At 44.2% G+C, this 69,710-nt stretch overlaps 4 protein-coding genes and 1 long non-coding RNA gene across 13 annotated transcripts in view; 2 read left to right on the top strand and 3 right to left on the bottom strand.

Annotated features, from left to right (window-relative positions):
- Positions 1 to 7,497, bottom strand: part of IL21R (interleukin 21 receptor) — a 16,206-nt gene extending 8,709 nt beyond the window's left edge. The window contains exon 1 of the mRNA XM_008490375.2: positions 7,440 to 7,497. Within this exon, the coding sequence (XP_008488597.2) occupies positions 7,440 to 7,497 (58 nt within the window). The remainder of the gene's footprint in view (positions 1 to 7,439) is intronic.
- Positions 7,498 to 12,083: 4,586 nt separating this feature from the next.
- Positions 12,084 to 25,591, bottom strand: IL4R (interleukin 4 receptor). Of its 2 annotated transcripts, none has more exons than XM_030459602.1 (10): positions 25,176 to 25,591; positions 22,300 to 22,413; positions 18,872 to 19,013; positions 18,092 to 18,246; positions 17,322 to 17,476; positions 16,594 to 16,750; positions 15,703 to 15,802; positions 15,048 to 15,117; positions 14,833 to 14,909; positions 12,084 to 14,731 (listed from the first exon to the last, which is right to left on the bottom strand). In XM_030459602.1, exons 2-10 carry the CDS (start codon positions 22,367 to 22,369, stop codon positions 12,967 to 12,969), a joined length of 2,691 nt encoding a protein of 896 aa, XP_030315462.1. In that variant the 5' UTR covers positions 22,370 to 22,413; positions 25,176 to 25,591; the 3' UTR covers positions 12,084 to 12,966. The 2 variants fall into 2 exon arrangements, with proteins under 2 accessions (XP_030315462.1, XP_030315463.1); XM_030459603.1 differs by lacking the exon at positions 25,176 to 25,591 and adding an exon at positions 24,990 to 25,125.
- Positions 25,380 to 30,117, top strand: NSMCE1 (NSE1 homolog, SMC5-SMC6 complex component). 5 transcript variants are annotated; one of them, XM_030459607.1, is made up of 8 exons: positions 25,380 to 25,453; positions 26,088 to 26,218; positions 26,996 to 27,117; positions 27,910 to 27,987; positions 28,352 to 28,498; positions 28,731 to 28,847; positions 29,630 to 29,750; positions 30,024 to 30,117. In XM_030459607.1, the coding sequence occupies exons 2-8, from the start codon at positions 26,101 to 26,103 to the stop codon at positions 30,101 to 30,103; spliced, it is 783 nt and encodes a 260-aa protein (XP_030315467.1). In that variant the 5' UTR covers positions 25,380 to 25,453; positions 26,088 to 26,100; the 3' UTR covers positions 30,104 to 30,117. The 5 variants fall into 5 exon arrangements, with proteins under 5 accessions (XP_030315467.1, XP_030315469.1, XP_030315470.1 ...); XM_030459609.1 differs by lacking the exon at positions 25,380 to 25,453 and adding an exon at positions 25,610 to 25,638; XM_030459610.1 differs by lacking the exon at positions 25,380 to 25,453 and adding an exon at positions 25,618 to 25,629.
- KDM8 (lysine demethylase 8) lies at positions 29,972 to 34,956 on the bottom strand. 3 transcript variants are annotated; one of them, XM_030459604.1, is made up of 7 exons: positions 34,442 to 34,956; positions 34,075 to 34,241; positions 33,153 to 33,285; positions 32,738 to 32,779; positions 31,844 to 31,993; positions 30,725 to 30,817; positions 29,972 to 30,593 (listed from the first exon to the last, which is right to left on the bottom strand). In XM_030459604.1, the coding sequence occupies exons 1-7, from the start codon at positions 34,931 to 34,933 to the stop codon at positions 30,429 to 30,431; spliced, it is 1,242 nt and encodes a 413-aa protein (XP_030315464.1). In that variant the 5' UTR covers positions 34,934 to 34,956; the 3' UTR covers positions 29,972 to 30,428. The 3 variants fall into 3 exon arrangements, with proteins under 3 accessions (XP_030315464.1, XP_030315466.1, XP_030315465.1); XM_030459606.1 differs by having other exon boundaries at positions 30,239 to 30,593; positions 34,496 to 34,956; XM_030459605.1 differs by lacking the exon at positions 32,738 to 32,779 and having other exon boundaries at positions 30,239 to 30,593.
- On the top strand, positions 34,741 to 40,865 carry LOC115599137. Of its 2 annotated transcripts, XR_003988158.1 has the most exons (4): positions 34,741 to 34,829; positions 35,798 to 35,952; positions 37,869 to 38,127; positions 39,851 to 40,865. It is a non-coding gene; the product is annotated as an uncharacterized LOC115599137 (long non-coding RNA). The 2 variants fall into 2 exon arrangements; XR_003988157.1 differs by lacking the exon at positions 39,851 to 40,865 and having other exon boundaries at positions 37,869 to 38,373.
- The last annotated feature ends 28,845 nt before the right edge of the window (positions 40,866 to 69,710 follow it).

The raw sequence follows: 69,710 nt of genomic DNA, 5'->3' as shown, positions 1-69,710 counted from the left end.
GGCTTAAACATCTGTACAGTGACTTTGTCAAGCAGAGTCTGAATGACACTGTGGGTCTGTATGAACAAGACTTGTGAGAACTCTTTAATTTGGCCTACCCATGGCTAAATAAGCATAGAATATGCTTAAAGGACTGCAATAAGACAGACCAGACAAAAAGATAGCCTCTTATGTGGCACAGAAGAGAATGATGCACAGCACTCACTTCAGGAGTGGTACTGCAGAGTGGTGAAGAGAACCCACTTCCTTCTCTGAAGGAAGGTCTTCAGAGAAGAGGATAGCAAGATGTTTACCACAACATGAGTAAAGGGCATCAGATACAAATGACTGCTCAGCCCACAGCCCCAGCTCCAGGACCAGGCCCTCAACCCACATAACACATTAAGGCTGCATTTTCACAGCGTTTAAAATTTACAGCAGCACACAGAAAGACTTCAAATGAGCTCCCTGCAGAGTATTGGTTGTTGATACCTCTTACAGATTTCAGCAGTTTTCTTAAGCTATTCTGAAATAGACTAGGCTGTCTGCAGAAAAGACTTTGGAGAAGCAAACTGTATGTTTTTGGGGGGACATAGTTCTGTTGGCAGCAAGCTGCAAGGATGCACAGACATGCCATGCTGTGGAGCAGCAACACTGCCAGTGACTGAACTCACAGCATTGCCTCTGAAGATCCCCAGAGCTCTGCAAAACCTGCACTAGATGGCAGAGAGGCATCTGTGAAAGTGATGTGAGTGAAGACTGGGCAGTAACTGCAGTCAGCAGAAAATACTCCTGTCAGGGCCAGGTGTAGGTCAAAGAATCACAGAATGGTTTGGTGCAAAAGGGACTTGTAAAGTTCACCTAGTCCAACCCCCTGCAATGAGCAGGAACATCAACTAGATCAGGTTGCTCAGAACCCCAAGCCTCCAGTCATCTACCACCTCTTTGGGGAGTGTATGCCAGTGTTTCACCACCCTCGCTATAAAACAATTTCTTCCTTACATCTCTCCTCTCTCAGTTTAAAACCATTACTCCTTGTCCTATCGCTACAGGCCCTGCTAAAAAGTTTGTCCCCATCTTTCTTATAAACATGCTTTAAGTATTTAATGCTGCCATGAGGTCTTCCTGGAGCCTTTTCTTCTCCAGGTTGAACAAGCCTCAAGTTTCTCAGCCTTTCTTCATCCCTTTGGTCATTTTTGTGGCCTCCTCTGTATTCACTCCAAGAAGTCCATGTCTTTCCGGTGCTGAGAACCCCAGAGCTGGGCACAGCATGTCAGGTGGGGTCTCACCAAAGGGGAGCAGAGGGGCAGAATCCCCTCCCTCAGCCTGCTGGCCATGCTTCTTTTGATGCAGCCCAGGATACAACTGGCTTTCTGGGATGCAAGCACACAGTGCCAGCTCACGTCCAGCTTTTTGTCCATCACTACCTGTTGGGGAAACAATTCAGAAATATACAGATTGTGAGCAATCCTGACTTGCTTCAGCTTAGGCTACATTGGGTTAATGGTTATTGAGGCCTAGTTAGAGGTTTCTAAAAATGAACTAATGGGAAAGAGATAACTTAATGGGCAACAGAAGAGGAAAATAATTACGTGAGAAGAGTGGTTCCGTGAGAATGGAATGTGTAATTGGAATACAAAGCCACCTGCATGATATGATGGTGTAAACAAGGTTTCTCTATATAAGTGAGTGCAAATTGTTAATAAATGATTTCATACAATCATATTGATGTGTACATGGAATCCTTAAGCCTCTGCAGACTTTTTTCCCACAACTACCTCCAAGTTCTTCTTGGTAGGGCTACTCTCCATGCCTTCATCCCCCTGTCTGTATTGTTACTGAGGGTTGCCCTGACCCAGGTGCATCACGTCCTGGGGTGCCTATGCCTCCCCACCATCAGCAGCAAGCACCCAGACAGTCTCTCAGCAAAAAGAATGGCAGCTGAGGCCTCTCCCACTTGGGGAACATCTGTGAAGTTTAAAAATTTCCCAGCTTTACTCAAATAAGAAAAGCAAAATAAATTTAGCAGCCACCAAAAAGCCCCTGTGGCCTCATCTGAGCTCAGAGAGTGACACTCAAGGCACTGCAGTGCCCAGATGAGATTAGCAAGGCTGGTTTAGGAGGTGCCACAAACACTTCGTGGCTGCAGCACCTCAGCCCTGTGCTGGGCTCAGTCACTGCTGCTGCCCCTGGGCTCCTGCCAGACCTCAGCTGAGCTCAGCATTGAGACCCTGAGCCCTGCTGGGCCCTCCCCTCCTGCCAGTGGCAAGACAAACTCTCTCCATGGTTCAGCCTTTCTTGCTGTCATACATTTCCTTGAGGAAACATTTTTTCTTGACGTCTCTGGTCCCAGTACTCCAAGTTTTCTCTGTGTAACTATGATCCTTACCATGACTGGTGGTGCAGTCCCCAACTACTGAGGCACAGGTTCACTGCCCAACCCCCTTCTGCTCCCACTCATCCTTCCACTGCTCTTCTCCAAACTGGTATCCCATTGAGGAAGGCACTCCCTCATCCTGCCACCCAAAACCTGCTCACCCATCTGCCTGCACCAAGGACACAGACACCCTTGGGATGGACAATCTCCTGATGCAGACGCAGCATCTGCTCCTGACTCCCCCCCCCACCGAGGGCCCTGTTCTGTGCCAGATGGGCTGGCCACTGCAGCCTAGAGCTCACTAGCCCTCAAGACATAATGCACACAATAGTCCACTGCCTTTTAAAATTCTCCTTCTCCCTAAGAAATACCTGGAAACTATTGTTCCCAGGCTTGGAATATTTAGGGTTGGCCTACCTTAAGATGCCTGTCCCCACCCTGCTGCCCTCACTGCCTTGGCCTGCCTGCGGGGCTGGGCCCTGCTGCAGAAACAGCCTCAGCCTCACTCTGCTTTGTGACTGTCACACTCCACAGTCTCAGCCACCTTTGTATGGGCAAGAAAGACAACTCCGTGTCTCTTCCTCAGCAGAGGAAGGAAGGGTTGGGCTCTCAAAGAGCTTCGCAGACCCACTGTTTGTTTCAGAGTCCAACTGGCAATGCCTCCAGTGTTTCATATTCACAATTTTTCTGTAGCTCCCTCATTTTACCTCTAGAGAGAGGTAAGGACTGAACAGGAAAAAGTCAGGGGAACAAGCCCAATAGCTCATTGGGAAGATATATTACAGAGATATGAGAGGCTGACATTACCCACTGGAGAGAGGTTCACAAACTAGGTTGCAATTTAGAAGGAAGCAGAGCACAATAGCAAAAAATAAGACAAAAGCAGTAGGATCTGCTAATACAGGTGAAGCAAGGGGACAAAACTTCCTCACGTGGGCCTCCACTGTCCCATCTCTTACCCTTGCCAGTGCTCACAGGTTAGTCCAACACTTAATCTTCCCCCTTTTTACACAGTTCTCCTACCTCAGTGTGGTGGTGAAGTACCACAACCTCTGAGAGTGCCACAGTGTCAGTCCTGTGTGTGTCTGACCTCCTGGCTGTGCTCTGGGTTGTCTTAATGAGACATGGATGACTGTGGAGAAAAGCTGGAAAAGACAGCTCTGAAGGTACATCTCTGAGAGCTTTGATGGCTGAAAGACCACATGGCTTCACAGAGCTGTAAAGCTTCCTCCAGTCAGGTCCTCTGCAAGTCTCAGTGCAGTCTATGAATAAGACCTCCCACCTTTCCTAAACTCCAAATCACTAAGTTTGTCACAATTTTGCTTCCATTTGCCAGCACCCTGCTCATGTGATTGTTCACTTGGACAGTAGTATCCTAGACACCGTGTTTGAGAGCACGGTCAAACTTGATTAGCCATTTATGCAGATGTGAACAAGTAAATGTTACTACAAGGTTTTAAGACAACAGAGAATAAGAAACAGGACCAATACAGAGTTATTTATTAAGATTATTTTTGTTAAGGACCTGGAAATATGGTTAGGATATTAACCATATTAGGATGCAGCCTAAGTTCACAATTTGAGATGCCTCTGGGAAATATATGCACTTAAAAAACTTCCATAAAAGAAAAAAAAAAAGGAATGAGAAGTAAAACTAACTAGGAACTCAGTTAAAATAAAATAAAAATAAAAATAAATAATAATAAATAATAAATAATGAAGAATGAAGAAGAATAATAAAAATAAAATAATCTAGCCTTTCCAAGCATAAGAAAATATACGTCACAGCAAGCATACACCCAAGCAAAAAAAGAGTGGAAATCTTTCATTCCATCAGTTATATGCAAAACCAAGATTTCTTGGAAGAAATCATTATGAATGTTGACTGCAACCACAATGCTGAAGCAACAGGGAGCCAGAAGGATTCTCCAGCTGACCAGAAGAGGCCAGTGATGGCAGCAGGGGCACAAAGGCCACTTCAGCTCCAGAAAAGATTTACAGTGAAGTCACAGTAACAAACTGGCAGTGGGAAACATTGGTGGAAACACGGACATTACCTCGCCTCATCTCTGCTGCTGTCCATTTCAGCCCTCCAATACTTCCATGGCTGGTTTGGCTAAATCATTACTGGAACTGCAGACCCTGCATGTGTGAGAGATGGAGAGCAGGCAGGTCTCATCAGCACTGACTAAGAGTAAAGGCTGCTTGTGCACCACCAAGAGTTGGAGTGCATTGGAATACAGAGTGAGAAGTGGTGATTGACGTCAGCACTGTATCAGTATTACTGTGCTGATAGAAGGATGTGGTAAGCAGGAGGCAATGAATTCAGGTCCAAACACCCACACAGCACTTATTACTGTACTGCTCTGCTCTCTTATCTGAGAAAAACGTGGGAGAACAGAAAAAAACCTCACAAGTCTCAGATCTAAAAGGTCATAGTGAGGCTGGTGAAGGGGAGAGTCAGCAGTGTCAAGGCATTTAATGGTTATGCCTAACTTTATGGTACAGTGAGAATGCCATGGGAGGCAGGCATTCCATAACCCTCCATTCTCCCCAGAATGGCTCCTGAGATCAGGGCAAGAGGAAAGACTTGGAGCAACACAGCACAACTGAGCTGGGCAGCCAGGGGCAGCAGGTCCAGCCATGAGGGATCAGCTCTTACCCAGACCTCAGGGCTCCCCAGACAGCTATAAGGGAAATCACAGATACTGCAGAGTCACATCCAGTCCAGCCTAAGCACAAAACATTTCTGTAGTAGCTAACTGCCTCCTTCTTCTGCACAAATAATGGTTCTAGAACACCTTGAAGGAATCCAGTGTAACTGTGGAACAAAAGCAACACCACTCTCCTGGCCTGCTGTCCTCACAAGAGACAGTTATTACTGACTACTTGGGAAACATCCAGCTTAGCTGCTCAGCCTAGCTGATCCTGTGCTGTCCCACACTGCACTCGACAGTCACAATCTCCAGAAGCCATAGGTAACATCAGCACAGACAAGTCTTTTCTAGAAGTTTGTGCCTAAGACCATGGCTCTAAGTGACCCACAAAGTGTGCAGAAGGACACTCTTGTACAAAGAGTTTCTGTTCCAAACATGAGGAATACCTGCTGGGCTAAGCAATGGAATCTTTTCCATGCATGTAGCAGTGCAGAGACCAGTCCAGGTACCAGCAGCTACCTGGCAAGCATGGTCAGGGGCCAGCTGTCCTGCCCTGAATGGTCCAGAACATCTGTCTTTCCCAGGGTAAGGGCCATGGAGAGACAAGGAAAGAGGTAGGACTGAAGGTAGGTAACAAGCCCCAGGATCAAGCAGCAGTGGTAGTTGGAAATTCTTTTTCTAAGCTAATTTTAATTGAAGCAAGTTTATCCTTCACTACTACCATCATTCAGATGTGTACAGTTTCTCTGTGATGCTTGTTGCTGGTGAAGCATCCAGCCAAGAGAAGTATTAAGGATAGCTCATCATGCATGGATGTGTTGAAACTTAATGTACTGATTGTCTTCTGTCACCTGGTTGTGTACATGAGCATGTGTGAAACTGCAAGTGCAATGTGAAGAACAACAAATAGTCTTGCCCCCGAAGAGCAAACACTTAAAATGCACCTGGCACTTCAGTCCTGGGAAGCCCAGACCAGAGTAACCCACCAGATCTCCCTCAGTGACTGAGAGGGACTGTACCACCCACATCCAGCCTGAGAAGAGCCACAACGTAGGACACACAGGAGCTCTGGGAAACCCTGGAACACAGGGAAGGTTTGGGAGACTCTACTAAAGTTATTGATGACCCAAAAGCATTTTGCCATGGCAGGAAGAAAGGCAACGTCTGTATCTATTTGTCAGCAAAAGTAATTTCACACAGAGGAAATAATAATCAATTAGAGCTGACAATTCCTTTCTCTAGAAGAGAACATTTGTGACACTTCCAGTTATCAAGTTCATGATCTGAGGAAAAAAACCCACACAAATAGTACCACCTCTGTATTTTCTTGCTGTCACAGCAGGATTAAAAGGATATCTTCAGTATTGTTAAAGCTACAGACCTGGTGTAACTCTAGGGTCAGAGGCACCTTTCCTGACTGGTGACATTTAGGGGGAAGATAATCATACATTACCATAAGTAATGAGTAAAAAAATGCAGGAGAACAGCTGAGACATGAGTAATGATATTCTGCTGGGAGACAAAGCAATAGAAGAAACCACCTCAAAGCTCAGGAAATGGGGCAAAATATGAATGAGCCAGGCAGAAAGCAGAGGTGTTAGTCAGCAAGGCAGGGAGATGACAAACAACAAAGCTGGTGGCCTGTGAGCTGACAATAGGATGCTGCAGAGGAAGAGGGAGCACATGGACTGGGGAACACTGAGTGCCACCAGCAGAGACCCCAGCACCCTGCCCTCCTGCCTCCCTTGCCTCTGCCAGATGTCTCTTGGTAGCTCAGCCTTTTGCTTTCCTTGATAGACATCAAGCCTGAACTTGTTCTGCTTGAAGACTGTAGCAGGAGGACACCACTTTGGTTTCTGCCAGAGGAAAAGGACTTACCTTCACAAAGCTGTGACTACATACATCTTGCTCACATGGAAGGATGGTGCAGAGGCTTTTATCTTCTCTCAGGAAATCACCAGACACAGGCTGGTAAACAGAAACAGGAATGACTGTGCCTGTGAACTCATCCTGCCCATCTGGAACAGAAACCTTCAGCTCTGCTCAGGCTTAACCCTCCCCTCATCTGCACCATGCAAAGCATGCCCAGAGCACCTCCCCAGATGCTCACAACACTGTGCACATCCAGCCCATGGGAAAACGAGCTCTCCCCCAGACAGCCTGCACACCACCCTCCTCTGAGAGCCCAGAGCCCTTTGGATGCCCACAGGCAGGGCTCTCCCTCCGCCCCTTTGTCAGAGCCCTGCCCCACCACAGCTTCACAAACCGAGCACCAGTCTGTGTGTGCATGCCGCTCATGTGTCCCATTGGCTCCACTCTCCCTTACCACAGCCACTGAGTGGTCCCAGCTCACACCTTCTGTCTTTGTGCTTACAGGGATCACTGGCTCCACAAGAGGCCAGCAATTCCCCCATGCTCTCCTCAGCCAGCACTGCTGGTGGAACTTGCTGCTCCTTCCATGCAGGTTGGCAGAAGATGACCCATCAGCTTGTCCCATATCTCTGCTTGCAGGGTCGCATTAAGACGAGGGCTCTGCTGCTGGCATATGGCTGTTTATGGCAAGAGCCTCTTGGATCTTTGTTTTACCACAGTTGTCAAAAATCAGCATGCCTCAGCCCTCCCCACAAGATCCACAGAAGCCCTGCCACACCTGTGGCTGGGCCCAGCAATGGCCTCTGCCTTGGACAGTTTCTGGTGTCTCTAACAGGGTGAAAAACACGAAACTACTTCCTACCTCTGGCATCGCTTCCATTTTGGAAAGAAAAGCTGATGGCTCTGGCTGCATGCTGCCTTCAGGTGGCAAGCAGGGATCTGCAGGAGATGCCCCCACGGCTGGGCAGCCTCCAGCACCTCCATCCCACACAGAACATACAGTAGTGCCTTCTCATGTCATTTGCAGGGATGTGCCAGGTGTTCACTAAGGACACGAACTGCAGGGCCAGCCATGCCCAGTGCAGGCGTAGTGCTCATAGCAACTCTCTAGAGCACTGAGACAAGAACCGGGGACTGGTCACAACTTTCAGCCAGGTGTGGAAATTCTATCCCCAGTGCTTTCTCACCCTGTTATAAAATTCTTGCTATTGTACAGATGGCTCACTGCAAGTGAAACCAGCAGTGGTTGAGCTGAGGAAAAGCAGCCAACCTCAAACTCTGCAGCTTATGGCAAATTGCCCCTTATCTAAGAGCTGGGGAAACAGCAGCTAGCAGGAAAGTCCCAGTGGTGTTTGTGACTGACTCAGTAACCTTCATGCAGAGGACAAACACCACAGTGCTGTGAAGGCCCTGCTGGTATGGTGCACAGACAGCAATGCAGCCATGGCTGATCCACCACTGAACCCCAGGAGCTCCTTAGGACACCTGCAACACTCCATGGTCTGGGCAGGGCCAGGGCAGTCATCCCTCTGTCCAAGGCAGGCTGTGGTTCACAGGCTCAATTGCACCGTTACCATTATTATTGATTCTTCATTCATAATACAGAATTTTATGTCTCCTGCACCTGGTCAGAGTTGGTCAGAGTTTTCTAGAAAGAATTCCAGTTCAGAGCAAAAAAAAGATGAGAACAGCTGCTAGCTGCTCCTCCTGCTGCACAGATAGATGTGCCCCAGCAGTCAGTTCCCCACTCTGTTCTTCCAGGGCTGCAGCCAGCTTCTCTTCCATATTGCAGTCTAGCTGGAGGGGTTGAAGGTGGCTGCGTGGAAATTTCTGTGTTGTAGAAAGCCATGGAAGGGACAGAATGAAAGCAGGACATCACAAAGGGCAAACAGAGCAAAGTACCTTTGGCCAGAGTACAGCAGAGATGCAAATTTCCTCTCAACATTGCTTTCTCAGCTTGTCACAGCAATGAGAACATTCAGGACTTAGCAAGCCAGTGGTGCTTAGGTTTTTAGGCTGTTATAAGGAGGATTTCACATGGGAAAAACATGCCCAGGTATGGCAATCTAGCAAGCTTTAATTTTGGTTGTGTGTTAGTGAGGTATCTGGAAAGTGCCCTCTTTTTCCCTCAGCTGTTTATTTCCATTACTTTGGAGCAATCTGCTTTTAGATGATACTCCCACAGCTGAAAACCAGACCAGTTTATTGTTTTCATTGTCAGCAAGTTCATGCTGAACTGCTGCTTGACTTCCAAACTCATCAGCACAGAGCACTCAGGGGGCCCAGATGGCTGTGTGCCATGGTTGCAATGTGGCTGCCTCAGTCACGGCAGCATCGAGAAAAAAATTGAAATTCCCGGTAACGTGTAATGAAGATACATCAGCACGTGGGAGTGTGGGGCAGTCCTTGCTCTCTGCAGTCAGCAGAGGGGGAGAAACAATCTGTGTGTGTGTGTGTGTGTGTGTGTGTGTGTATTCCTGTGCACTGCACAGGCACAGTTCCCCTGAGAATCAATCAAGAACAGCTGTACTTTGTGAAGCCAACTGTATGCAAAATTACACTTTGGAAGTAGCTCTGTTAGAAGTGCACAGATCATGCTCTCTAAGGAGTCTTCTACAGAAGAGACAGAGAAAACAAAGTGTCTTGTCTCTATTCATGATGGAGTTTCTTCACCTAATTCCAGAGTCAAGAGTAAACACTAGGGAGTGAAGATTTGGAAGTCACAACCCCCTCATTAGGTTCTCTCAGCCTTTGTTCCTTTGGCCATGTCACTGATAGAATGCAATAATACTTAAAATAATTGATTCTCTTAGATAAAGTTTGTAGCTCATGATGATAAGCTCTCAGACATCCTTGCATCCTGTGTGAGCAATGCAAGATGTTGAGGCAACTTATGTAAAAAGTTGAACCCTCCTTCACCTTGTCCCTCCCTCCAAAAACTGGATCCCATATCCTCAAACTCCTGCTCTGACTAGTCTCACGCTTATCTTGTGGTTACTATTAGTTTTCCAGAGGCAATGAAAAACCTTGTAGTTGAGAGGAATTTGCCAACATCTGTTCTGTACAGGTCTGTACCTCCAAGGAGCTGACATTGATCAGGAAGAGAAAGAAAACAAGGCAAGGCTGCGGCATTCTCTGCAAGGAAAAGCAGTCTATCAGAATTAAGCTTTCCCTGAACTGGAAATACACCCACTTTTCTCAGGAAGCTATTTCATTCATGGTGATCAGGCTAAAAATCTGTGGTAGAGGCAGCCAGTTAAGAAACATGGGGAGTTGGAATGACTGTGAGTAATAAATGGCATTATACCTAGGTTAAAACTTGGCACAAGCTTCCACTTGCACTGCAGTCTTACAGAACAAACTGAAAAACACTGAAAGTACACTTACTTCAACTGGTAATTCTCTGTCCTGGCAGAAGTACTCCACTAGCCAAAAAGTACATGCTTGGAAGGTGCCAGCCTTCAGGAATGAAGCCCCTCTCTCAGAGGGGAAGGTGCTATGCCAGCACAGGTGGGTCCTGGGGGAGAGGCTCAGCTGCTTCAGCCAGAACAGTTGGAACACTCCAGGCACATCTTCACCTTAGGCCAGAAACCTGCCATCCCAAACCTACCTGCATTTTACAGCACAGCAACAGCCCCAATGGCAAAAGTGGAGGCAGTGGAAGATGAAGATGAACTTGGCTGCCACTGCAGCCTCATACCATGCCTACTGCAGGACGAGGAGCAAGCTGGACAGTCCCCAGCCAACCCTGTGCTTATCACCAGCTCTGGGTTATGCAAAGGCATAGGAATAGGGTTCCCTCTTCTCCAAGAGCTTCAGTTTGATTCCATCAGAGAAATGCTGAAGGAGAAAAGGGGAAAAATATCCCCTCCAGCAAAAAAAAAGCCCTCCAGCAGAAACGAGGAGAAAGGAGGACACAGCTACATAGGAATAAAAAAGTCAAGGAAAGGCAGAATCAAGCTGGGGCTAATCAGAAGAGTGCTGCAGCAAACAGCTTTCTAGCCTGAGCTGGATGGATCCAGCCAAGTGCAAGACTCCCAGGAGGATTTCACAAAAAGCATAAGCAAGAGTGCAAGAAGCAGTAGGGGAAGCACGAGCAGTGCTCCTGGGCCTCCCTGAACAGCCCTGTGCTACTACAGTATACGGTGGGCAAACCATTCTGGGTAGCTGCAATAACCAGCCATGGGTTTTTGCTTAAATTTGTTTGGATTTAGGGAAGTGAGACATCTTACTCAAGAGGTGGACCATGGTCTCTCTTTGTGTTCCTGTTCCACCAGTCTAGTGCAGGTTTGGTTGATGGATCCTGGGAAGCCTCTTTGTCTCTCTGCCTCACAGCTCTCCCACCTCAGAGAATTTGTGATGTTACCTAAAGCACACTCTCCTCATGCAAAGAAAGAGTATTTCTGATAGAATTAAACTTCACCTGAGTGAGAGTAAAATTCAATTTGGTATTTTCAGTACAAACAAATAAATAACATGTTAATCAGCGCCTGAGCTACAAGTAGCAGAATCTTTCACTAACCACTGCCTTAGTGAAAATGAGCTATAAACCAGGGCCTATACAAATATTAACTATCACATCTAAACACACACTTCATTGTGAGTCTCCTTTCAGGGCTTACATGCCATTTTTTACAGTTGAAAAATTGATGCACAGATACCTGCACTACTTGGCCAACCTGAACTTCGGAGAGAGATTCACAGTACAAAAGTTATAGTTACAAAACCACACAAAATCAGTTTCTGTTTTTAGCATTACAGTTTCCTTTCTTATGAACAGTAATGCAAATAGGGTTTTCTAAACAGTGAGAATACACATCCATATTTTAATACGCACAAAACTTCTTAATGGTTCTTAACTATTTTGTACCACTGCCAGCACACCGGGTAGAATTTACCATACCAAAAATACGATAATGGCCTAGAAAAGCTGAGAGTAATAAGTAAAACTTTTAGAACAATTATCCAACAAGAAGTATATGCTGCCTTAAAGCTGCAGACACAATTCCTATTCTGACTGCATAAGAAAAAGAAGCTGAAAAAATAATCACCAGTTTAGGGGGTCTGACTATAAACTGGATAAACTTTCTGTGAAAACAGTGCTTGGAAACATCTGATTCCTTTTACATCTGTGGAAACTGGGAATAACTCTGCTTGCTTTTACTGAGTAGGAGACTAATAATCAATAATAGCATGGCTTAAGCCCAATGACAGTAATCTTTATTTCAGGTTTTGATTGAGCAAGCATAGGAACATTCTTCCTGTGCTGAGACCAGGCACACAGGACCTCCCACCACTCTGGTAAATAAATTATAGAAGCTGTGTGATACAGTCAGGGTAGGCTGGTCCCCTCTCTTCAACCTGCACCCACATCCACTTACAGGTGTCAGCACCTTCCTTACCACCTTTGTGAGCTTCCCTGGCAACACAGAGACAGGGCAATAACCACAGGAGCTGTACTAGGAACTCCTACTTCATGCAGCTGCTGCCCACTTTTTAGACAACCACCACTGACAGAGAAACATCAGCTCTGGCTTCATCCCCTGGCAGAGCTGAAGTTGTACTCTTGAGGAGCCCCCCCTCCCACTGCTCCTCAGAGGCACACACACAGGCATCCAGCCCTGCAGCACCCACAAGTGTCAGCTCTGCCTGAGCTGCAGCAGACACCAGCAGAAGAGCAGGCAAACATTTCAAATTGCCATACAGTTCATTTCCACAGACTGGCTTGGCTCAGTCTTGGCAAGCATGGCCAGGCTACCTCTATGTAGCAGTTGTCCTCGGGCTCGTACAATTGTCACTTTTTTCTCATTCCTTCTGTGGTTTTCCCTCAACAGTTCTTAGTGTTTTAACTGCAGGTGCCAGTCTGGAACACTCACTGTGAATGGTGTCGGTGTCAGAATCAGAACAGGTGTTATCCACAAAAAGCAGAGGTGACAACTTGACCAGGAGCTCCAGAGGCTGTGCTGTTTTCTTTCCCAAGTTCAGCCCAATGCCATCCTGTGATTCTCCTGAGCCACAACTCCTACCCACTGCATGCCTCATCACCTCTTCATTTTCCCCTGCATTTCCAAGTTTCCTCAACTAGTTGTGCATGTGGCACTGAAAGTCAGTATTTGGTCTGTTACTGCTGCTCCCTTGCATTCCTTCACCATCATAATTAAATCTGTTAGGCTTCATCCCCATTGCAGTTCTTTCTCTGACGTTAAAACCTTGACAGTTCAGTTCTGACAAGTGCAGCAGCTGTTCATCTCTGCTGGTATTTTCATGTTTGCTATCACAAGACAGCTCTTTAGAGTTGAGGATGCAAAGACTGCCATCACTGGTCTGTGTGACATTCTCACTAGAGGTTAAACCTGGGACAATGCTCCAGTCCAAACCCTGTACAATCAAACCGACGTTGTCATCTGTCCTCTGGTCAGGGTCACAGACTATTGTCTCTGGAGGTGTTTCTCTTGGGTTGTTGTACAAAAGATGAATAAAAGGTTCATATAGAGACTTACAGACAAACTCACTGTCATTGTCACAGTATGTACCATTACATTTAACTGAATTATTAAAAGGTTGATAACCAAATGGTTGAAGTCCAATAGGGAAAGAAATTATGCTGTCTCTCTTTTGAACATTTTGATATGTTATTTGCTTATGTATTTCTTCCTCTGGTAGGAAAGCTAAAGCACTGTCATTTGCACGTGTGGAGAAAGGTGGAAGATCAGTATGTTCTGAGTGCGAGTTTTGAAAATCAAGCTCATTGCAGGGAGATCTGTACTTTGTGTAACATGACTGATTGCTAGGGAGCTGATAAATTTTCTCTCTGCAGCTAAGTTCTGGTGTCTCTGAAAACTCTGTCAAAGGTGGTGCAGAGCACATATTTTTATAACACAGGGGCAGATTACTCTTAGCCATAGACTGAGATATAGAGGCATCAAAGCTCTTATATGCAGAGCTACTTGGTTCCTTGAATGCAGACACAAGAGTATCAAAGCTCTTGTAGGCAGAACCAGAGGGCTCCATGGATGGAGATACAAGGATGTCACAGCTCTTGCAGGCAGAACTACAGGGCTCCATAGGTGGTGACATAAGGATATCAAAACTCCTTTGTGTAGGGTTGCTTATTCTGTCTTTACTGGTCCCAAAAGATGGTTTATTTGGAGATTCCTGGATCAGAACACATGCGTCATGCTGACTGTCAGAACTGCACAGGAAAAGGCTTTGATGAACTGTGTGTTGAAGATCTCTTGCATCCAGAGAAGCAGAATTTATACTAGAGCTATGGTAGCCAGATTCAAAGGATTCTTCTGATTGTCCTGACTTCTTGCTGGCTGTACTACAGTTGTACTCATTTTGAGAGGCTTTTGTGAAAAGTGAGACTGTATGAGATGTATCACATGGCCATTGACTCTGGGCTACACCTTCTCTTGGACTTCGCAGTGATGGATTTACTGACTCAAGTTTCCCAAAGTTTCTGTTCACATCTATGAGGATGTCTGGGTCTCCACTGTCTTGCACATTGTCTTCATCTGCCAGGAGCTCAATAAACATGCTAGCTAGTGCATCGTTGTGTTCAGTATGGTCTTTGAAAGCATTACACTCAAAAGGCTCAAACATAGTAATATGGTCACTAGTAGTCTCTTCTTGGGTGTCAGCCTTAACGTCTGTTAAACATTCACAGATTTCTATAGACTTTTCAACCAGAACTGTCTCAGGGATTAAATCTGCACTGGTGCCTTTTGGAAACCACTCTCCAGGCTTGCTGTGGCAGCTGCAAGATTTCTCAACATTTTTGATGTTATCTTTTCCCTTGAAGCTTTGGCTTGACAAACTTTGAGCCAGACACTTTGTGCAACTTCTGTTTTTGGAAGTTAAAAGGACAGTTAATGTTTATGTAATAGGAAACTACTTTATGTTATAAAGCAGAGGGTTGGTTTCTTTTAATTTTATCTTACTTACATTTGGTTTTCCATACAGCTGTGCTTTAAGTCATGGAAAGGGAACTTAATTTCATTGACGTAGCACAAAACTGAAAACTAATAAAGACAGAAGTAAGATTTAGGACACATGTGAATTGCATTTAGTATCCCCTGCAGTAGCCAGACAGTAGCATTCATTACATGACCTACTTCTGGTGACCAGGTAAAGTTATTTTTTGCAAATCTTTAAATTACCTTGACATTTTTAACAACCAAATGGCTCTTTGCTGGGTCTGGGATTTGATCCCACCATTCTTTCTTCACTCTGCATGGGAAGAATTAGAATTGTTTGCTTTAACTGCAGTTAGGCTTTATAGTGTACAGTTTTCTTTTCTCCCCCTTAGCCATCTGCATTAAATTGCAGCAACAATAAGTGCTTGCTCTGTACACCCCCAAGTGCTGTTTTTCATTAAACTAGTGCAAAGGCAATTATATGTTTGGTGTGTGACTGCTCTGCACAACCACAGTCACATGGTTTTGGTGTGAAATAGATAGCACTCCAATTTCACATTACCCCTAAAAAAATTTAAAAAGAAATACATATATTTAACCATGACTACTGGAACTCCAGCAAAGACTGGACCCCAAAATGGAAAAATCCCAAACTGCAGCCTGCTTTGGAAACTTTAATAAGCCCATTCTAGTAAGATTAATAGAGAATATTCAGTTATTCAGAATAGATATTCAGAAAATGACAGAGTGGAACTAGTTTGTGACAGCAAGATGAAGGTGCTAAGGAAAAACAAAATCCTAGATTCCTGTACTACCAGACACTCAGATAATAAATAGCAATACTGATACATGTGCAAATTACCACTCTATAAAACCTTTGAACAGTAATGATACATACTTGGTAAAACAGAAGTAACAAATTACAGATACTGCCATGATCAGTATGCAGGATACAGGAACAGCCATCTGCAGAATGTCCTCAGCTGTTACTTGGTAATCTGTTAAAGAAACATACACATTTACATGTGTATATAAATACAAGTACTGACAATAGCAAATCCATTGCTCTTCTTTTGCTCTCTCATTAAAAACTCCACTTCTCTGGAGGATACAAAATAAACCCTCCAGCAGATAAAAACCAGAACATACACAGCTACCAATGGTAATGGTGGTTGGCATGTCTGAAAGGCCAATGCAGGCACTGCAGTCAGTTCCCATGAATGTTATGAGCTGGGAGAGTCAACACGCACTGTGAAGCCATTTGTCAGCTCTCAGGGACAAACCTGTCACACAACTCCTAAAATGGCATTATCACCTCCACTGCAGTGCACCTATGCTTCTTGTCCTCTCTGCTGCTCTCCAGAGACTTCTCAGCCCTCTAGCAGTTAAAGCATTGCTTGATTTGCAGCCTAAGTATCTCTTGTTCATTTATACCCACTTGCCCCTGCATCAAGGATATTCTTTAGTTTAAATATCTCTTCTCTTTCTCTGCATCTACTTCATGAAATATGTATAGAAAATAAACACATCCCCTTTCAGCCTTTTTTTTTTTTTTCCCCACAAGGGTTAAACAATGCAACTTCCCTTGCTCTTCTCTTCCTTAGTTTCTGCACTTGCCTTTTTACATTTAATCTACTTGGAAGCCTTTACAGATGTATCCACAATACTTTCAAAGGGATGAAGATAATGGTTCTGTAACTCTTATCTCAGAGGAGCAGCAGGGTGTGTGAGATATGGTTTACAAATCTATACCATCCTTTAGCAAGCTGCTATTTATGACAACACTTACCACTGTGAAATTCAACTTCCTCACTCCATTCACTCCAGTAGGCTGGGTAGTCTGTATAGTTACACCTTACACTTGCAACGTAATCATACCCTCTCCTCAGGGAGCTTGCAGTAATTTCAAAGCTTTTTGCCTGGTAGTTGATTGCTTTTACAGAAACCTGAAAAGAAAGTGAGAAAGTCCACCTTGATTTTTTTATGAGGTGAAAGGTTAGTGACAGCAATTTAATGACAACAGTGTTGCATGTTCCACCTAGTCTGCCATGTGTGATACAGCACTTTGCTGTTATGAGCAGCTGGTCTTTCTGACATGCCACCACCCATGTTCTTTCCCTACCAGAAACAGCCCAGCCCTCAAGCACAGGATTGCTCAAGAGAGTGTGTGAAATGCCTCAAGGATTCCAGGAAGCCATGAGCAGCCTTCAGCTTCCTGGTGTCTAAAGAGAAATGAAGTTCTGGAAACAGAAGCACTGCATTTTCAGTCTCTGCCCTGTGTGCTGTGAGCAGCAGTCAGAAGAGTTTCAGTCCTTTCAGGCCCAACTGAAGTCCACTGCAATGTATGAAGTACAAAGCAATGCAACCTGTGGCACATGTGGGATGAGGGACATTGTGGGACTTGCCCTTGCTGGCCCTTACACCATTGCTCATGACTTTTTTTCCCCAAGACTTTTCAGAGGACTTTTTAAACCTGAAAGCTCCAGAGAGACAGAAAATAAACAGACTGGCTCTTACCTCTGCTGGGTGCTGTTTCCTCCAGTATTTCACTTCATAGATGACTGGCTGTCCAGAGAGCATGGACAGAGGAGAGTAACTCTCCTCCCAGATCAGATTGAAATTACCATTTGCAGTTTTCTTGATGGCAAGATTCCTGGGGGCCCTTGGCTTAACTGTATGATGAAAAATACAATCAAGGAGATGTGGCAATGGCAAAGCACTGAAGAAAACTAAAGACAAACATTCACCAGAATCTCAGAGCAAGCAATGCATTTGGGCCTTTTCACAACACTGTAGTACATGGATAAAGAGGCAAAACCACAGCAACTGCAAGGCATTAATTAACAAGCACTGCATCTGACTGGGGGTGTAATTCCACTAGCATGAAAAATGTATGAATATGACAGAGACAGGAATGGTAGAAATTGCATAGAAAATGGATAGCCTAGTGTTCTTCTAGAAACTGTAAGTAGCACATTCCTATTTATCCTCAAATTGCACATCCACAAGTAAAATGCAGTAAAGCACACCTAAGCCCCCAAAACTGCTGCTGGCTGGCAGCTGAGAGGGTATAGCTACAAGAAAAATCCCCCCCTGCCTGCCACATTACTAAAGACTCTTTTCTTAAAAATTTACTCCAGAATCAGGTTTCTAAGCCAAATGAATTCTGCATTTAAGCCAGCATGGCACTTTTGACCTCTGGTAAGAAAAAACTGTTCCAATGAAATGGATGAGGAGTTAGGTAGGATTGCAAAGCCTGGAACTTGGCAGAGTGAAGAATTTCTTACCAACCAGCGCTGGCGTAATGCTGTAATTCCACAGATCTGTCCCATTGACCTGCAGAGCTAGAATATATGTGAGGCCTGATACAAAATAATCTGGAGATATTGTACAAGTGCACTTGGAAGTGTCCTTTCCATTCTCAGGGACACATTCATCATTTCTGAAAAAAGGGCAAAAAGATTATGTGATGTTTAGACTGTGGCACACTATGTATTGACAAGGTGAAACCAAACTTCCCAATATGCAGAGCTCATCAAATCTGAGACAAGCTCAGTTCCTAGGAACAAATCCAAACCAAGACTGAGCTCCCTTAGACTCCCCTAAAAAACCACCCTCCCCAAACACACCTTGGGTATTTGTATTGCACAAACAAAAAACTTGACAGAAATGCTAGAGATTGATCCCAAAACGAAAAATTGATACCCTTCATCTCACTGCAGCTTCTGGAGCAGCCGACTGACAGCTTGTCAGCATAGGTTTACTACAGTGTACAAAGACTGGTAAATCAGGTAAGATTTCTCTTGAAGGAGGTAGAAGGTTGTGTAAATTTATGAGAGTCCTACCACTCCTACAAGTAGGACTTGATTACTTCTCTGTGCTGAGAGTGCTAAGAAAAGTCTGCAAAAAAGTACACCACTGAAGAGAGCATGCTGTTAACTACAGAGATCTATTTTCCTCCTGGATTACATTTTGTCCCAGGCACCCATTGTAGAGGGAGAGAATCAACAGACATAAAAAACAGCAAGTCCCAGTGACAATAAAGTAACATCCTATTAAACACTTACAGAGAGAAGGAAGTTTTCTTTCTGTAGTAGAGCAGGAATTCTTTGGTGCAATTTGTTTGTGCAGGCACCTTCCAGTGGCAAACGAGCTCCTTGTCATAGTCAGTGAAGCAAGCAAATTCTTCTGTATGTCCTGCAGCCACATCTAGGGACAAGCAGCACAAAATGAGAAGCAGGAGAATCAAAAGAAGAAATTAGGTTAAACAGAAACATTAAAAACTTTTCCATCTAAACAAAGCTAACAGTCCCTTATAAATTAAGTGAAAGCATTGTTATTTTTCGTGTTTCAGGTAAACAGAGAGATGCACATCACCAAATATCCCTCCCTGTCTAGAGTCAACACCTAGACTTGGTCTTGGGCAGGAAAGTCTGCAGTAATAGTATTGAAACAGAAAGGCACAACTCAATTCAACACAGCCTTCCAAGCACAGAAAATCTGACTCTGATATCTCTATCTAAAACACTCCAGCGTTTTATAATTAAACATCATCATCCTATGCATTACATACAAAAGGTTCAATAGCCAAAATGCAGATAATTAACAGACAGACCAAGATCACTGGCTACAGGCATGTACTGGTGCTTTACCTACAATGGTTCTAAGCTTCCCTTGCTCTCTGCCTCCCCAGAGCAATTGCCCACTGCCACAGGCTTTCTTCTAGCACACACCTTTTTCTTAATTTTACTCAGTATTTCCTGCTATATCTTCTACTTTTCATTGTTATGATCATGTTTGGAAGCCCAGAGAGATTAAGTCACATGTTTGAGGCACTGAAAAGATACAGAAAAGCCCAAAGTCTGCACTCCCAATGTTTGTGTTTACAGTGTCTTTCACTGGCAATAATTAAGAAAAAAACCAGAACACACTGGTCAAAATATCTTTGTTAGAACTGGAAAGGGAAATAGAATACACAATCCTCCATATCCCTTCCAGCCTCATTTTCCATTATTTCAGTGCACTTCCACATGGGTGAAACAATGAACAGAAGAGGAGGAGCCATGTGACAGGTAGGTCATGCTATGACCAGGGCTAAGAGCATGCCAAGGGTGCTACTGCAATGTGATGATTTATAAATTAAATTAATCAGAGGTAGCTAATCCCTTTATCATTCCAGACAACCCTTTGCCTTCTTTGATGTGTGGCTTCCCTGTTACGGGTAAATATTAAAAACATCTCCCTTTTCTTGGCCAACTTGTACATCCTGCCTTCCTGATCTGAGTCTCAGTTCCCTGTAGAACTGAGTGGTTGGTTTTTAGAATCCTACTGATTTATATTTTTATGATAGATTCATAGGGATTCTGCAACAAAGTTTCCTGCAATTATACAAGTGCCATGGAAACACAGGATTTTATTTCTCTATGGTATGTAAATACTTTTGTTTATAAGGCCCAGCACATTTCTATGAAGTCTCCATTCTTGTTATCAGCATTGCAAATTCAAGATTAAGTTGACAAAAACTCACACCTGCATGCTCTTTTTTTCCAGATCTCTACATTATCTTCTATATTCTTTTCCTGGGACCTTCTCCCTTTTCTGTATTTTCTGTATTGCAGCTGTATTTTTTTTAAACCTCAGATACTTGAGAAATTCCTTTTGAAACAACGTCCAGTACAGAGCTTGTTTTCAGTCTATGTACTTAAAAAAATACTGGATTTATTCTTTAATCCTCAACTAGAACACTATGCTGAAGAAACTTAAAAGATGGAGTTAACCAGGAAAAAAAAATCTGTAAAATTAAACCTTAATAAAGATCATTTACGAATCATGTGGGATTACCTGGAGCAGATGACACAGCCAGTGCACTCCTGAATACCTTGATCCCCCTCATTAATTCAAGTTGTATTATTTCATAGTACATAAGTAAGTAGCTAACTAATGGTCTGGGGTTTTTTAAGACAGTTTTTAGAGAATTTTTAAATTATTTTGGTTTCCTTTTAAAAAAAAAAAAAAAAGGAAAAAAAAAAAGAAAAAGAAAACCCATAGACTACTGTGAATCTATTTAAAATGACAGCAAACAAAAAGTTCGATTCTTTTTCCACAGAATAAAAATCACAGAATCATAGAATTTTCAGCATTGGAGGGGACCTTGGATCATCTAGTTCCAACCCCCCCTGCCATGGGCAGGGACACCTCCCACCAGATCAGGTTGCTCAGAGCCCTGTCCAGCCTGGCCTTCCAAACTCCCAGGGATGGGGCTTCCACCATCTCTCTGGGCAACCTGTTCCTGTGTCTCACCACCCTCATGGTGAAGAACTTCTTCCTAACTTCCAATCTAAGTTTCCCCTTCTCCAGTTTGAATCCATTCCCCCATGTCCTATCCCTACCTGACATCTGAAAAAGTCACTCCCCAGCTTTCTTGTAGCCCCCTTCAGATACTGGAAGGCCACAGTGAGGTCTCCTCAGAGCCTTCTCTAGACTGGACAACCCCAACTCTCTCAGTGTCTTCACAACAGAGCTGCTCCAGCCCTCTGAGCATCCTCGTGTCCCTTCTCTGGACATGCTCCAGCACCTCCATGTCCCTCCTGTACAAGGGGCTCCAGAACTGGATGCAGGACTCCAGGTGGGGTCTCACGAGAGCAGAGCAGAGGGGGATGCAAATGCAAACAAATTTCTAACAATGCAAAAATGCATTTTTGGAAAACATGATGTTAGATATCTCATGTCTCTAAATATCAAGTATCATAAAAGACACAAGGAGGAAAACCACATTTTCATATTCAGCCACTGCCACTTAAACTTCAGTAAAGAATGATAAGCTAAAAAGCAGCACTAGGAGTTAATGCAAGTACACATCCTTCCAGACCCAAACACCAGTGTAGTGAAGAACATGCAGGACACCACAGGTCAGTCACCTGCACAGGCACAAGTCAGAGCATGAAATATCTCACTGCAAGCACCTGCAAAATTTGTCCAAAATCTTTCCACTGAATTTTCTCACTTAGTAACACTGCACACTTGTGAGAACACAAACTGTCCTTTGACAGCAGATCTCCAGGCTCCAGTTTGTAAGCACAGCTCCTGCAAGGTTCCACATGGTAAACGGCAGACATTATGAAAATAAGAAAGTGACAGACCAGAGCTTTCTACTCTTCATGGCACTTCCACAGAGATGTCACTGGGTTATTGCTGAGCACCTTGTTTGCAGCAAGGTGTCCAATGCAGATTAGATAATGGGGAAGCAGTGACATGGCTTTCCAAATCTCAGTTTCTCCTTCCTGCAAATTCCTGTTTTTTCTTGCCCATATGGAAAGTAAAAAGAAAAAATCTCAAAAATTTACTCTAGTATACAGATATTTCTGACAATTGAAGCTAGACACTTTTTTACTAGTTAATTAATGGTAATTAATTAATGGTAATAGCCTCCTAGTCATGGAAAAATGCTATGGATATAAACTTCAACATAGTAAATAAAAACATTTGACAAACATACCTTCAGTTGTTGTTAATGAAAAGAAAAGGATCCACAGGGTAAGTAATGAAGCACTTGGGAGTCTTCCCATAACTGAGACTGGCCAGGTTCAGTCAGACACACAGTGCTGAAATTCTGCCAACAGAACATTATTGTAAGCTTACATTTGTTAAGGCAAGGGTGTAGTTCTTGCTACTACTCTGCTAAAGGTGTAGAAGAGTGTAAAAGAATAAGGATAACACAAATGAGCTAAAAGACATTTCTGCAAAGTTTTAATACAGAGAATATTAAACAGAATTTGGCAGGGACCTCCTCAGCAACAAGAAAAGCAAAGCTGCTGGAACATGAGGAATTAAGAGGGTAAGCACTTAGACCAAGATCACTGACAGTCAACATGCACCAAAACCTATGATTCCACTCAGATAATTGAATTTAAGAATGAAGTGTCTGATCTATTGACGGAAACATTTTCCCCAAGTCCTGTCACCAGTATCCTGCATAATATCATCCTCCCAAAAGGATTTTAGCAAAGACCCCCAAGCCCTGCTTCAACAGCATATGGATTCAATAAAACAGTAAGTAATGAGGAAGAAGTTGTGAAACACATAACTAATGATGATTTGACCAGCACAACTTTGGAGAAGAAAAATTATAAACTGAAAACTGATGAAATATTTAAGACTTTCAAAGTATTTTCCCAAGATTCTTTTGCTGATGCAACATAGCCACGTGGTGGAAGACTGTATTCTGGATTAGATATGGCTACCAGCCTTCCTATTGCTAGGAATGTATGTGATGCACTTAAAATTCTGGTAAATTGGTAGATATGGAATAACCATAACTTTGTATTCAGAACAAAGAGGAACAAAACTTGTTCAGCAGCATGTCACTTAAGACACAACCCTTTTGTCCCTTCCTCTTATGTTCTTGTTATTTTCCAATCTCTGAATCTGGATGCAGTGTTCTCATCACCCTCCTGCCACAGGTACATCTGCAAAGCTCCAAAGTGGCATATGGGTTTGGATTTCAGTTCTCTCTGTGTGACTGAACAAAGAGGAGAGAACTTCTCAGAAGATACGCTGAGAGTGGCATTGGGCTTTCTGCAGAAGTTGGGTTAGATTCTGAAGTTGAGCAGACTACTGAAATGTATTTGTTAGTGGCCCTACCCCAAGTTCAGCAGCAGAACAACCCCTGCCTCTTCTAACAGTTTTGGCAAGGGATCAGCAGCTCTGCTGTGATATAAATTTATTAATTGATTAGCACAGGAAAAGTGTAATTATCTTCTGGAAGCATGCATGTAGGCACTGTGCACATGTAGGGATGTGCAGCCTGAAAGGATGCTACCAAAACTGTGCCCCCTTGAGTGACTCCTCTCTAAAACTGGGAAGATTCTCAAGCACTCCAGCTGAATCCTTGCTGTCAAACATAAAAACAGAATAAGCACAAGGTAGGCAACAGTCACACTCTTTCTCCATTGAGAAAGGGACTTTTTTATAGACATCCATACCCTTTATTGATAAATGTATCTATATAAATCAAAGTATTGTGAAAATGCATCAGTAGAATCTTAATTTTTGTCAATATATTTAGAAGCACTAATACTTCATTTATGATCAATCTTCCCTGCAGTATGTCAGTCAGCACCCAGGCAATTATCTCACAATCCAAGTTTCTGCACTTGTCAGAAAAGTCACATTTAATAATAAACTTATTCCATTCTCACATGCATGATTGGTGATGAATAAAAAGTTTCTAAAGCTTGAACATGGAAAATTTCAATCTTAGAGGTAAAAGCATAAGAACATTGTTAGTGAAAATAGAATGAAAAAATTATTTGTGGCCTTCTCTGAGGCAATTAATGCTCATCTAGTAATAAAAGACATAAGATTTTCAGGACTTTGTCTCATTTTTTAATTGTAAATGGCATAATACCCGTATTATTGCTTAACCAACACAGCATTCCCTGCATCACTGTATCATCACTGATGAAGGAAGGAGTTTAATTTCAGAATGGCAATTTAAAATGGTAATTTTTCATTCTTTCTATACCTGCAATGTAACCGATATTTTAAAGCATTCCTCTTTCCACACTCCTTCACGTAGTTTGTGAAACTCCCTCTTAATGCCATGCAGCAACATGGAAATGACATCTGCATTTCTGGAGCAGGATGGGACACATCTGGATAAATACACAAGCCTCTTAAAATGAGTAAATATGTTCCCTTTAAAAGGTTCAAACCTGATTTTTTTTTATTTATTACTAAAGATGAAGTTTCTGCATATTTCCATCATATTTCCATACCGAGATAGCAGAAGATAACAAAGGGCACAGAACAGGTCACCTGGACATGTGATGGAGAAAGAACTTTAACGTAATTAAATAAAATCTCTTCAAGATTGTGTAAATCTCTTCAAGATGCAACTCGCAGTCAGGAAACACGAAGGGAACTTGCTCATTTTTACAGAACTGACAGAAACCCCGGAAACGCCTCAGTCCAGACATGTTGGGAGAAACTGCCCCAAACACAGAATGTCTCGACTGGGACGGCCAGAGCAGACTGAAATCTGTTCCCAAGGAGCGCCGGAGCTCGTCCCGCTCCGGGAGGGATGGCGGATCCTGCCCGGACAAGGCGTTTCCCTGCCCAGAGCCCGGCGGCACAGGGGCGTGATCGGGACCCCGCGTGTCCTGGGAACCCACGTACCGCACCCACCTGGGATCCCCGCACAAGCAGGGGACATTCCGCACCGGTCACTGGACCCCTGCCCATCCCGGGACCGGGAGGGCGGCACCGCTCAGCTCCGGACCGGGGCGGTGGCACCGCCTCAGCCAGGGCGCAGCGCGGCCGGCAGGGGGGTAGCGCGCCCTACGGACGGGGAGAGGGAACGGACAGACGTACCTGGCCTGGCCTGGTCCGGCTCCCGGGCAGGGCTGGGCTGGGCTGGGCGGTGGGGTCCCGGGTCCCGGTTCGGTCCGTAGCGGGTCAGCCCGTGACCTCGGCAATGGAGTCCCCACCCCGCCTCGGCGCGCGCGAGGCGTGTCCATCCGGCCTTGAGCCGGCGTCAGGCGCGGCGGTGATCGTCGAGCTGTCGATCGTGGAGGCAGCAGCGACCGGCGGGAGAGGGACCGGGAGAGGGAGAGGGAGAGGGACCGGGACCGGGGCTGCCGGAGGGCGAGGTGTGAGCGGCAGACGGCAGGGGCGGGGCTGGGGCAGAAGCTTCACCCTTGTCTGCGACTCCCGGGGCCGAAGAAGCGGGGAGCGGCCAGTTCCGGACCACCCTGCAGCGGCTCCCGGGGGTCACGGCGGTCCCGCCGCGGCTGTCTCCGCTCTCCCCACCCCGGTCCTTGTTCCGGTGCTGCGGGTCGGGAACCTCTGCCCGCCGGGGGGGGTCCGGGATGGCAGAGACCGCGGCGGCCCGGCCCGGTGCTGGGCCCGGAGCCTCGGGGGAGCCTGGAGGAGCCTTTGCTCTTGGGAACTGTTAAAGGTTATTTGGCTGCTGTGGTCGACAAGTTTTTTGAGATGATTTTGTTTAGTTCCGATGTTCTCCAGAACATTTAGAGAGGGTTTTCTGTCCGAAGCATGTTAGGCTCTGGTTAGACCCGTTACGGGTGCTCTGGGTGCCGCGAGTGAGCACGGTGCCCGCTGCTGGATGAGTTGTGCGCTTGCATCTTTGTCCCAGAACCCTGGAGTCAGTCACCATCCCTGTGCTGGGAACAGGGGATCTGCCTCCTGGCCCTGAATCGATGGGAAGGACTGTAATGGGAATCTGATGCGTGCACGGACACTAATTCCAGCTTACCCCTCCTGCAGCCCCTGGAGCCTGATGGCAGCTCAGATGACTGATGCTCATCGGCGGTTCCTGCAAGTCCTGATGTCCCATGGGATACTGGATGGGTCAGAGGCCAGGAAATTACACAGGCGGTGCTGTGAAATCCATAAAGGTGTGTCTGACTTTCAGAGAAAAAGTAGGGAAGAGATGGAAGAGACAGTTTTGTTTCCTGGTGCAGTTTACAAATAATTACATTTCTGAAAAGCATACTACACCATCTAAAAAATAGCTAAAAAGACTTTAATGATGTGAGTCTTCTCTCTCTTTCCTAAAAGATAAAATGACACACTTAAAAACTTAAGTTTTTATAAGGTCAGACTCAAACAGAGAACTTGTTGGTTTTGTTTGTTTGTTTTGTCGTTTTTGGGTTTTTTTTTTTTTTGTAAGGATGGGTTTTATAGTTACACACTATAAAATATTCTTTGACACTGGTAATACTGAAATTTTCAGAGTGCTCCATTTATTTGGAAAGGTTTCCTCTGGAATATGAATTCTATGTTGTTACCCATCTTGAGTAAAACTGTCACATCATGATCAGCTGGTTAGTTTTAGTATATGCTATACCAAGTTGAATTTTATGGCACAAGTAGCAAAGATCTGGTTGTATACTGCCAAACTCGTTTGAAGTTCATGTTCAAACTTAAATAGTACAGAAATGTGAAATCAACTTGATAAGGATTTTTACAGATCTTCTCTTAATTTTGAAAGTGTGGTGGGAAAAAAATAGATCTGTAATGAGTAATGTGTTTTGCAGGAATTAATCAATAGGTATTAGATGTCCCAGAAAATAGTGAAAAAATAAAGTTCCTTTATTTTTGTCATAAAATACCTGCCTGAAGTGTAGTTGCTTGGGGGTTTTGTGTATGTGCTTTTTAAAATTTATTTTCAGTCTACTACGCACACGATAAACTGGATGATTTCATCAGTGTTATTAACAGCCACCTGCAGCCTTTGTTTATGCAGATCCGGAAAGGGATGTCAGAAGATGATGGGAGACCACATTATGCCCTGGTGAGTATCCAGTGTGCTGCCACAGTAAGTGTCTGTGGGGCTGCAGAGGGGGTGTGTGGAACATGGAGCTGGGAGGATGAACTGACAACAGCCTGGCTCGGTGGAAAGGAAACGTGGCAGCCAGGACAACAGCATGGACTGATTTGTTGGGCATAAGCAGGGAGATTTGTCACAGGAGACTTTGTTTCTCAAGAGCAATTTTTAAGCTAGAAAACATGGAGAGCCTCCCAACGTTAGTTTTCTTTTTCTTGTACTCAAAAATCAACCTAGCATGGAAGTGTTGTCAGGCAATGTCCTATGAAATTTTCCATAGATGCTCTGAAATGCTCATGTCAAAGAGGGAAGGTTATATAGTAATTTCAAAAAGCCATATAGTTGGTTATCTAACATCAGCTGCTGCTTTTAACCTTTCCAAGTCACTTTGCCAATTAATTTCAGCATGTGCAATAAAAATATGAAATAACAGTAACTGTTTTCACAACTGAACAAAAAGATGTATTTAATATAGTTACTGCTACTGTCCAGCACCATGTCCTGTGGGGAAGGGGGATTGTTTAAGAGCTTGGACTGGGCTGAGGCTGCTGTGGAGAACAAGAGGCTGAAAGATCAGAGGTTGTAAAGAAAGGACTTGAGTACCATTGTGTGACATCTTTAAGGAACAGCTCCTTTCATGTCACTAAAAGAAATGAAAACTCTTGTTAGTTGTGAGGTGATGGAAGATGACCCCAGAGGATCTTTTACAATTTATGGTGCAGAAATACAAAAGCATTTTAAGTATTGTTTTTCTTGTAGGTGAACTTGGCTGAAACTGAAATAACTAAAATGGCATCTGACTATACAGAAAACGAGCTAGAATTGTTCAGGAAAACAGTAAGTATCCCAGTTAGTAAATCACATTATCTCTGAGGGTACAATCTGAAAATGAATGGCAATGGAAGTGAATGGGGATATGGCTCAGGAACTACCTGGCAGGAACTGGGGATGCGCAAGGGTCCCTGAATGCAGCTTCACTGAGGCAGCACTGTACAGTTCATTTGTGGAAATGTTTTCTTGGCAAAGGTTAACTCAAGTAATGACAATTGTGTCAGCTCTTGCCCTTTGTTTTACAGTTCTGGTTCAAGCTGTGTACTGTAGTGTAGCTCTTATGTATGGATGCTGAAAAACCTGCACATTATTTTAAGGTTTGTCTGTCTAATTGCGTGGGTTTCATAATTGAAAATGTTTCTTTCTGTAGATGGACCTTATTATTTTATCAGAGAATGGCTTTGCCCCTTCTACAGAGATTTTAAACTTGGCTGACCAACTTAAGACAAAGAAAATGAAGAAGAAGGAAGCAGAACAAGTGCTGAAAGTTTTTGTGGAAGATAAGTGGCTCTCTGAGGTAATCACTGTATCTTTTCAAGTAGTTGTATTTTAATAGGTCCAGCTATTAGTTATGGATGTGATGGCATAAACAGGATGTCTTTGGCTTTGCATTGGATCAGTGTCAGCATATTAGTTTCATGACAGCAGAAAAAAGTAGATGTCAAGCACTTGATAGCAGGTGGTTAGAAAAGTAAGAAAAGGTTAAAGGAATTGAAGTAAAGGGCTCATGTCACCATTTGTTTCTTTAGAAAAATGGAGAATACACTCTGCATACTCGCTGCATAATTGAGATGGAACAATACATTCTCAGCAACTACCAAGATGTGGCAAGGAAGTGTAACATCTGTCACAGCCTTGCTATCCAGGTAACATTTGTTCTGATTCCTCAGTAGGCATCTGCTGATGTACTTATGTGGTTGTAGCTGAAGTCTGTGATACTTTCCTTTGATGATTAGTCAGGCACTGAAAAATTCTGGTTTTGTAGTCTGGTAATGGTCCCCATGTATATAAAGAAAATCTCCCTTGTTTTTTTCCCCCTGAGTAGGAATCCCGTCTTTGGGAAAAAACTTGACTTGGAGCAGTATCTCCAAGAGATTAAGTGTTATCCTTAAATAGGCCTAACACTTGTCAGCAGTCTTATCTCTGGACCTTACAAATAGCAGTGTTCATGTGACACGCATTTATCTTTAGTCCTGTAGTTTCGGTTCTGGAACTGGTTGTGTCTTTGGCTGTACTCTGATAGCTGATAAGTTACTAGTTTAGTCTTGCCTAAGTGGTTACAACCATCACTGCTGTTCTAAAACTACTGCATTCTCTTCCTCCTTGACCCTGCATCTTATCATGTTACCAGTTATCATCCTTTTATATTACTGTTTTCATCCCAATTTTCTGCTTCATTGCACTCATGTAGCTCAGTGTTATCTTTCAAGCTAAATTTTGCCCATAGAGGGAAATGCTTATTTCCTAGTTTCCAGTAAAATACCTCATTTTATCATTTAGCAGCTTTGACTTTTGAGTATCCATCAACTGTCCTGTGTGAACCATTTTTTACAGTAAAGCATTGCATATCTGCTGCCCTTTGTAACAACTTTATGTTAAATTGAAGGACTGATTACAAAGATTTTCTTATTCACAATTCTGGTTTCAGAGCCAAGTATGTGAATCCTGTGGAACTGGAATGCATCTGCCTTGTGTCAGGAAGTACTTTAGAGCTCAGACTGAACCACGCTGCCCACAGTGTAATGACTTCTGGTCTTGTGACATTCCAGGTACTCAGAAACCTATTAAAAATTGAGTATAATAATAATAGTAGAGAAAGCTGTGATATTCAGTGGCACTACCTGTATTGTTTATAACACTAGCTGGATCAGTTATTTCTGGATTCAGTTTTATGTTTTGGACAGTCAACCACACCTGGGTAACACTGAGCCTTGAAAAGTGCAAGGGTGATGCCTTATGGGCATTTTAATAATCTGTAGGCTATACAGTATTGTCCTTTTTTTGTATGACATTTATTGAATTTCCTTTTGCTTTTTTCACAGGTATGAATCGGGCAGACTCTCCGTCACCAGCAAAAACGGGGAGAGCAGAAAAGAGTCTCATTCTTGGCACTAGGCGATGACAGCAAAACTTGGCTTCAGTCAAATCTTTCTTCCTCTCTCTTGCAGGCTGTATTGTATTCATCAGTAACAATGTGTTGTTCTCTGTACTTATTTTTTTCTGAAGTTTTAAGAATCTTACAATAAAACTATCACTGACCTTCCAGTTCTCCTTCAGTTTTGCCTGCACAGCTTTCTTGGAGGCTGTTCTATGTGAGAAGTTCTCCATATTCTTGGTTTAGGACTCTCAGTGCACATTTGGGAATGAAAGATGAGAATGTCTCAGTCAGTCCTGTGAGCTGATTGCTATTACGATGCTAACAGTCTTTATGTGATGACCCTTCAGAGCTATGACCACCAGAAACTGACAGAGAAGCTGGTATCGAGGGATCTTACATAGTGCCAGTATTTAACTGGAATAAACAGAACTTGTCCAGGCATCAAAATACAGGACTGAAATGCAGCCTTACTGAAACTGGGGAACTTAACTAAGTCAGGATCATCCACATCAACCTATGAAAAACCAGAACAATGATCAGTAGCTTGTCATTACTCAAATTGACTTTATCAAGTAACACTAAACATATAACATACATGAAAAATCTACTAAAACTTGATACTAAAAATTTCAGAGAACTATTTACCTGACTAGTGTTGTGAAGAATGTGGCTTTCATGGGGGTATAGGTTTTCTGAATCTTGTGGTGAATATAGTCGGATATACTTTCTTCCAAATACCTGTAAATAGTACAATAAATGTTTTCCATCTTGTAATTAACATGCACATTACTGGAAATGGTGTGCTATAGCTGGTGTTTAACAGTAAAATGTACCTGATTACAAGAGTCATTATCTTTGTTGGTAATTAACAGACACTGCTATAATAAATTTTTTAAAATCAGACTGTTAGAATTCAAGCGTCTTGGAGCAGGTAAGAATTTGAAACAGCAGTAAATTACTTCAACCAAATTACTTTGAGTTGAAAGTTCAAGGCACACAATTTATACAATGTTATTTGGGTTCTACATAGCTAGAAAGTCCCTAGAAAAACAGAATCAGGAGGCTGCATCTTCAGTGCAGTTCACATCAGCAGGCAGAGATACCAGCCATGACTGCTAAGCCTCCATACACTCCGTATTTGCTCTTATTTCTGTATCATTATTAAGTTGTCCACTGGACTGTTTAATTGAAAGGTCAGAATTCATAAGGTAAGTGGACTGACAGACCTGAACACTCCACTGCAAGTTGTCAGTGAGGAGAATGAAGTGGCACAATAAAGAGAGACAAAGCTGATCCAGCAGGGATACTCTCAGAATGCCCACAGGAGGCACATGCTGCTTGTGCTGCCAAGTGTGATATTTGTTTGGAACTATCACATGAAAGAGTTGGTTGGCACTAACCAACCACAGCACAAGCTCCTGGTCCACAGCAGCTGCTGGTTTCCTCCCCAGTGGAAATGCTGCCACCTCTGCAGCAGCCACCAGCCAGCCAGCAGGGATCATTTCACTTTGTTACTTTTACTTGTTCCTTCCTGCATTCCACACCCACAAGTTAAATGTTATCAAGAGGCAGAGCAGTTTTAATGGAAAATTTAAAACTGCCAGCGACAAATGCAAGAGATTTGCAAAGTAGTATCTGCATATTCTCTACCCTACAATTTTTCATCGAGTTGTCTGCTACCCTTGTCTCTTAACAGTTGCATACCACAAGCATTTTCTTGAGCAATACTACTAGTGGCATTTATAGAGTAAGCTGAGTACAGACCTGGGCTAGAAAATTTTGCTGGGGATCCTGATGAAGAGGTGAGACAGTACCTTCTGGACCAAACCAAGCATTAATGGTGATGTCATCTTCTTCCCCTTCCCCCAAACAGCAGTAGTCAGGGATACTGATGTCCTCTTTCAGTTCCGGGATCTATTCCCATAAAGAAACATTAGAAAGGGTATGTGCTGACCTGCCAAACATTTGTAATGCATGGAGCAGAAGATCAAAGCTTGACACAGAAATCAAATGACCTGCTTGCCCAGCCAAGGCAGAACTGCTAGGAGTCTGCAGGAAATGTCCTCACTCTCTGTCCTACCAAGCAGATTCTGTTGGAAGGAGAAGTGGGAGAAAGAAAGGGGTTTCTCATTCTTCCCTTTGCTTTAGCAGAGACCAGAGTTTGCTGTTCATGGAAAAGGAGCAGCTGATCTTTTATACACTGAGCCTGCTTCTCTGTGAGGCTCTTTTTTACATCCTCTACCAACCTAATCTCTGGCTAACTGGAATGACATTTCAGAATCAGGTGAACATATCATCACTGAAGACTGCTTCCTGTCCAAATGTCTCCCCTGACTTACATATTCTTTGGGGAAATTCTGCTTGGCAGGTGATAGCCCTGTAAGTATATGCTACATAGTACTGAGAGAGCAGCAAGAATGAAAGTCGTCACTCCTGAAACTGTTTTGTTTCCACTAGAAACATTCCAATGGCCTTTGAGCTAAATGGAACAGCCCTGCCCCCCATCTGTTCCTTCACATTGTAGGAATAGAAATGCAAGAAACAGTGTCAATTCTCTGTATGCCCTTTCATCTTGTACTGTTGACATTCTCAGAGATTACTTGTGCTACAAAGAGAACAGCTGACCGCAGAAAGATAAAAACATTCACTAAGTTTTACCTGATCAAAAAGCTGGTGCTGGGCAAGGTATCCCACGCTGTTCTGAAATTCCAACAGAGAAAGAAAAAAATGCACAGGTTAATAAATGAGAGGAATGAAACTTCTGGCAGAGGATTCCTTGTCCATAAACTCCACCATTCAGGCTTTTGCTGCAGAAGTATGTATTCATCACATTCCAGCTGCTGTACATTTGACTATATATACATTAAAAAAAAAATTAAACCTAGCTATTGCTGCAATAACTATCTGTAGCTTCAGATCTTGAAAATATGTCAAATCTTTTAATTCAGAGCTGTGCTTACAACACACTGCCTCCCCTGACATCACCTCCTAAGCATGCTTGCTTTAAGCAGAAAACCTGTGCCAGTAGCACACTGCTGTATTTGGAGATAAAAAAAAAAGGAAGGTAACAGACCTGATTCACAATATACTGGTTGATGAAGTCACTGACAGTCATGAGCTTTTGAGACCACTCCTCATCTGTGTACCGGGGACCCAGCTCCACGGGAACCGTGCGGCACCCTGCGACTTGACAAAAATAGTCCACACTGGAATAAAGAAAGTTTCATTACCCTCTTATAGTGCTCTTCTTGTTGAGTATAAGGCAATCAACCAAAATCAATCTTGCAGAGTAAAAAACTCCACCACCAGGAGTTTCTTCTCTGTAAAACCTACAAACCAGAGACAAAAGTCAGCAGAAAAGAACACAAGCAGCAAGGAAACAAGCAAGAAGACAAACTTGTGTGTACTTCATGCCACAAATGCCTGTTCTGTATTAAAACCTCGTCTACCTCAGTTAACTATTGGGATGATGAATCTTTTTACTGCCTACTGCCACCTTTGGTAAATAAAATCTTGTATCTTTTTACCATTAATGTTAAATCAACTCTCTGTCACTGTCAAATTCTATATACAGCTGCCAATGCTATACACTCTGCTTAACATCAGACGAATTACTTTGATGGGTGATATACACATCTCCATTGATATGGTATGATATTGATATTGACAATACAATATTGACAATGCTATTAATTAAATGAAGTTAATCTTTTTAAGTGTTGGACATTAAATAGTGGAGCACCTTCCCTCAAAAAAGAATAAAGCCCCTATAAAATACCAAGTTAATGTGAACTTTACCTTTGTCTGTGGAATGAAAGCAATCGTTCAAACTAAGCACAAGTATTTAATCCCCTTTTCAAAGGAATCGTGAGCTTTATCTCACAAATAACAGTTTCCAGTATTGGGAGAGCTGGCTCCATGGGCTACATCGCACAAGCAGTGCAGTGGCAGTATTTGCTGTCCTACCAGGTTAGGGAAGAAATTTTTTTTCTTACCTCCACTTCTTCATGCAGGGCCAGTGGTCAGTGATTCCCTCCAGGATCACCGGTTTCTGTGGGATCAGGAAGTTGTCTCTGAAATGCTCCAGCGAGGGGCAGTGCAGGTGCGGGACCGCGTCCTCCGGACGCACCGCCGGGACTGGGGGGGGGTCGGCCCGGGCCCTCTGCAACACACACCGGGCCGGTCCGCAGCTGCTCCCGAGGCTGCCAGCAGGGGGACAGAGCACCGGGGGTGGGGGCGAGGCAGCCCGAGCCCGGAGTCAGGGGAGGGTGGTGGTGGTGGTCTTGGGGAGCCCACGGGAGAGGACCCGGGGAGGGAGTGGGGGAAGGGCGGGTCCCGGGCGCGGTCTCCTCAGGGCGGTACCTGTGCGGGGACCTCGACCGCGGGGCGGGGCAGGTGGCACTGCAGGACACGGACCAGGCGGGCCAGGACGTTGTCCAGGACGGAGGCGCCCATGAGCAGCCCCAGGTCGCAGAGGCGGACAGCGGTGGCCAGCGGGTGGCCAGCGGCCACTTGTGAGAGCGCCCCGAAGAAGCAGCCGTAGGCGTAGACCTGCCGCCAGGCCTTGCTGATCTCCCGCCAGGGCCCCGCGTTCAGCTTCTCCCAGGAGTAGTCCCGTAGGACGTCCCCGATGCGATCCATCGCCGCCGCCGCCTCCCGACCGGGCCTCCCCTCCGCGCCGTACAGCACTCGGCGACCCCGCCGCAGCAGCTCCTGGACGCAGTCCTCCACCTCGCCGCTCAGTGCCAAGGTCAGACCCTCCTCGGTGCTGGGCAGCAGCGTCCGCACTTCCACCCACACCGTCTCGTCCGCCGCGAGGCCGCCGCCCTGGTCCTCTGCGCCGAGCAGCGCCATGGCAGCGCGGCTGACGGGCCTGCGCGGGCTGGCGGCGGCAGCGCCGGGGCGGGCTGGAGCGGGGGGAAGGCGGGGCACAGGCCCGGCCGGTGCTGGTCGGGTTTGCGGCCTTGCGAGATTGGTCCCGCCCCAGCAGCAGCGGGAGGAGCGTTGGCATCGCGTACCGAGGGGGCGCTGCCCCAGGGTTGGAGACCGGGACCGGGGGTGGTGACGGTGCCGCGGGACCCTCGCTCTCTCTCTCTCTCGCTCCTCCGCGGTGTTGTCGGGGCGGCTGCTGCCCGCGTTCCCGTGCGCTGCCCCGGTCCGTGCATGCCGGTCCGCTCGGTGTCGGGAGGTGGCTCGGCCGGGGAGCCGCCGAGGGGCCGGCAGTCCCCTCACACCTTTCTTGCCCTTGTGCTGCTACCGGTGTGCATGCAGCCGCGTAACGAACCGAAATGGAAACCTCCTCGGGGTTAAAAAGCACCCGTTTGGGGGGTTAGTTTTAGCCCAGATCAGTCTCATCCCTGGGTTCCTCACGTAACCGGGTAAAGAGGGATGTGATCGGGGTTTAAGTGGGTGAAGAAAAGGAAGCAATTCCTTTTGGTGGCATTGCTGTTTTATTTCAGGATTAAAAGCTCTGTGAAACTGTAGCCCAGGTCTCCATGAGCTGTGTAGTATCACAAAACTCAGTCTAAATAGAGTAATTTGGGCCCTTGACTACCGGCCCTATTGGTGTTCGGTTGCTGTATGATTGATGTAGCTGTTTGCATTGAAGGGCAACGTGTAAATCCAATCTGCTTTTCTTTCTGCTGTAGCTTACATGTTAAACATGCAGTGAGGAATGAGGAAGATAGCTGTTTGACTTCAGAAATCTTTTTGTTCCAGCTGTTAACAAGGAGATGATGACTCCTGGAAGACTGGGAGATAGTCTAATCTTTGTTTATCTCAAGCATCAGAAAGAAATCCTGTCCAGGACCTTCCATACTGACCTGAATAACACAAGAGGAGCCTCGAAGCCTCAGGGATGAATGTTGCTTGAGGTGATGTCCTTTTGGTGGTTTATGCTGCATGTTTCAAATCTGCTTAAGACATGCTTCCTACATGGAACGCACACCTCAATCTTCTAACACACAAGGCATCTTTCTGCTTCAGCTTGCTTTGGTAATGTGCCCTGAACATGTTCTTGATATTTAATACTTGACTGCAAAGAAAATAATATTTTACTTAAAATTCAGCAGCTCTGATGAATGTCTTAACATCAAGAACCAGAATTTAAAGAAACATAACAAGAAATGAGGAATTTTTAACTCATTAAAAATGTTTAAAATATCACTTGTCTAGGGTTGAAATCTTCAGACATGATGCAAAAACTTACAGAAAAAGTTGATACCACCTTTCATACTGAGAGAACATTCATTGTTCTTTCTCCAGTGCTCAGTCACTGGTGCTTTTGAAAAAAGGGGCTGATTTGAGTCTTCCTATCTCTGCTGCAGTTTGTGACTCTTCTCCACTCTATGCCCGAGCTATCTTGTTTGAATCATGTCCTCTTCTCTCACACTTTAGACTTGCTACATTGGCTTATCATGCTGGCCCATCTATTCTAACTGCCTTTTTCTTGGCACCTTAAATTCGTCCTGTAACTGTGTGATTTTAGCACCTTCATCTAGAATTTTACTCTCCTTGATTGCTAAATGTTAATGTATGTGCCTATAGGACAAAGTATTTAACTGTCAAGGGAAACTTCTAGTTAGACCTTGTGTTCAATATTTGCAATTTATGATGTTAGCAAGTGTTGCTAGCCTTGTGCTTATGGACTGTCCAGTTTTCATTGCCATTTATTTTAACTTTTAGCCCTCTTCATGTTGAAAAATACAATTCTTGCTAAATCATACTTTTCCTATTTTAAATATTAGGAATATTTTCACAAATTACGTTTTGAAGATTTGGATTTTCTTTCTGGTATTTTAAATAACACCAAGTTCTGAACATATAAACTCTAATGCAGTGTGGGGCAGTAAGGCCATGATAAGCTATATCAGTATTACTGTTGGCAGAGAACCAACTGGGAATAAATTTTAGGTTTTGGGTATTCAGGGAGTTTCCATGTTTCTCTTTGAGAGTACAGTGGAAGACAACTATTTCTGGTCAATCATAATTTGGTACAATGGCTTGGATGCTGATAGAACATCACTAGTCTGGAAATAGCTGAGATGTCTATCTGCTAAGCTAATAAAGATAGGTTTCCAGGTGTGCTAAGTCTTGTAGTGTGTTTGGTCTTTAGGAGGAAAATCCACTAAAATCTCATACTATCACACTGCATCCTAGCAATTTGGTTGACATTGTCTTTACTGGGAAAAGACCCAACAGATCTGCAAAAGCTGATTTGGGAAGTTTTGCTTTAAGAGTAATTAACCTTATAGCACCTGTGTACTAGTTTTGAAACGTCTCTAAACCGATGCAAGTATTTTTTGTTGTGAGCTGTCTGACTGAGGAAGTGGGTCACTTCAGTGCTAGACATTCACATTCTAAGTCAACACGAGATAATTTAATTCCTGCTGCCAACAAACAAAGATTAATCTGCAGAAATAGATGTGAAATCTCTGTGGATTATGCCACCAGCACTGAAATTTGTGATGCTTTTATAAGAAATAAGTTTTTAAAAGATTTTTTCACCCGAACTGCCTAACCTTGCAGAAAGATGTCCCTTTCAAAACATGGAGGAAAACTTGACACCAAGATTTATTCCCTGCATGCTTCCTGTGGTATAGTCTGCGAAACACTTTGTGATCTCTTTTATATTCTGAGTATTTTTTAAGTACACTCCAGGCTCACTTTCTGCTACCAATGACATTCAGAAAGAAATTACCTATTTAAAAATCCCAAATAACTAGGGAAAAAAATTAAGAGAAATAATAAAGTCTGATAAACCATATGTATTTCTCTCTTCTGTTGACAGCCCAAGATTCCAAGACCCGTGGTTACGTGATGTTGCCTTGTCTGCCAGTGGTGGAAAAGTCATTATTTGCACACAATTTCAGCTGGTGCTGCTGTCCTGTGCATGAGGGCTAGCAGGCTGTTTCTGCTCACAGGAGAGGCTGTCTGCTACCTTCCACAGGAATCACAGACTGCCCCACACATTTAATGACTGCCCCACACCACCCCTACTCCAAGAAGTTAAGAAAAAAAAATGGGGAGGGCAGGGGGTGAAATGGAAGGTAAGATGTCGTCTTGTCCTAAGATGGGAGCATGAACTGATGATTGCCATGAGAGTGTTTGTTATCGTGGCTGAGTCTGATTTTCCATTACAGGGGATGAGTGATTGTCTCTCCCTTTGCAGGAACAAAAGTATGAACACATAAGACTTTACGCACTGTGGATGTCTTCCCTGGCTGCTTTTTCTGCTCCTGGGCACAGGAGATGAATGATTCTGATTAATAATATGTTCAGAATTAATTGTTATACAAGAGTTATTTTCCTCAGATAAGCAAAGTCTTCCTGCTTGAGAGTGACACAGCTGTGCGTCTCGATTGTATCTTGGAGCTGAGTTAATTGTACAGCCAAAGTGTAATGAGGGGTATGTCTTTATCAACCTGTTCCCTGCATTGTGTTTTTATCACTGCCATCTGCTCTGTTGAGAGTGGCAGCTGCCAGGTCTCACAAATAGTGCTGTCATGCACTCTCATGGAGAACAACATATTGTCATAATTTCTCTGATATTACAAGATGGATTCACTTTAAGAGAGATAAGGTGACATTTTGCATGGCACTTTGGAATGGGTTTCATTGCAGTGTGTGTAGGACACACAATGTTCTTTCTGAAGCAGGATATAACAGCACACCCAGTTCTACTTTCAGAAATCACCGGAAAATGCTTATTTTTCAAGAAACATTATGTAACATCCGTCTGGAACATATGTGTCAGTGCTGAGATGCAACTGAGATATAGTATTAGTATTGGCTACATGTGTAGCCCTAGTTACCTTTGCTGGCTGGAAATTATGTAAGACTATTTTTAAAATTCAGTTTTTTTTTTTTTTTTTTTTGCTTATATCAGCTTGAATCTCCTTCATATTTGCAAACATGTTCAGACAGCTCCTTCAACATTAAAAGAAAAAAAAAAACTCTTTAGAAAAAAATCTTTAAAAAAATCTTCCTGGCAGTCAGTACTCTTTCTGTTGTCTTAGCTGGGCCCTAGGTAGGAAATTTAGCTTTAGACAAGGCCAAACTTCACTGGGTGCCCAGCCTGAGCCAGTCCTCTGGGCTCTCATGAATTGTTTCAGAGAGGGATCCATCCTAGCTTGAGATGGGCTCATGAGGGTAGGCAAGCAAGTGGCAGGAGTTGCTCTCTGTGGGTGTCTGTTTCTCTCCTCAGGCTACCAAAGAAATCTAAAAGACAGTGTAGATGACCACCTTGCCTCTTTGGTGGATAAATGTAGATGAGGTGAACCACATACCCAGTATGTGCCAATACATGTTCTTGTTCTGAGGACCTGTCAAAATCTTGTGTGTGCACCAAGTGTAGGAAAATACTTGGTGTAATCCACCTTCACAGAGGTGCCTCTCCATAAAGGTAATGAGGTACATCCTCTTTTGTATGTTAATCTCATGCTTTTGGATGTGTATTTAGTGCAGTTTTTACTACTCAGCTAGTCCCACAACAAGTGTCAGAGTCCCTGTTGCTGCTTGCAAGGGACAAACAGCAAGGAAGGAAAATGGTATGTGCCTTGGAGGATGTCTGTTGCAATACTCCTGTTTCGTGTGTGTGTTGTAAAACTGACACCAAATCTGTCTGCCTACTGGAAGGACTTACATGAAAGACTGATTGGGATATTTCTTCTTGCTAATGAGCATTAAAGAGAAGCAGCAGTTCTGATATGGCAAAAAGCACAGTTGTGATAAAGAGGGTGGAATATTTATTGTTTCATTTTCTTTTTCAAGTGCAACAGGTTGCAAAATGCTGAGCATCTGATAAACAAAATACAAATATAATACAAAATACAAAGGATGGAGGAGGCAAAGAGACAGCTGGAGTGCCAGTCAGCCTGTTTGGAATGGTGTGGAGAGTGGAGAGCTTTCTGACAGCAGTGAGGAAGAAAGGCCAGGGCATGGCTCCTTGACGTTTCTCTGTCTCATCCAAATGGGTGTGTAGCTTCAGCACTGCATTGTTAGCTGATCAGAAGCCATTTGAGTTGTGAGCAGGGTTCCCCCAATGGCAAATGGAAGATCAGGCTAGAGAAAAGTCTCTTGGCATTTAAATGGAGTTGTACATTCTGGAACTGTAAGACCTGGCTGTCGTTCCAGTAATGCATTTCAAGAGCTGATAAAAGCTCCTGGCATTGTAATGATCTTGAGTGAGCACCAGATCACCAGTTATCCCGAGGCAGGGAAGTGTCATTTTCATTACCCACACTTTATGTATATGTGTATGTACCTTAAGAGGAAGAATATATATTTAAACATTTTTTTTTCTTCCTCTCAAGCTTTACAAATCTCATTTGAAACTTCTGTTTGATTTATCCCCCAGGCTAGGTCTATAAGTGCTGCATGAATTTGTTTTTCTGCTCTGTTTCAAGTAAATTTAGAACTGTATACATATTTGTGTTCATACATCACATTCTTATTAATGAGCACAATATAATTGTTGGTTGTATTGACTTTTGTTGCTGTGGATGTTTTTAAAAGATACTTTAAAGACTTTGCTGGAGTTTGCATGTGCTTCAGAAATTAAATTTAGTCTGTGATTTTATTACCCTTTTTATTTAATTTATCTTAACTGTTGCTTTCAAGCTGTGAACCAGCTGTTGACTTTGAAAAAACATTGTTCAATTTGAAAGGAGCATTTTAAAGCTTAATGTAATGGCTGTAAGTAATCACTACAGCAATTATATTCTCTGGTGTTGTGCGTCACTATAATAATGTTGGAGGTTGTGTGAAAATGCAGGAGAGAAACACATTAAGCTCAGATTTCTCAGTTTTGCCTGTGATGCCCAGCATCTCTGTTTTGTGTACAGCTTGTTGTTACTGCTTGAATCAGGGCAGAAAAGCTGAAGCTGCTCTCTGTTGTGGCTGTGTCTGTGCCCAGCAGGAATCAAGGGCCACTTCTGAGCATTGTTTTGTCATTCTCAGACTGGACAGTTCCTCTCTTTCTCCATTCTGGCAGGTGCCAGATTGGTGCTTGCTGGAGTGGCAGAAGCCCCTGCTGCTCTGGGACCTGCTCCTGATCAGTTCCACAATGATTCACTTGATATCAAGTGGAATTTTGGTTCTGACTCTTCTTGAGCAGCTTTGCACCCACTGCACATGATGCTGGTGATAGCAGAGCTCCTGACAGAGCCACCTAGCCAGGGTGGGAGTGCTCAGCATCCTGCAAAGTCAGGTCTGTCTTCCACTGGGCTCTGGGACTGACAGCAAGATCTGAGCCAATGCAGTGTAGCAACAGCCACAGGAAGGGCAAGCATGCAGAGAGCTAGAGGCACTGAGAGCTTAGCAAAAATTGGAGACCAGGATTACTACTCAGGCAACATTGCTGGTGTTTTGTTGCTGTGGTTTGTAAAGGAAGAAAAGTGATGCATTTGGAAGTGGGTTTTGTGGTGGCACGGATGGTAGTCATGATGATGTGGTTGGGGTGATCCTCTGTGAAGAGGTAGCCCTGCTTTGGAATGGTAACATGCAGCTAGAATGACCTGTATGTTACATTAAAAGAAAAAGATTAACTTGAGATTGAAAGCATACCCATGTGTATCTGTGTGTGCAGCGTGTACCTGACATCTGCAGCAAAATGAACCTTGATGTAGTTTCCTGTTTATCCACCTGTGTGTACAGGAAAGTGTAGAAGCACTGATACAGATCCAAGTGTGCTTCAGAAATCATAGAATCATAGAATCATAGAATTAGAATTTATCAGGTGTGTCCCTTCCAGACAAATGTGATAGAAGCTGGGCTGCTGACCCAGGATTTGGTACAAGGAGATAGAGACAGAATTGTGACAAAGATAATTTGAAATATGAATGATATTGTATACCTATATACGTATGTATAAATTAGACATTCAAAGAAAGTAACTGCTGGGATAGAGACAGACATGGAACAGTGTGTTTTGGGAAGTTAAAAGCTTTGCCAGTGTCGCAGGGTATTTTTTGATGTAGCAGAATAGAATTCCTTTGGGTGCAGCAAATGAGACATAAAGTGTAATGCCCTGTGAAATCATGAAGAGCCACTTTCAACAGATGGAAAAAAAACCTATAATACAAAACCATAAACCAATAGGCTCTGTCTTTCATAATCCAAATACTAGGTTACAGGTTACTGTATCCTTTACTGTCTGTAAAATATATTCCAGTTGTTAAATGCAGCTGCTTATTTGTCACTATATAGAGTTTTAAGTGATGAATCCCACATTCTTCTGTCTTCTTCACTCTGAGAAACTAAACAAAATTTGTGATTAAACAAATGGCTTCTAAGTTCCATCTGCCCCTTCAGTCTGCTGTCTGGTGTACCTGTGCTGCTGTTCTGAGTGTGGACACCCCCCTCCCCCCCTTGTTCTGGAGCTGGTTCTAGGAGTCCCTGTGCAGGAGTGGATGTGAACCTGTGCAGGGGCAGAGCTGCCAGCTGGCAGCCTGGAGCTTTCCTGTGCCCCTGGGGCAGGAGCACCCTCATGCAGGTGGAGTGGGTGTGCTCACCTTCCTTCCCCTCACTGCAGCACTTCTGACTTTTCTGATACCTACCCATGGGGGGCACCTCTCACAGCTGTCCTGTGTGCCTTGTTGCAACTTCAGGCAGGATTTTGTGGGAACATTTGGATGAATATTCCCAGGGTGTGTCAATCTAGCACTGTAACCTAACCAGGGAAAACCTGGAGACAGCATGGCGTGCAGGAGGAGTCAGTGTCTTGTTCTTTTAGGAGTGCATGGAGTCAGCAGAATGTGAGTAAATGTGACATCCTGAAGACTCAGTACTCAGGTAGAGAAAGGCATATCTCTCAAATCTCATGGAGTTCTCTGGAGGAGGCAGAAGAACTCAATTTGTTCTTTCTGCTTGGATTTCCAAAAAGAATTCAGCAAGGTCCCTTGTGAAAGACTTGTCCCTTGTGTTGCTGTTAGGATGGAGCCATCTCCCCAGCTTTTCCTCTGCAGGAGTTTTCCCATTTACATGCCTCAGAAATAATTCCTGTGAATTTAATTAATCACAGTTTACATGGTAATTACCCTTGGAATATTTTTAAAGGATAAATAGTGTGTATCTCCTACTGTGGGGAGAATCTGCTGGTTCCAGCATGAAATTACTGCATAAACTACTTCCTTTTAATCACCAGAAAGTGAGACCAAAGGAAATCAACAGCAGCAGAAACTGCTGCTCCAAACAGCATCTGATTTGGAGAGGGTGGGGGGGGGCAGGGATGTATCTTCTTAGTGCTTGTTTGGAAGCCTCTACAGTTAAAAAGAATGCAGTTTTTTGGTGCTGCCAAGCAAGAGCAGCAGACCGAAGCAGAGTCAGGTTGGCAGCAGGGTGCTGTGCCTGGGGACCTGGCTAGTTCTCCATGCAAGGAACCTTCCTCACAGAGAAGTTCCCTGCAAAGGAGGCTGCTCAGCCCCTGGGATCTGACTGAGTGCAGTCCCTTTCCTAGCTGTGTGTCTGGCTGCATCTCTACCGAGAGGGGCCTGGGAATTCCTGGCTGCAAATTCTGTTTAGTCCCTCCTCTCCTGTCAGGGACGCCCAGAGCAGCTCCAGACAGTCACAAGGACATCTCTTTATTCTGAGACAGTGAGAAGGGGAGTGTCATAGTCACCCTGCACCTTTGATAGGTCAGAGCAGGCTTTGGGCTGCTCTGTGAGAGAGCAGAGTCAGGCAGAGTCAGGAGCTGATGAGTCTGTTCCTGGGAGCCATCCCATCAGTGCAGGCCTGGCTGGTGGCCTCTGGAGAGGTGATGTGGCAGCCCAGCCAGCAGCCACATAAATGACCACAGCGTGCTGGAGGAGAACTGTTCTGAAGTGAGGTGATGTCTGGCTGGGAATGCTCCTGAGGGAATACTCCAGTCCCTGCACTGTGACGATCCTAAGCACCAGTGTATTTTTCTCAATTTATCTTTCTTTTTCCTATCTTGTCTTTGCCATTTTTGCTTTTATTTAATGTTGTATTCTCTGTTGTAATCACTAACCTTTAATTTGATGACCACCTGATTCCGCTGGACACCTTGAGTACCAGCACTGTGAACAACTCATGGTGTCTCTCAGCAGCAAAGTTCTTTCTGAAGTAGGTCCCTAAGTAAATAAAAAGCAAATTGGATATTGGAAAAGTACTTTAAATAAAATCTGAATTCCTAGGGAAGTACATCTTACATCTCTGTTAGGAATGAATGGGTTCAACATAAATAATAATCCTCTGGAATGAAAAATAAAGAAACACTGCTCACTAGCCTCACTAGTGGGCTGGAATGAGAATAGACTTTGGTGATAAATAAAAGCAAAATGCAAAGATGTCACTGGGTGGTAGATAGGAGCAAAAGATTTAAACATCATCAGACTATAAACACCAAGTCTCTGAAATGTGCCAAAGCTTTCCTCCAGAGAGCTACTGTGGGTATGATAGGTCCAGCTTTTCCCCCTTGTGTACTGGAAGAGGCAAAGAGCCCTTTGCTCTGGCAGGCCTTTGCAGCACGTGCTGAATCATGACCTTCCTGGATGGAGCTGCACCTTTCAGACAGCCTCATTGTGCTGAATTCTAGCTCTGTAATGAAACATTACTGGTTGAAATTCTCTTGATAGCTTTATTTGTGGTCTTTCCCCATACTGATGTAATGCTACAGTCCTGCCTTGTTCCCCCTTCATGTGATTTATTAATGTTTGCATTTTGATTTGCTGTTGTTTGATACTCACCCCTTCTCTGCACCTACTGGTTTGTGGCTGGAGCAGTCCCAGGGAAGTGTGTACACCAGCTCCTGGCCTTCCTCCTCTCCTTTTGCTTCTGGGGCAACATATTCCTGTCACTGGGTGGACCAACTACTTCGTCACTGGATGCTTTGCTTCCTGAGCTGTAAAGTCCTTTTTTGAAGCAGGACAGCACCAGCATTTCAAGTCTGTGGCTGTGATCAAGCAGCTGAGCTCACTGTGGTGAGCTGGGACATGCTGACAGGAGATCCCCATGCATGTCCTGCCTACTGCAGGGAGGATGGGTTCTGCTGCCCATCGTCTCCTTCCACTTGTTGCCCCACTTGCAGGCAGTGCATGGGCCTATTTGCTGCCCTTCTCTTCCTTTACAGCTGGGTGCATGTTCTTCCTGAAGAAAAGCTGATCCTTGCTTCTGTGGGGCTGAACACATTTCATCCCATAGAAAAAGCCCGACTTCTTGAGGAGCCCTTTATCTTTGCTAAAATGAAAATCTTTCATGTGCCTGTTTATGAAAGCCAGTCTAAATTGTTCCTTGCCCATCAAGCCTGCGCCGTACCCCGGTCATGATTTAGTAGGAGCCCCTGAAGAGGGCAGCATGGGTTAGCTGATGCTCCTTCACATGGAATCATACTTTATATTCCAACCATGTGTGAGGCCCAGCTACCGAATGTGGAAGAGCATCGAAGGAACTGGTAGTAAAACTCTTGGTTCTGTGATAAGATGTCTGGGCTGAGCAGACAGTCATCCCTATTCCTGTTTCAGGAGAGTATGGCTCCTGACAGCAGTTGTGCTCCTGCCACAGGCTGAGGTGACGTGCCTGGTGTCTGTGGGACCTTCCTGCAGACTGCAGTGTCCTGTCCAGGGGAGGGCACAGACACACAAGAGCACATCTAGGAAATCCCCCCTGCTCCCCTCTTTAAAGCTGACCCCACCTATCTGATGGATTTTTGAGACTTGGATTTGGGGACAGGTTTAGTTGTTGAGCACCAGTGTTGTACTCAGCTCTCTGGAATGTGCATGAACTAACAAAATGAAAATACAAATCCCCTACACCAGGAGCTCACACAGCAGTGGGGTATGAAGTACTTTTTCATTGACCTAAGAGAAGAGATCAGCTCAGCTAATGAGTCATGGCTGACCTACAGAGGATGAATGAACAACTTTTTCCCTGGAAGCAGAATCCAGGATGGTCTTTATAACACAAATAGCTTTGAAAATCTCATGGAAGTATTTGTGGCATCCACATTAATACCCGATGAACAATGATTAAAATATGATAATAATGAGTTTTCCAGGGAGGATGATGACAAGTGATTTATGTACTGTACAGGTATTTCTTCTGTGTATCTAGAAGATAAGCAACTCTAGCACTTCGCTGCAAGAAGTTGGGATTTTCCTTATTCCTGAAATTGCCCAGAATGTGTCTGTCTTCTAACTGGTTAGATGACCAAGAGAAATCTGGACAGGGATGGGGGGATCCTAAGGCAGTAAGAAAAGGTAGTTCAAAATTTTTCCTGCACGACATTTTATCCTTCAACTATTTTTCTGTGTCTTTTTTAAACACTGGCTATTGCTGTCTGAGATGCACAGTCACTTCTCCACTTTTCACTATCTCTGTAGCAGAGGTAGGTATTACGGTATTCTTGTGAAAATCCAATTCTGTCAATATCTTGTCAAATTGTTTGGAAGAAATTTCTTCTTTGGAGGTGAAGTCAGGGGACAAGGAAGCTACCCAGTAGCCTGCTGATGTAGAAGTGATGCAGCATTTGAACATCTCATGGTAGATTTTGAAGCTCATTTATTGGTTTTTGACAGAGTAACAGGACAGCAGCAGCTGACGTTCTTTTTTCTCCTCTCTGCTCTTGGGTCAAGAGGTACCTGGAGCCTTTCCAGAGTCCCATTTTGGACTTCAGAAGCTATGTGGGTAGCTGCAGCCTCATTAGTTAAATAAACTTTCTAGCTTTAATGCCCACCTTGGGGAAGGTAACACAATATCACCATTATTCTCAGTTTTATAAAAACTCTTAAAACATTTAATCAAATGTTTTGCAATAATGATTGCAACAACAGCAACAATGATTTTGACTGTAAACCTGAAAAAATGAAAATAAGATCAGAGTATTTTCAACATTGAATTTTCACTCTGGGTATTTCAGCTGCTTCCCTCTTAGTGACAATTGTTCCTGTGTTCCTGCTGCTCTGTGCTTTGCACATTGAGAGCTGGGCAGATAATAAGTGGCAGTGTGCCACAGACATGGTGCAAGCCTTGTTCATTCTGATTCTTGCAGCAGGTTATGGTTGAATGGTGAGTTAAAAAAAAAGACAAGGCTGCCATTGCTGTCTAAAAATTAAGTATGGTGTGTTTCAACTGTATTTGTTTTGGGGTGGAATGAGATCTGAGGCAGCATCTTTCAGATGGTAAAGTCCTGTGTGTCCATTTGTTTTCATATTGAGACTCTGGGACGTGTTTCCAGATGAAAGCAACCAAAATATTCCTGGGATTTTCCCATCTTTTTTTGTGATTCCTAAGAAGAGATAGCACATTCTGCCACACGAAGGAGCTGTGTGCTCTGCAGCAGGTAAATAGGTTCTTTTTTAATTGGAAATATTGCAATTCCTTTCCTGTCACCATCATCCTCAACCCTCAAGTGACAGTGTGGGCTTGTTAGAGCCCTGTCTTAAGAGCTGCTGTGTTCAGATTATAATCAGATTATAATCTGGTGAATTGAGCCAAAACCCTTGTTTGGGATCTGAGGATACCTGGATGAGGACTGAGCATGAGGGGATGGTTGTGCTGCTTATTTCAGTGAATTTAAAGCAACATACAGGAAGTATTGGTTTGGAAGTATTAATCTAGAAAAATATGTAGCCTCAGGCTTATACTTTTAAGGTTAATGTGTCATCAGTGTTATACCAGAGAACTTTATTACATGTCGTTTAGATACACAAACATATTTGTAGGAAAAGTGCCTACCATCTGTATTTCTGTTTTTATTTAAGCAATCCAGCTCATGAAGGGATGGTAATCAACATTAAGGCAAGACTTTGCTGTGCTGCATTGCCACTTGAATGCTTTAATACTCCAGAGGTTCTTTTGCAAGTTTGCTCAGGTGACTGTGTTATCCTTATGTACAGCTCTGAGGATCTCTTGGTCAGGTCCAGAAAGGCAGGGAATGCAGGCCAGACTTGATTACCTGCATTCTGAACTTGCTGTTTCATGCTTGAATTAAAACTGTGATTAGCCTTTGCAGATATCTCACTGGAATACAAATGCCAGGCTGGGAAACACCCTCACACCCAAGAGGAGCTTCTGTGAGGTGGATGTTCTGGTGGAAGCAGTCCTGCTGCAACCACGCAGTGTTCTGGATAGGCAACATTCCATCTTCACAGGGCTGGAGCTTGATATTGCTGTTTCAGATAAATTATGTCATTGCTTAACCTCCTTCGCAGTGCTTTCTGAGCTGTTATTGCTTTGCTGCAGAATAAAATGTCTGATTCAGTTCTAGATTAATTTGGTCTCTGCTTCACAGTGAAGATTTACCAAGGTCCTCTGATAGATGAAGTGACTGCAGGTGATAGAGACATGTTGGAACATTTCGTGTCATCCTGCTGATACATGTGAGGTCTCCTGTCAAAAGCTGAGCTATGCAGAGCTCTGTCTTTGGAGACCAGCAAAGGAACTTCTACCTGCCAGAAAAAAGTTTTGCCTCAGTCAGGACCTGCATAGAGTTCTGCATGAGTTCTTTGCATGGGCTCACAATTTCTTCCAGATAGCTGGCCACATCCATTGCCTATGGGACTGATTTTTGTAGCTTGTTTGCTCAGCAGGGCTCAGATCCTGAATATCCAGTAGCTGCCTAAGTCACTGGGGCTTTAGGGAGGAGAGGTTCTGCAGCCAACAGAGAAGATCAGGACTGGCAGCCTGATCTGAGCGCGACAGCCACATGCAGCTCCTAAGAGGCAGAGGTAGTGAAGGTCACAGTTCTGATCAGAATGTCTCAGTAAGGCCAGGAGGAAAGATGAGGCCATCCAGCCATGAACAGTGAGTGCCTTTGCTACCTCTAAGTGGCTTCTGTCTCCAGAGAGCCTCTTCTCTTCCCCAGCTGCTGATGCTCTCATCTGCTCTCCACGCCTGATTCTTGCATCTTGCCCTTGCTGGCCTGCTTTTGTTCTCTTTTTCAGCTAATCACTCTGTCTTCTGTCTCTTGATCCTGCTATGTAAAACACTGTCTGTACATAATAAAATCAATGAAATTTCTCCTTAGACACGACGTGTCAGACCAACCAGTGGAGTCTGAGGAAGGCAGAGGCAGCCTATAATTAACACCTCTTATGGAAGTGCAGAAAGATTGTCTCACTGCTCAGAGGCACCAGGGAGTGCCCTGTCCTGATGCATGTCTTGTCTTGCAGAAGCCAGAGTTTTGTTGGTTGGCACATATTTCTTTGCAAGGAGAGGCAGGATGACACCTTTAGCTTGGTGTCATCTGGCTGTTTTAACCAGACTACACTGCAGGCTGCTCTCAGTACTCCCAGAACGAACGAAGGGATCACATCTGTTTTGTGGGGGCTGGTGGGGCAAGTTGTGCTTTAATATAGCAAATAAAGTACTGAATTATTTAAGCTGTGCAGATTCTGACTGCTTTGTAATCCATATTGGAGAACTCTTGGTTGGTTTAGGAGGTGAACCCACCAGGTTGGTGCTGAACTCCTGGTTGGTGCAAGCACTGATCACTTGACAAACATCAAATTTTTCCTCCATGGCTAAACCCACAACTCAAATTTATGCACAAGTAGCAAACTTCTAAGGGGATTTTCACTTTCTCCACGTGCCTATGTGCATCTATGCAGGACAGGAAGTTCCAGTTAAATGTCAATGTGTGAAAACAGATAGTCCAAGAGGGATGCTGTTTGATTCACACTGCTTTGCAGCTCTCTTGAAACCCTTCATGGCAATGCCCCGGTTAACAATCTATTCAACCACAGTTCTCATGACAGCCAAGTTGGAGAAATTCCAGATGTTCTGCTTAGCCAGGTCTGAATACCATGGTTTGAAGGGACACCAGACTCCTGAATGCCAGTGACACGCCACATAAGTAAAGTTACTCAGAGCTCTAGGTGCAGGAGTTGTCTGAAACATCCCATATGGCTGTGCTCAGGGTCAAGCATCAAGAGCAGATTGTCAGAAAGTGGCATCTGGAGACACCAGGGCTCAACTTCCTAGAGCTCTCCTCTGTGCACAGAGACCAAAGCACCTTCCTGCTCTCTGAGACCTTGCAGTCACCACAGTCAGTGCCTCTCTCAAGATTTTTTTCGTCATGTTGCACTGTTTACCAACAGGAAATTTCCAACCTCGGTGTGGTCCGGTTGCCTTCCTCTTGTGTCAGTTGTAGACTTATAAAGAAATGTTCAAATTTTAAATATGGTGCATTGGCATCAATAGTAATAATTATTGCATGCCTCAAAGCTTTGGAGAGTAGCCACGGATCATGCATCTAAATGGCAAATGGTTATAATAGCTCCATACGTATAACATCAAAGTCTGAAGAAATGTTGCTCTGTTATGAAAAATACATCAGAATGATCATTCCACTCCAAGCAAAGTGCAGAACTGTAGACGTGCATGGAACAAATGCAAAACATTTCATACTCATTTGGGTGTTTCAAGTATGGGAAAAATTGATTCCACAGCTCCAATTACCAGTCCACATCAAGTGAAGACTGTATTGAAATTATGAGATTTCACACAATATTAGACTTAAGCTGACACCTCCTTGTGAAAATGTATTTATAATTAGGGCCTAGAAAAGCAAGAAGCAGTATTTGGTTTTTTAATTTTTTATATGTTCCCTAGCAAAGAGAGAAGTGGCTGAGATTGCAAAAGTTCTTAAAATCATACTGTTGAAATACCCTTTTGCTGCATTGAAATTACTCTCTCTTAGATTAAAGGAACAGCATTGTTATCTTTGTGAGGAGGAAAGTAGTCCAAACTGAGAAAAGTACAGGCTCTCACTGCTGATCCTGGGGACAGCTCCTGGAATAAAAAAATGCAAAACCACTAGAATAACAGAACCTCTGAACTCAGCAGCCGAAGTTCCCAATTACAGATGTGCTGCTGTTTCTCTTCCCTCATCACAGGTTTTTACCTTTATCACCCCTAGCCCCAGTGGGATGAACAGTGTGAAGATGCAGTGCCACGCACACTCTGACTGCTGAATCAAAGACCCAGCCAGGTCTGTGCCTCAGCCATGAGTCTGGAGGAAATCAGAGACCCTCATTAAAGTTTCAGAAAAACCTAACTGGTATGAGAACAGCATTCAAAAATGTATTTGGGGAAAACAAATATTGTTTTAACTCTATTAATATTTGATGCTTTGCCAGCAGAGATCCTTCTGGCATTAAGGGAATTGAAAATTAAAGGCACAAGACACTACTTTAAGAAAACATCTTGATAAATAATTAATATGGCATAGGTCTACTGGCATCTGAAGAGTAGGCTTTAGCTTGTCTTTTCAAACCTTTGCTTTCTAATACCACAGTTTCTTACAGAATGAGAGCATGGTAATTTTAATTTTACATGGACAAAATCTGTTGTTGTTTATGCTGCTCAGCTGGAATAATTTATTGGTTTCTCTGCCTGTTGCTTGTGCTGAGCCTAAGCAGCATATGGCCAAAGATCATGGCTTCCTTAAATCGAGAGAGAAAACACATTGATGATTATTTTGAAAACAGAAGAGATCGTGTCTATTTCAGGGAAACTACTGTTTGCCAGGGTCAAACTGGATCATAAAAAGAAGAAACCCTGGCAGTGCCTGTTTATCAATATGATGTATATCTATAGAGGTGAGACCAATAATTCAGTGGTTGGTATTTCCCCTGTGCATTCTATCCAAGGGGAGTCTTAAGGACAATTAAAGAGCAACCCCAGCATTCCACAGAATACAAGCCCATCTGCATGACTAAAGAAAGGCTCTACATGGAATATGCTAAATGAAGTAAATATGGAATTTCTGCATTTGCCTTCAAAGCAGCTCTTCTCACAGCAGAGCCTGTGAGAAGCAGGTACAGAGACACGGCTGAAGTTCAGTACCATTCCTGACATGCAGAAACACTGTAGTTTCAAAGCAAAATACTGAGCACTCTGTTAACAAGTGGAGATTCTGCCAGCTCTGAAAACCTGTGTGTTGCTGAAGGGTATACAAGCTCTTTAAAGTCCAGATTTAGCCCAGTCCACTCCTATCTCTTAGTTTGTTATAATGAAGCAGCTAGTTAAGTCAGGCATAATTGCTGGCAGGCATTTGAATTTAAGAAACTGCATAAGAGCATCCACAATACTATATTTATCTATATTCATTCTTTTAAATAAAGCAAAAGTGAATGCTCCTTCTTCATTACGAATGACTCAGTGCTCTACATGCAAAAGGTTTGTTCAGATTGATGGAATTCATAAACACCCTTTATTTACTATAGCAAAGTTAATAATTAAGCAGAAATGAGAATATCCATGAACGCTGTTATAAAAGTAATTTGTGCCCTAGTTCCAATGTATATTAGTGATTGAGAACATAAAGGTGATCCACTGGGGCAGTGAAGGAGGGTTAATGTTTTCCATTCCGGATAAAGTGAACACATTGGTCAGACAGTGGTGGGAGAAAAATCACCGTGACTGCAGCCCCCTGTTCCTGAGGTCGGTGTCCCTGTCCCACCCCGGGACAGGGACTGCAGCCCTTTGGCTGCCCCTTCCCGGGTGATGCTGTGGGTACCCGCAGCAGCTCAGTCCCTCGGCGAAGCTGGGGGTGTACCCTGGGGTGTCAGGGATGATGTGCCGGGGTCCCTAGCAGAGGAATCCTTTGGTTTCCGTGCCCTCATCTCCCCTCGGCTGCAGTGCCAGGCTCCCCCGCCGTCCTTCCCGTCACTGTGTCTCCCCTTCCGGCTGCTGCAGCTGCTCCTCACTTCCCTCATCTACTCAGGCTGTCCCTACTCTTGCTTCCAGCCCGGCCCCTCGCTGTCCCCACATTCCTTGCCACGGCTGTGCTCGCCTCCCTCTTGCTGCTTGGTTCTTCCGCTGTAAAGGCTGCCATCCATCCTGCTGCTGGGTGCCATGAGCTCCCTGCCTGCCAGACATCCCCGTTGTTGCCATTTAAAGATGCTGACTCTGGGAGCCTCATCCCCCTCATGCGAGGCTGAGTCTGTCTGATTTAACGAAGCTGGGAAAGGAGCCAGTCAGACTTATCTGAACCGAAAGCATATTCTAGGAGTGATTAGCTGCCTAAACGTAGACTGCAATTAACTGTGCTGAGTGGCTTCTGATCATCACTGCCCGTTTTTCTGAGTATTTTTATTTAAGTTGATAACGGAAAGTGAATAAAGACTTAGATCCACTCCGATTTTCACACTTGTGCCAGAAAATATCTGAAGATAAACACTGTTGTATTTACAATAGTTAGATAAACATTTAATTAGCTGGCATTCAGCAAACTGACTAGTTTTCCTCTGTTATTTTTTCAGCCTTGTTATTACAGGAACTGGCTCCTCCTGGTTTGTGCTGGGATCAGAGACCTTCCTGACATGACTTCACCTGGCTGGTGTGCTGCAAAGTTACCATCATCTGAAATCTGTGCTCCTGGAAAGACGTACAGGCTGACATGGGCTCCATATCTTCTGAGGACAGAGAAGATCTGTCCTTCACTTTTAAGTGAAGGGAAAGAGAGTGGAACAAGATGCAGCTCTATCAGGTCTGGAGGAATGTGTGATATTTGCCTAGTGACACAGCCCTTCCTTCACAGTGACACTGCAGGGGTAGGGGGGATCCCACAGCACTGCAATTTTTGTGGTGCTGGGATGATCAGGGCTAACCCAGACACAGGAGATCCGCCCTGATGGGGCTACTGCTGAGCCTGGGGAATGCTGCAGGTGGGTGCTGACAAGGACAAGCCACCAAAAGGCCTCCAGCACCAGCATGGAGACATCTCTCCTTGGCCACAGCCATGAGCAGATGCCTAGCAGACAGGCCATGGGGCCCATGATTATTTACCAGTGGTACTGAAGAGATCCTGCCCACAGTCCTTCTGGAGTAGTGGTCATGTCTGACCATGGCACTTAACTTGCAGTTGGGGCTATGCTCCAGGTGTGTCTCTGGCCTCCACAGCATTCTGGGAGAAGATATTTGATTCCAGGGTCATACAGCCCTTCCTCTACCAGTCTGATGTCACCTCATGATTCCTGCATCATGACAACAGGGGCTGGTGTACATTCAGTGTTCTCTGGTGATCCTGAAGGCATTAGTTTTCTGCCTGAGTTTTGCTGGACCCTCCCTGAGCCTGCTCTCAGAGGGGCAAAAGCAACAGGACAGCTCTCAGCTTGTGTTCCCAGGACCACATTCCCAGTGCATCCTTCACAAAGGGGACTACCACCTGCAACTCAGATGCCCAAGTGATTAAGTCTTCCCTATTTTCTCAGAGAGGAGCTATGGCTCAGAAGCCAATTCAGGCTTTAGAATTAACCCATCTGTAATGTCCATTAAGTCTGAATTCCCCTGACCAGTCATCAAAAGTAACTTCTTATATTTGTGCCATATTCATCTTGCACTGTCAGTTTTACCCAACTCCTAAGCTCTCTGTAATAGCAGGACTGTCAGGATGTTAGTTATTCATTAGTTTGCACTCACTTGAAGAATATATTGTTGTCATAATATGGCACTGGGAACTATCTCTCCATGCAGGCAGGGATTAGGGCCATTTTTCAAATGCTGCTGACAGTTTGTACATTGTTTGAAGGAAGAAAGTCTTGTTAGAACCCCATTTTGAACATGGAGTTCTAACCCTACTACTTTGACAGAGAGTAGTGGGCAGGTTTTGCATCCTCTCTGATGGCTATGGGACAAATGGGTGCTGGTGGCAGGAATGCAGAGCAGCAGATCCAATGGCAGTGTGTGTCCAGTGCCACATACACAATTCTCATTCGTGCACCTAAAGCTAATCAGGTGAACAGCATCAAAGTCCACTTGTTCCGTAGCTGACTGTAAAATAGCTGCTTGCTGCTCAGCCTCCATCCCTCATCTCTGTCCTCCAGAACTGTCTGCCAAAACTTGATAGATGAGAAATTCAGATATTTTGTTTAGCTGCAATACAGCCCTGTCTGGGTGAGAAAAGCACCAGGCTGGTGCCACAACCATGGTAGCCAATCCATGGGCAGTTGGTCTTGCTCAGGAGAGGGGTGGGAGATAAAAGGGGCAATTCTGGTAAAAATGGAAAGGAAAAGATGATCTTATATGGAAAAGGTGAAGAAAGCCACAAATCTGCAGGCTACTGTGGAGGGAACATCTCTGTGGTGAGAGGGGGAGACCAATTCATGACAGCTACTAAGTGTCCTGTTGTGTTCTCACCACACAGGAGAGCTGGGATAAGGACTTTCTGCAGTAATATTCTTGCTGAGACACAGAACACTTTGTGCAGAGGGCAAAGCAGGAGGTGTGCTATGGACATGCAGAGCTACTTCCTTGTGGAGCTCAGGGAAAGCAGGTGAGGCAGCACCCTCAGATTTGTCACCTCATGTCTCCTCAGGCCGGAGGACTGCTGGGTTCAAGGGAAGTTTAATTAGGGAAAGGAGAATTGAGTAATATTCAGAACTGCTCCACTACTAAACAACAGAGCAGATCTTTGTATTAAAGCTGGATTAAAACTGGGAAGGAGTCGAGTTGTATGTGCCAGGGCACTCACTATTCTCAGCTAGCTCTTTTAACTTACTTTTCATGGTTTGGACATCTGTCCCCCAGAGAAGTCTGGAAAGGACAGATGGCAAATGCTGTACATGTCAAAGTCCAGCCACCACCTCCCACAAGCTGAGTGTCCTGTTTGTTTCTGAACCAAAGCAGCAAGTGGAACAGCTACTGCTGATGAGGTGTTCAGAGCTGTGACATGTCTCTGGACTTCCTACACAGAAGGAAGAAAAATAAAACAGGAAAATTAATCTCTTGGGAACAAATCAAACCACAAACCTCTGCTACAGCTTGCAGCCTGCTCAAATACAGGTCTGGACTTGAGTATTTGTTGCAACCATTTAGTGACCCATGCTCTACCCACATTCACCTTGTGAACCGTAAAAAACAATTTGTCTGCCCATGTGCCCTGAAGTACTGGTATTTGTTAAATCCACATGCTTTGGGAGCCCTAGAATTGAACTACTGGATATGTAGAGAGAAAAGCAAATAAACCCAGTCATGATATGTCCTTTTCATGTAGCTAAAATTCTGCTAAGTCAGATTTATTACCTTTATGTCATAGGGCCAAGGGAGCTTCATGGGGTATCACCTTCATCCTGGTGGTAAAGTATGAGGCAGGAGGAAGAGAGTGTGAGACAAGAGAGCCACAAATCCCCTTGTCTTGTGGAGGTGTCTGAGTGCTTTCTCTCCCAGTTTTTCAGATCACACTTTGCTGTCTAGTTCGTCATGTAGCTGGCACATCAGCTGTTCTGGTGACAGGCTCTGGCATGGCTATGGGAAGCCCTGCTCCATCAGCTCTGGGGTACCAGCATATCTAGGGCACTGTACCCATGGCTGCTGTAGCACACACCCTTCTCCTTTGCAGAATATGAACTCCCTTCTTTGAAAAATTATTATGGTAAGAGAGCCCATGCTGAAACCAAATTATCAATGACAATAATAATAAGAACATCAACTGTGAACTGGGTGATAAATAATAAGGCAAGACATACACAAGGTACACAGAGGGTAATTAAAACCACAATACCTGGGGATATTTCTAAACGAAACAATCCTCACACTGAAATTGTAAAATTATGCATCTTGGTGTATTAATTCTGCCCAAATTAGCAGTGCTTCAAGAACTTGCTGACATTATCAGGAAGCTTCCAGGAGTCTGATGGGCTGACCAGACCAACAGAACTTTGGTCTGCCCATCCAGTGTGTTTTTTGGGACATGGGTGAGCAGAAGGCACTGCATACCCACATTTGGCTTCTCTGTAGGTCTGCGCCTCCCTGTGTCAGAGCCTGGGAGACTTGGTGTGCCCTGAGTACTCTGAGTGCTTGGAAGGGAGGGATGGGAGGAGGGTTTTCCCAGCAAAGCCTCTGTTCTTTCATCCAGCTGCTGAGGCTATGGTTGCCATTTTGTTGTATTATTCCTTCATGTTTTGAAGGAGGGGAAGGAACTACAACAGATGAGGATCAAAATCCTTGTGACGTCTTGCACCTTTTGTGGGTAACTAGGAGTGAGATCACAGAAATCTTCCAGGACATTGTTTTATTTTTAATGATACAGGATTACAGTTTATCTGTTTAATTAAGCCTGGGTAACATAATATCTTTCTTTTGGACTTACTATCTGCAGAGCATTTAGTCAGTTGGAAGCAGACTTAGGGCAGGGCATTTTGTCATTATTTTCAGTTTTCTCTATCTGACAAAACTGAAGGCCTTGGAAAGACTAGAGCTGTTGTAAAGGATAGAGCATCAGAGAATAGGTCACACAGTGTATTAAAGAATGAAAATTGATTCATTCTTTCCTCTGTTGAATAAGCAGCTGTACTTTGGTCCCTGTGATCCATGAAATAAGCTGTCAGGGAAAGAGGAAATGTGCCACATTCGAACATTCATTGATTCCATTCTGATCCAAAGTACAGTTTTAAAATGCATTACAGCATATGCAGAATTTGCAGCAATGACAGCAGCTAGGCCTAGCTTGCCTCAGTTGTCTGGGCTATTTGTTATTAAATTAGTAAATGCTTTACAATGCTGGGACTCGTTTACTAAGATCATCAAGCCAGAGTCAGCTAACAGGAGGAATTTTACAAAAGCTGTATTTGTTAGTTTTAAATAAAATGAAAGGCTGAAGAGGAGGCTCAGGAGGAGCTGTTCTAATAAGATCTATTGGCCCTTTTTTCTGGAGAAGCAATTTACAGGAAAATCAGAGATTCTGACAGTAATCAATGTAAGAAGAGGTAGCAGAGACTTCTAGAATATGGGCTTAGTAGCTAAAGTATGTTGGACCAATTAATTCCTGCAACTCTAATAGGCTGTTTAGCTGCAAAATTAAATTGAGGACACTCCCATTATTGCATAAAAACCATACCCAGCTTCGTATTTTGTAACAGAGCACAATTTCTCCCTTTATATATCTTTTCCCAATTGAAAAATTATCCTCGTTGTGCTGTCCCTGTGTGAGCTAGCACAGGCAGGACCTGGGAACAACCACAAAACAATGGATAAGATGCAAAGACTGGATTTATTCTCTTTACCTCCTTGAAGCAGCACATGGGCAGAAGCAGAAAAACAGCGACAAGAGTGCCATGGAGCTGGGTCCATGTCAAGGGGTCACCAAACCTGCAGTTTTTGGCTGTTTTTCAGGGATTTGTGCAGGTGCAGTTTTCTGCTGTGCTTTGCTCTTCCCACAGCAGGGTGGGATTCTCAGGAACACTCCAGAGGGTGCTCCCGAGCCTCGTGCCCACCTGTGTAACCTGAACACAGATGTTCTGCTTGCTCAACACACAAGGCCAAGACACAGTTAGTGTGATGTATGTCTTCAACCACCCAGCTGAGAGTCACCTGAGTGTGTTTACTGTCCTTCTTGCCATTCTTCTGTTATTTTCCCACAGTCCTTAAGTAGTGTACAGAGGACTGCCAGCTACTAATGTTTGCTACAGAAGTCTGTTTTATCCATACTAAAATGTCTTTTTGCTTCTTTTGTGAGTTCTTACAAGTTTTATTAAATGAAACATCATTTTTACTGCCTTTGCTTTATTTGTCTCAAAATTGTGATTCATAAAGATGGATTTTTATAATTAATGTAGAAATGAGAAATAACCCCTATATATAATTTAAAGTGTTGAAATTGTAGACGCTATCTACCTTCTGGTTTAAATCACAGGAACAAACTGTTCTCCATTAGCAGCCCTAATTAAATCCATTTTTCTATGTATCTTTGGCAAATTCAATTTTTTAAAAGCTGTATTAAGCTCTTCTATTTTCTCTTGCTTTGCAGAGTTCTCTGTTTGAGATGAATGATAGATCAATATAGTATGTGACTGCTCAGCAGACTCCAACGATACAACATGAACAAATATATTGCTCTGGAGAGCTGGCATGAGGATGCTACTGTGGATTTAGAAATATCTCAACCCTCAGACAGGTAGGAGCACTACCACTCTGGCCTGGGGAGTTTAGATGTGGTGCAATCATTGGCAAACATCATCTAGCAAAGAGGAAGAGGAAAGGTGGAGGAGGCTTAGAGAAGGGGAGAAGCACTCATGAGCTCAAGCCAACACCCTAGTGTTGTCCCAGGCCTTCTATGAGGAATGGGCAGATGTAGAGGAGTGGAGGATATTTGTGGGGATAGCCTGCTCTGCTGTTCTCAGCGACTTGACTGAGGAAGCAGTGCATAGACCAGAGAGCCCACCTCTCTTTATGCAGTTCTTGTAAGATTAACTCACTCCCATGGCCTGCAGCAGTCCCAGAGCAGCAGGATCACTCATGTCCTCAAGCTGCTCCATCATTCATGCACTGTAACGATTGGCTTCAGCCTTCGATTTCCACTGTGGAGCACATTGGAAAGGGAGAGGCTGTGCTGTTATCATTAATAACAATGAATAATAACGGCACAAGTTCCACAAGCTCTAACAATCAAATGAATCAACAATCAGGAGAGTTTCATTAATAAGTACTTGCTGGGGTTAGATGACAAGGCAGCTAGTGCCAGAGGTGCATTTGTCACTTAAAGGCACTTATCATGTGTGATCTACCTCTCAGCCCCTGGCTGGGTCTCATATTTTCCATCATCTACTGTGGAGGGGGCAAGGGCCAGAAGGAGCAAAAAAGTAGACAGCTTGGCCTGTAACTGTGGTGTTATCTGTGCTGGATTTACCTGGCAAGGTTTTTGTAGTGGGGAGGCTGTGAAGGTGGCTTCTCTGAGAAGATGCAGGAAGCTGCTCCCGTGTTGGACAGAGACAGTTCCATCTGGCTCCAAGGTGGACCAGCTGCCTGCCAAAGCTAAGCCCATCAGTGATGGTGTGCCTCTGTGATAACATGCTTAAGAAGGGTTAAAAACTGCTGTGCAACAGTAGCTGGGAGACAGGAGTGAGAATATGTGAGAGAAATAATTCTGCAGACATCAAGGTCAGTGAAGAAGAAGGGGGAGGAGATGCTTCTGGTTCCAGAGCACAGATTCCCCTTGCAACTTGTGGGGCAGCCTGTGCCCCTGCAGCCCATGGGGGTCCAGGGTAGAGTAGATTCCACCCTACAGCCTGTGGAGGACCCCGTATTGGAGCAGATGGATGTGCTTGAGAGAAGCTGTGACACCTTTTGCTGCTTTCTCTTTGGCTGAGCAGAAGCTGGGCTGCTTTATAACCTTTTATAAAGAGCAAATTTCTGTGCCAAGAGGAGCAGCCCTGGTCATTAGGCTTTTACTAGAGCAACAACAATACAGGCTTTATTCAGCCTGGGTTAAAATCCAGTACAGAGCAATTTTAATTCATCTGAGGTGGGCCTGAGGGCCAACTACCAATATTTCATTTATTTCAGGAAAAGAGAATGACATCTCCTATTAATGACATCTCCTATAATTAAAGGAGATGTTAATGTTTTAGGTTTTCCTGCTATCATAAAAGCAATACATGTGGTTTTCTCTCTGGAATCTGTAGCAAATATCTCTGCTTTTTTTGTCTGGGCTGTTCTTGATCTGTGCAAGAGTTAGGCTGGCTTTCTGGAGATGCCTCTCTTATAAAGGCACGGGGTTTCACTTCAAAGACAGTGAACCTCATTCTAGAGTGTCATCCCACTGTTTGCTGTTGCTTTTATGCATGGAAGTGACTCCGCTCCAGTCTCTGAACCTCCTGCACCCTGCCATGCCTGGCAGCTAGGTGCTTTCATTGGGCTCCACACCACAAGCTAATCGTAATTCACATTGCAGGTGCCTGTAGTAAGTATGGTTTTTTTGGCCAAAGCAAGCTTGTGACACTGCTGGGCTAGCAGACCTGGGGGTACTTCTGAGTGAGTGCGGTGACAGTTTCGCATCCCCAGTAACAGATCCAAACTCTTTGTGTACCTGTGCCCATGATGATTTCTGCAGATTTGTCCCTTCCATTGCAGCAATGGAAGTGGTGTGGACTCAGATGAATCCAGTGAAGGAAGAGTGCATTGTGGCACTTGATTTCTGAGATCTTCCTGCCCTCTTCTCCTGCTCCAGAAGGAGTGTCTCTGCACTTGTCTCCTGATGTGTCCTCTGTGACCAAAATTTTGCAGTGCAGAGGTGCTTGGTCTTGACAGGTGCAGTCCTTCAGTGTTGGTAATGCAACAGGAGATCACTGGGGAAGACTTTTACTGTCTCACAAGAACATAAAGTCATGAAGCAGATCTGGAATATCAATTAAACTAATATCAGTTAAAAGTGACCAATGCAGAAATGAACTATTAGCATGAAGATGCCATAATGAAGTGTCAAATTTTTCACCTAAGATTCAAAGCAGAGTGTATTCTAAAATTATGGGAACTGATTGAACAGAGTGTTGATCATCCACATCAGTCATGTCTATTTCTATTTAGAAATACGAAAAATAGATTACTGAATTAATGATTCAGTGTCTAAAAGGGGCCTAGACAGGGCAAGTCTATTTAAGTCATATGACTGTGGCTGTTGGGAGCTGGGAAGAAGACAGCAAAGGGAGAGGGGCTGAGTGGCTCTGTTCCAAACCCCAGCATGAACAGGATGGGGAAGGCGTGCATTAACTGCATGACAATGATTGGGTGGGTTCTGGTCCACATATAGCTATTTGTTGCACCTGCTTTGTTCAACTTGTCTCGAGATGCTGTAATGTTTTACTTGAGCATTTTGCACATTTAGCCTCTTTCTGCTTGTGTGTGAGCTAATGATGCTGCTATTCACACCTCCCTATGCAGGTGCTGGAAACCCTTCCCACACTTACGATTAGAAGGCAAAACTTACAGAAATTAATTGTGTTAGCATTTGGTTTTAAAAACACTCTGGAGAATGTTCTGTCAACTTGACAGATGAAGGTAATGCTACAAAATGAATTTTGTTGACAAAATAATTTCAGGTTGTTGATAAAATGCGTTTTGTCCTCAGAGTGAAAAATACCAGACTGACACATACTATTATACTTACAAGTGTTTTTTCAGCTGTCAGTCAAATATTGCCTTTTTCAGGCAGCCAATGATAGCTCTTTATATCTGAAAAAGGTTACGTAAATGGAAGGACAAAATAATTAAACTTTGATTTATTGCTTTCAAATTGAAAACAGCTTTGTTACTTCGATGAACAAGGATTGGTCACCTGCGAAGTGGAAACAGGTGGCAAGCATTGGATGGATATTTGAAATGCCTGGTGGAGAAGAGAGGGTGGATTCGGATAAGGGTTTCTTGAAATAGCTGTTTGAAAACTTATAGCTAAACTATTTGAATACATAACAAGCTTTTAAAATGGGTTTCCTGTGGCTTTCACAAGCCGTTTGCAAGACACTCAGAAGTCTCATTTCTTCTTCCCGTGGTGCTGCACTTCTTCAGTGAGAGAGAAGGGACATGCAGCCAGGGTCCTGCCCGCCTGCGGGCTCCAAACTGGGGCAGCCATAGCCTGGCCTGGGGCTGGGGGGGTCTCTGGGGCCGTGGGACTGTGGGCTGGTCTGGGCAGGGCAGACAGGTCCAGAGCTGCAGGTGGGTGATGACCGCAGGCCTGGGGCTCTTTCCTGGCGGCTCAGTTGGGTTCCAGTAGTGGCTCTGTCCTTCAGGGTGGGCCGGGCTCCCGCACCCCAGGGAGCTGCCAGGCCCTGAGCTTTCATCTGGTGAAAAGAGAAAATGGACTCAAGTTGTGCGAGGGGAGATTCAGGTTGGATATCAGGAAAAATTTCTTCAAGAAAAGAGTGGTCAGGCATTGGAACAGGGTGGTAGAGTCACCACTCCTGGGGGGCCTTCAAAAAATATATGTGGATGTGTCACTAGAGGATATGGCTTAGTTGGTGATGTTCAGTTGATGGTTGGACTTGATTTTAGAGGATTTTTCCAACAAATCTAAGAGCATGGAGCTGTTGCTCCTGAATGCTGTTTTGGATAAGGATCTTTTGGGCTCTCCAGCTGTTCCACTGCTTCCCATGAGGGTGGAGTGCCAACAATTTTTTCTGAAAGCCTTTGGTTTCTTATTGGGATCTTGGATTCAACAGCTACATGTCCAGCTGTTCTGTACCCCAGGAAAGAAAAGACTAAAATCTTCTGTTTTGTATAAATGGGACTCTACTAGTACTTCTGAAGAAGCTTGAACTTGAGGAGATAGGTTTGATGAGATAATGGTGTTACCTTGCTAGGTTGTATTTCTTCTTCTTTATCAATACTGGTCTAATGATATTAAAGCAGAAGTGACCTTGTTGGAACAGCTGATCTTAGTCAAATGAGTGTGCCACTCCTACAAGTCACTGGAATGACACAGCATAATAGGTCCTTAATATGTGGAACATCTGTTTTTCCTTTTTAAATAATCACACTCTTCCTCATTACCTTCACTTACCAGTGCCAAAGTGAACCACACATCCCTAGCATTACATTTAAACTTTTTCACTGCTGGCTGGCTGGAGTTTTGAAACCACTGACAGAAAATAAAAAATCAAAACAATAAATAATCTGAAATTCCAGTTACAATTAATGTGTATTGTTTTCCTGCTTAAACAACAGCCCCAGCACTACCTGTCTGGGCACTTCTGTGCTTTGTGACAGGAAAGGGATACTGTCATGGGCAGAATGGCTCAGGTGACAGAAGAGCCATGGCCATTCCCCAGAGGAGCTGGGATGTCTGAGTAGTATTGGCTGATTGAACTCAACACAGCCATGCTTCCCCCTTCCCTGCTGTCTGTCTTTAGCTGCTCCCTGCTGGGGTGTGGAGGAGAGGGAGAATCAATGCATGCCTACTAATCTGCCTTCAGTTCACATCTGCCTTTTAGGCTGCTTGGTCCCACGGTACAATCACAACAGTGCTCGAATAACACCTTAAAACCAATCATTTTTATGGGAACACACATAGTATAAAAGGTCTGACTGTCTGTGCACACATATACCATCAGCGCCTATTACCCAATAAAGCTGTCACAGAGAGAAACATCACAGCAAATCCTTGAACAATATCTTTTCAAGTTTAAACAGAGAAAAAGATCCTCACAATTAATTTCTTGTAAAAATAAAGAGGATCGATACATACTGATTGTATGAATTGGGGCTGCTTCCTATAGACAAGGAGAGAAATATGATCAGCCATCTCTGGTGCTGGCTTTAGGAGGGCAATCCACTCGCCATGCAAATCACCCTGGCAAGAGCTCAGCTGCCAAATGCCAATGTGGGTTCTCTGCATTGTCTTCTCCCAGAATTCGACTTTTATTATGGTGAAAAGCAGGAGCCCAGGGTCCTTCCTGAGAGCTGACAGGCCAGGGACTACTAGACAACCCTGTTTCCCCTTTCCTCCATGGTGAGTGTAATCTTGGCACCGTGACACCTGGAATAATGAGTAGGATGTAAATAAGTGTCCTGGTGTTGGTAAGTATTGCAAGTGCAGTCTACCACCCAGAATAGATGCACTCAGAAATCTGACTTCGTCCAATTTTTGTGGCAGCTTTTGACCCCAGAAGGAGCTGTAAAAAGTGCTTTAATTTCTCTGTAGTGATTAGGAATATAGTGCTTACTTCATGGCATATTGTCTGTGCTTCTGAGGCTCCTGCATATGGAGCCCTTTGTATTGCACCTTCACAGAGTGTCCCACAGTGCTCCACTTAATGTATTTTATTTAGGTTGAAAGGTAAGCAGTTTAAATGCTTTGCTTTCTAGCATCTCTGTCCTGTTAGAGACAGCCTTCACTCACTTTCAATTGCACATTTTGTTACCTGAATATGTTCAGATAGAACAAGGACTTTTCTCTACAAAAATTTATAGTGACTACTTGTGATGTAATCAATAGGGCTTGCAGTATCTCACCCTGCACCATCACATCTTTATTCTTCAGGATGATACTTGCTGCAATATTATAGCTAGGACTGATAAAATAAAACTGAGTTAAAACAAGCTGCACATTATGTGCTTCCATCATGGTGTTGAGATTGCAAAAGAGAACAAATTAAATTCTACCAAAGAGCAGCTCTTCTCTCTCCTCCCAGACAGAAGGATGGCAGCTGCTAAGGCAGACCCAGAGTAGCTTTGACACAAACTCTACTGAGTGGGGCTCCTGTTCCCTCACACCCAACGGATGACCAGAGTGCTCTGCATCAGGCTTCCAAGTCTGTATCCGTATTACCTCTATGTCAGATCCTGAGCACATCTTTCCCATCCCCTCTTCTGTCTTTGCTCCCTCATGTTCTGAGGGATCTCCCAGACTCAGTACACCGATAAAGGGCCAAGCACGTGTATGGGCTGAGCTGTCCTTGTCCTAAAGTACAGCCCAAGAGGTGTTAGGGGTAGCTCATGCCTGCTGTTACTTGATCTCCTTGTCTCCTTTCCCCAAGAACTACTACAAGGGAAAATACTTTCCAGGAACTGGGCTTATAAGATGATTTTTTTTTTTTTTTTTCCTCCTTGTCACAGCTCGTTTTCATGGGCCTAGAAAACACTGGTGTCCCACACCATCCCACAAGAGATACTGGCAGGATCTTCTGGATGCTGACCATCAGCTCCACCCATCATGAAGTCTGACTGTTTGTCATGGTAGTGAAGCCTGGCACGTGTGTCCCTCTTTGACATCCTTCAGATGCACACCAAACCTCTTGTGACATGGTAAGCCTCAGGAGGAGCAGAGGGCTGGAGCAGCAGTGCTGAGTCTGTCTGGGCTGAGCACAGGGAACAAACACTGCTGCAGGGACCCTGGCAGCTGCTTGCCAGCCCTCAGCAACTTGGCCCTGCAGGCAGCTAACAAGGGTCAGAATTAATTTAACTTTCCATTGGTCCTGAAACTTGGGACAATCTTGGGAACAGGGAGATTGAAATCACAAAGTAGCTGTGAGTCTCTGTCCTTGGGAAAGGCTCCTTAGTGAGAAGGAGCACCAGGACGCAGTACTCTGCTCAAAGCAGTGCTTCAAGGGGTTTGCTGTAGAGCCCAGTGCTCTGCCTGATGCCAGGAGCAGGAGCCTGGGGGTGTGAGCACACAAAGAACCTGGTCATTACTCAGTGCTGCCATTCCAGACATGTCTAAGACATTCTGATGAAAGAGAAGGAATCTGACAGTTGTACTATTCAATTGTTACTTAAAGTTTAAAAACAAAAATAAATAAGCTTCTTTTAAAAGAAGAAACAATGGAGAAGCTTCTGTAAGCAGGAGTGAGTGCTCTCTGGCATATGGCAGACAGCTCTGCATTCACAGGCAGCTAACAGGCTCTTGAAGTCCCAGAGCAGAGGGGCCTAGACCGAAAAGCAAATGCCTCTTCTCCGCTCTGGCTTCTTCTTGAAACTTTGGGGACAAAAATGCACAGGAGGAAGGGGAGGAGATGATAAAGTCAACAGCATACCCAGAAATCAAGCTCCTCCCAACAGTGTTCCAGACACCACACAAGTGCTGTAACAGAGTTGCTTTTTCCAGGGTGCTGGAGCTGGTGGCAGAATGGGTCTGTTTGGATGCGTTGTGGACCCCTGTCCACAAGTGGCAGGCTAGAGATTCTGGTGGATCTTCTCATGCTCTTCACACCTTGTCCTTTCCCATGGGGGGTAATGCAAGGTGATTTTTAGATCATGCTTGTCAGTCTCAGGGGCAGTGGGGATTCCACTGCCTCTGTGAGAGGTGTGTCCATAGCTCACTTAAGAGAACTGGGACAAATTGTATTTTGTCTTACAAATTAATTTAGCAGGGCAAATGCCTCATTATAAATATTAGCAGAACTAGACTTTCTGTAGAGACAGATATGTGAGCTGCAGAGACTGGAGAGTGTGGTAGGCATGCTTCTGTGTCCATGGTGGATGAATCTTGCAGTTCCAGCCTGCCTTAGGAAACTGGGACAGCTTTGCTTTGTGGTTTTTTTTAATTTCAGTCCAATTGTATCCCATGGGTAATGGACGAGTCTTTGGCAGCTTTCTGCACTATCTCTCAGGACAACTGTGTGTAGGAAATGAGAGGTGTTACCATTAGTACTATACTGAAATTGTTTCTGAACACTTGCTGTTTCCTCCAGTTGCTTTTCAGTCTTAAGCAATTTCTGAGGTTGACACGACATCTCCAGTCACATTTGTCTTGTTGCATGGCATGACTGATGCAATTACAGCTGACATTGTCACATAATTTTGCTCAAATTCCTTCAATTGCAGGCTAGCTGATGACCCCTGAAATGAGCAGCAGGAGATACAAATGCCCAAACCTACCTCCATAGGAAGCAGTTGCAGGTTCTCAGGGTAATATGTGGCCAGTGTCAAGGTTTAAAAGCAAAGACTTTTCTGCTGGTTGTATGCAAGAAGCATTGTCATTACCCCACTCTTGCCCAGCCCACACATGGTCTTTCCCTGTCAGCATTTTTTGCCACATGATACCAATTGCAACCAATGAGAATAACTGTATTGGCAGTAGACATGGAGATTGTGATGACTGAGGAGCACACAGGGTGCTTTACTCCCTTTCTGCCCCTTGGTGCCAGTGCCAGCTTCTCCTGCTGTGGCTGGAGGAGGCCATCTGGTCTTCATGTGGACAGCAGTGGCTGTGCCCTGCAGTGGTGTGCTGCCTGGGCTCCAGCTCAGTGCTCTGGGAGCGCAGGAAGGTGGACGTGATTGATATGGCTTGCAGCAGCTAACCCTGAGCTGATGGCAGTTCTACACTCCCCACCCAACAGAAAGAATTAGGTGCTGTGTAAAACTACCCAAGCTTTTAATTGTCTCTTTCAGACACAAACTGACCATCTAGCTTTGCATGATTCACTGAGATTCCATTTTACTCAAGGAAATAAAAATAATAGTGTAAACCATTTCAAATATAGCTGTAAATCCCTAGCATTAACCTTTTCCAAAGCATTAAACTGCTCCCTGGTGGATTCTCAAACTTGTTATCAGGACGAGAGATGAGATACTCCCCTGAACTTCATGTTCCCAAAGTAAATAACAAACCATGATGGGTGTGGGGCTTATTCGTTTTCTGACTGGTACCTGCCTGTCTCCTCACCCTATTCTGAGTTATCAAACATGAGCACTTCCTGTATTATGAAAGCAAAAGTTCACGCACAGAATCAGAGATGTGAGGAAGGGTACTAGGGTGATATCTGGGTTCAAGAAAGGAAGAGCAGCTGCTGCAGAGAGCGTAGGAACAGAGGAGACCTGTGCAGCCCTGCAGCTTCTTAGGAGAGATCTGAGGCTCTGGTGTTCGATTGTCAGGACTTGGCTGGAAACAGCAATAGCAGGAGAGGTTTAAGTAGGCTTCTGGGTCCAACTCATTCATTATACAAGACCAGATCTGGTATGTCATTCTGGTGTACTGGCTGAGGGAAGAAGATGTGGACCACTGACTTCTCCAGAGTCACAGATGTTTGCCCTTGAAAGGCTATAGTTACAGCAAACACCTTTCTCTTCTGAAGAGAATCTGTCCTGAGTACACAGCACACTGAGGTGGGAATCTGGTCTGTTTAGTCCAGCTGCAGCCCAGTCCTGCTGGGGCAAGCACTGCCATGGCTCACCCTGCCTGGTCCTTCTGAGAAGGGGCTTCTGTTCCCCTGAGGAGGGGCAGGCACTAACTGGTAATGGTGATCTTGCAAACTGCATCTCCTCTGACAAATCTCAGCACCATCTCTGGTTTGCTGTGACCCTGTGGAGCCTGACTGTGTGCCAGATAGAGCTGTTTCCTTTGGTCCCATCTGCAGCTGCCCTGTGCCACAGGATGCACACAGAGCTAGCTGGTTCTGCTCCCCGCTCAGGGGTGCTGGAAGAGTAGCTGCTGTTGTGTATCCTGTAAGGGCAGGGTACTTGTAGGATGCTTCAAGTGCCAACGAAGGGCACTTAGGTCTAAGAAAGGATAAGTGCATACTATATCTAACGTCCTTATTGCTGACTTCTTACACTTGCTTCTATGAGCAGTAATATTGATTCCTAGGGCTCTGCTGACTATAACACAAATGGACAGTATCTGGTAGGAGGAATTTCCTAAACTGCTCTATTAGGTTCCCTGAAGATGTCAAGTGATTAATTTGTATGTCTCAGCAGCTGTAATCTGGTAATGACGAAGGCTTGAGACCTGCATGCCCTCAGATTCACCCTTAGAATCAGTTTCTGTGGGAGAAGCTGGGCAAGAAACAATTTTGAACCACCACTGCTTCACAGTTTCCCTGTGTGGAAGTGAAGGTGGGAGATGGAGGAAGAAGTTGAGAGATGGAGGCAGGTTTGCCTCTTTGCACAGGAGATGTGGGGATTCCTGAGCCCAGCTCCAGGCCCTGTCCCAGCACCACTCCATGCTGGAGGGACAGTGTCACCTGGCCAGGAGTAAATGGAGACAGGACCCTTTCTCTGCTCTTTACGTTCTGCCCCCAGGGGCAGATACTCTGTTCAGGACTTCTGGCTCCCCACACTGTTTTTGGACTAACAGCTGACAATTAACAAACCTGTTACTACAGGCATCCCAGGCACTTCACACTAAATTACTGCTCTGTTAAATACCTGATTACTTTTGAAGCTAACCAGCTTACAATAGATCCAACACACAAAAAAAGTATTTTTAGCTCTGAGAAGCTGACAATCAAAATTGGTGCCATCTGTTTTTTATTGGTAAGGAGTAGACGACTCCTTTGTGCTCAGAGAAAACGTTACAATTGGAAAGCTCTGAGACAGAGCTAAAATAAGACTTCATCTTTCCCACCTTTTCATAGCTACAGAGCTTTCAATAGTGCAAAGTCAATTTTTATTTGAACACATTTCTGAGACTAACCTAAATCATGGACCTTCACTGCAGTTTGCCCTTCTGATAAGGACCAATCTA

Source organism: Calypte anna, chromosome 14 (genome assembly GCF_003957555.1).
Source record: "Calypte anna isolate BGI_N300 chromosome 14, bCalAnn1_v1.p, whole genome shotgun sequence".
NCBI classification, from domain to species: Eukaryota; Metazoa; Chordata; class Aves; order Apodiformes; family Trochilidae; genus Calypte; species Calypte anna.
The sequence above is the reverse complement of the archived record's forward strand: the minus strand, read 5'-3'. Positions and strand labels throughout refer to the sequence as shown.

Excerpts from the sequence above, each read along its gene's own strand:
- NSMCE1 (XM_030459607.1), top strand. The coding sequence starts at position 26,101 with ATGGCAGCTCAGATGACTGATGCTCATCGGCGGTTCCTGCAAGTCCTG. Across the intron at positions 26,219-26,995 it reads GTGCTGTGAAATCCATAAAG|TCTACTACGCACACGATAAA; the intron begins GTGTGTCTGACT and ends ATTTATTTTCAG. Across the intron at positions 27,118-27,909 it reads GGAGACCACATTATGCCCTG|GTGAACTTGGCTGAAACTGA; the intron begins GTGAGTATCCAG and ends TTTTTCTTGTAG.
- KDM8 (XM_030459604.1), bottom strand. The coding sequence starts at position 34,933 with ATGGCGCTGCTCGGCGCAGAGGACCAGGGCGGCGGCCTCGCGGCGGAC. Across the intron at positions 32,780-33,152 it reads ACCAGTATATTGTGAATCAG|AACAGCGTGGGATACCTTGC; the intron begins GTCTGTTACCTT and ends TTGGAATTTCAG. Across the intron at positions 31,994-32,737 it reads AGCACCAGCTTTTTGATCAG|ATCCCGGAACTGAAAGAGGA; the intron begins GTAAAACTTAGT and ends TTATGGGAATAG.
- IL4R (XM_030459602.1), bottom strand. The coding sequence starts at position 22,369 with ATGGGAAGACTCCCAAGTGCTTCATTACTTACCCTGTGGATCCTTTTC. Across the intron at positions 18,247-18,871 it reads AAGAAAACTTCCTTCTCTCT|AAATGATGAATGTGTCCCTG; the intron begins GTAAGTGTTTAA and ends CCCTTTTTTCAG. Across the intron at positions 17,477-18,091 it reads CATTACGCCAGCGCTGGTTG|TTAAGCCAAGGGCCCCCAGG; the intron begins GTAAGAAATTCT and ends TTCATCATACAG.